Source organism: Solanum dulcamara, chromosome 11 (genome assembly GCF_947179165.1).
Source record: "Solanum dulcamara chromosome 11, daSolDulc1.2, whole genome shotgun sequence".
NCBI classification, from domain to species: domain Eukaryota; kingdom Viridiplantae; phylum Streptophyta; class Magnoliopsida; order Solanales; family Solanaceae; genus Solanum; species Solanum dulcamara.
This window is the reverse complement of record NC_077247.1, coordinates 10,072,607-10,144,695: the sequence shown is the minus strand read 5'-3', so window position 1 is coordinate 10,144,695 and position 72,089 is coordinate 10,072,607.

The window sequence follows — 72,089 nt, the reverse complement described above, 5'->3', positions numbered from 1 at the left end:
ATTGTGAAGAAGGTCAAGCAGTGTTACACTATGGGACTGAATGCGAACAAGTACCATGTGAATATAACAAAAACCTCTATAAGAATAAGTAAAGATTAGTAAGGAAATAACTAGAAGGTATGACATGCTTGATGTGAATGGAATGTAAAGATAGGTGTGAAACGGAAAAGCAAGCTATGGAACAAATAAGGAAGATTTATCAAGTTTTGTATAGAAAATTTTGAATAAAGGTTATGTGATGACGAAAAGGATAGCTAGTGCAAGGAAATAAAGAGTAATATGGAATTCTTTGTGCCTAACCAAAAATGGACATGAGTTGGAGGAATAATAGAGAAGTTCTAATGGAGACACTCAAGATAGATGTGATTAATTAAGTGTGAGTATCGAACAAAAAAAGAATTAGACAGTTACAAACTGAATGTATAGTATGATGAAAAGGTGATAAGACAAGGCCACTACTGCAACAAAGTTGATGTGGTTTTAAGTAGGATTAGAAGTGCGCCTTAAGAACATGAAAAAGATGAAAGCTCAGGAGACATAAGGAAGTATTGTGTATATGTGAGTTCACCTTGATGATTAGTGAGATCCTACAAGGAGAGGGAATGTCAATTTGCAGAACAACTGCTGCATTACGAGGTTATTAGAAGAATAAGTGGTATCCATTGGAATAAGGTTAGTATAATGACGGAGCTTGAAACATGAATCATCAAAGTATAAGTACTCTCGAATGAAGAATCTGAACCAATTACGAGCCACGCTAATTACTGATTAGGATGAATGGAATGTGGCTTTGAATGAACTGCTACATTATAGATATTACTCGAGTATCAACCATTAGATGAGACTTTATACGATACATTATGAATATTAAAGCACCCTATGGTTGTGATACTTTTTTTTTATAAAGGCAACCTAACGTGGGGATGATTTAACAGAAAATGTAGATATGGTGCAGCACGTTAAATTTGTTAAATGTGCTTGGGTGAGAGTAGCACTGGGATGGGTGACCACTTGAGAAGTGAAAAAGGCAATGAAACAAGAATGACAAAAAGAGATATGGGTTATGATAGATAAAACTAACTATGACTGGGACCTACCATACGGTTTGAAACAATACATTCAGTTTTCATAGATCAATGCTCTGCAAGTATATAAACAACCCTCCCAGAATATTTCCCGTGGAGGAGGTCTATGTAACAGGGAGTTATCCTACGAGGGGCAACCTATTGCCATCGTGGATCGGCAGATTAAAAGGGTTGCAAACTAAGGACCTAGCTTTTGTCAAGGTGCTATGGCGGAAAAAGAAACATGAAGAAATTACTTGGGAAGCCGAAGAGGACACAAAACACAAGTATCCGTACCTATTCCCAATGTCTACAGGTAAAGCCCCACTCTTGGAACTCGTATATTAATTACTTGGATGAAAATGTATGTTATTACAATAGAAAGGAATCTCCCTACAGTTTGTATAAAGTCTTAAGGGAAGTTTTATTCAACATTCAGGGATGAATATTCTAAAGGGGGGGAGGATGTTACACCCCACACTCTCGAGCTCAGAATGTCTCTTAAGTTCCTTAGACATTCTCATGTGAGCCGGATAAGCTACGACACTATCAAATGACTCTAAGGAAAGGAGAATATGTTACACCATATGCAAATAGAGTAATAAGAATCTAGAAGGAATTGAATACCAAATAATGAGTTGTAGGACTCGATTTACCTACGTAAGCTACCAACTTAGATGTCTTACATACATGAGCTACTTGAGGACATACTAAGCTTACGTAGCATGAATTACATAGGCTCCTAAAATAAGACGAGATTACGAACCCACGAGGAAGAGGAAAAGATGACACGTGGCAGCCAATGGAGGAGCGACATGTGGCAGCACCTCAAGCAAGCAGGTGACCCACCCACTTAGGGTCAAGTAGGTGACCCACCTACTTAGCAGGTGGGGCCCACAAGGACATAGGGTAGTCTAGGGGTAAGGCGTGGATCCGTGGCCCAATAGGGGCTGGACACATGTCACCCTATGGGTATGACACGTGTCACCTCCTAAGACCACATATATATGTATATAGGGACTTATACTTCAGTTCTATCCAAAAGTCTGCAGCAAAAGCAAAGGAAAAGAAACCCTAAAAGCTAAAAGAAAAGGGTGACAGCTTAATGAGAAAAAAAGAGGTACATCCCGATTTCACTCCGTAAATTAATTAGATAAGGTATTCTTCTATCAAGTGGAGTTGGTTAATAACGTAAATTACCTATGTCGGGAAGCAAAAATGAGTAACAAGCAGCCACAATATTTCAGCCGCGTCAAGGAGGTTCCAAAGTTAATTTTCAGCAAGTTTAGAAAGCCATATGATAAGCTATGGCTTGATTATATTCTCACACGTTTTGTTAAGGATTTGGAAATGTTATGAGGGTGTGAATAATGTGAATTTAGGGTTTTGAGAAGCACCAAATTGACAGCAAACAGTCCACTCCATTTCAGCACATCAAGTGGTTTTTGAGGCGGGTTTTGGCGAGTTTGGGCCAATTTCAGGAAAGGTAAGGTATACCCTTCTAATTTGAAGTTTATGGGGTTTTTATATAGTGTGTTATATACCTTTTATACTTCTGTAAGTATAAAAAAGGTCATGTAAATACTCAACAATAGAAACAATCGAAAGTGAAGTCGTCGTAGTTAAATTGTAGTCGAAATGGGGTGTTTTGCATGCGGGGTGATGCTTCAGGTGTGTGGTGATGTATTGAAGGGCCTAAATGTATTTTTAAAGGGGTGTGGGTGATGAGTGTTGCAGCCACATGACCCCTCATTTTGTATAATTAAAGGTTTTGCAAAACAAAGACTATAAACCCTATTTTGGTATTACAATTTTCAGCAAGTTGGGTGGAGTTTATATTTTGTAATGTTGCCATATTTTACTTGTATATGAGCTGCAGGTTGTTGTTGTTGGTTGGCTGTAGTAATTAGGTATGTAATTGGGAGTTCATATAGGGCGTATTATAGGGGAGATGCTGCCTAATTTCCGGTAACTCTTTAAAGTAGTTAAGGAACTAGTCAAAGAGGCTAGCGAGGAAATGAGTTATGTGAATACTAAGGTGCAACCGAAGGAGCTGAAAAGTTTAAGGTTTTTGATACTCGCCTTTCTTCCATGTTAAATAGGTTTGGAGGACGATGTCGTGGACATGATTAAGAAAAGTCCATACGAGGTATGTGAAGCTTTTGTTTGGCGTGTTTTTGGAATAAGTATGTAGATCCATCTTTCTTTTCTTTTGGCATGTCTTAGATGTAAGTTATGAATTATATGTATGTAATATTTGGGATTCAATCCCTTCATAAAGCCCTGAATATAAGTCGAAACTCTAATTTACTTTTGATGGTAGAACTCCTACAATAGCTGAGTTTTTGCCTTTAAGTCTTCTATGTGATGAAAACTAGTACATGTAAAGCCTTTATCTACTTTCCTTTAGAATGAATTAATTTTAAGTAAAATGATATATGATATGGGTTTAGAGGTAATTCCATTTATGAGCTCTGAGTGTAACTCGTGACTGTAGTCACTTCTGAACATTAAGAGTCTAAAAGTAGTCAAACTACTATTCACGAGCCTGCGATATAATGAATAGAAAGTGGAGGTACCATCTTCTCTTTTTAAAGGCTCTGAAATGACAATATGCGTCTGATTGCATAAGTTGAGTCATTGACTAGATAAATTGTGTTTCTGATTGCATAGACTATATTTCTGATTGCATAAATTATGTGGCATTATCTTTATGCATGTCGTGATCCCTGAAGCCCCAACTGATGTAAGCCCTAATGATATCTAAAGGGGTATCTCAAATAATTACTCTCCTGGTATTCAAGTGATGGTTCACTTCACTGTTTCATCGAGTCTCAAATAATGACTTAGTTGCATATGGTTTCTCACTACTCTACTCGTGCATACTGTAACCCATCCTTCCTCGAGTCCCACAATGGGCAAGTAACGTTATCGTGCACAATTTTACTACTTCTTTCACCACGTCCCAGGCCGGATGTGTACAGTTCCATACACGAGGAGACGATTCCATAAGTGAGGTGTGATATATGTTATATTTTATAATGATATGATTATTCACTGAGTCCTGGGCCGGCTATAATAGGATGTTATATATGGCAAAATAAGGAAGGAACACTGAGTCCTTCCTTAAAGGTACGGATACAGTATGTATATTATAATGGTATGTTATAGACGTACACCACTCCATTCACCGAGTCCCTCACTAAAGGGCTAAATAGTTTATGTAGGCATCCATATGAGATTAGAGTGATACATTCGTGACCCCGAGCCCCGTAGTGAACCAGATATAGTACAATGACATACATGATAATATTATACCATATACGATGATATGATCCCATATACGATGATATGATGAAATAAAATGCATGATGATACGATGATATGTGAATATAAGGAAATGATTATGACACTGAGTTCACTAGAGGGATGGGCACAACATATGATGATATATATGGTTACGTGTCCTAAGGTATAGGTACAATAAGTGGTTAAATTATTATACTTGTCCCCTGCATCTCTATTTCAATTATGGTCTTAGTTATGATGTGTTATGCGTTACATACTCAGTACATATATCGTACTGATCTCCTTTTTTCTCGGGGGGCTGCGTTTCATGTCCGCAGGTACATGCGTTCATTTTGGAGATCTATCATCTTAGGATTTCCTTTCATCTATGTTGGAAGTGCTCCACTGTTCTGAAGCCTAATTTTTGATACTGGCCATGTAATATGTATATATTTATTTATTCAGGGGTACGATGGAGGCCCTATCCCACCATATGATGCAGTTATTACTCTTAGAGGTCTGTAGACATGTGTATGTGGGTTATTTGTAAGTTTATTTCAATTGTTCTCATACAACATATTGTAAATGTTTTCATGGTATGGCAGCCTCATCGGCTCGTGTTCCCTTTCCTGGTATGATACAGGTGAATGAGGCTACAGATTTATGGGAAAAAAATTTGACCCATTGGAGTTGTGTATAGTATCACATCACACACGGTTCAGCTTAAGTGTAGATGATAGGTACGTATACGGGGGTCCAGGTCGGACCCCAGTTGCGGCCTACGGGGTTGGTTCATGACATAAAGGTGAACAACTGGCATTGCAAGCAAATAGAAAGCCCCCTCCCATTTGAGTCAAAAAGCGTAACGGGTGTTTGAGTCGCGTAAAGGGCTACTTGCTTAATATTATTTATATAATAATAATAATAAATCTAGAAAGAAAAATAAAAAATGACAATCTTTTTTTTCCAAAAATTCTTCATGGTAAGGGTATATTTTACTTTGCACTTTCTAAATGTGAACTTGATGAATTTTGAAACTTGTTTGAAGTATTATGGTGTAGTTATATAGATTACTCCTACTATGATTATATTATTAAATTTACTAAATGGATTAGATATTTATAAAGTGGGTATCCCCCTTTTATTTTTTATTTTATTTTATTTTATTTTATTATTTTCATCTTTAGCTTACTAAGTAACATATATACCCTTGGTTCTTATCCTCTTCACCACCCCTCCAATTTCATTTTCTCCAAGGAAGAAAGATACGAAAATCTCTCATTTCTTATAATATTCATCCACTAAATCAATCATCAAGACTTGCCTTGGTTGAGCCCCAAACAATTCCACACGATTGAGGTAAGTTATAAACCCGTTTGGGGCTGGATGGTGGTTAGTGTTGTTTTCACATAATTCCTTCTATAATGCTCTGTTTTAAGTGATTCAAGATGTTATAAAAAGTTATTTCATATCTCTACAACTTTTTTCAGGACCCAAAACCCAATATTTCTTGTATGTACTCGAAACTTGGCAGAGAAGTGCAGAGCAGGTGCTGCCCAGATTTCTATTTTGCAAACCCTACATGTACTACTGTTAGTATTTTGAGCATATCCTTTTGTAAAGAACTGATATAGAGGTGATTTGAATTTCCCTGAAACCTCGAGAAATATGTCTACAACTTTTATTAAGTCCACAAAGTGTATTTTTTCCATTTACCCTTTTGAAACTAAGTGACAGTACAAGATAGTTGTACTGTCCAGAATTCCTATTTTGATAGTTTAGGTTGATTTACATTGATTTTCCTATTTAGTTTTGATGTGCTGAACTATTGAACTTAAATATATATTTGATTGTGTATTTAAGGTATATACATATTATTGTACAAGCTAAGAGGAATTGTTTCACGAAGGGGTTTTTTGTTGGTCTATGGCGTAGATGATTCAAACTTCACAAATTATGGTAGAACTTATGTTGTCGTAAAACACCAAGGTTTGTATATAAACTTGACCTTCAAATATCTTTATCTTTTGGAATTTTTGAAATATCTTGATGGGTTGCTTCCTTACTCTTCATATTATAGCATTGCATGGTTATTATCTCAAGTATGGTTATGTTTTTGCTAAATCGCCCACTTGTACAAATTGTTTGATAATTTTGGATTCTTGTTGGGACTTTTTCCTTCTTGTTGAGGTGACTTTTTCATCGATATAGTCATGCCTCTTGATTCAGATATTTCCCATCTTAACTTTGTATTTGCATTTTGTCTTGATGATGGACTTTTTTCCATTCTCGAGTATGAGTGGAGAGACATTTTCAACATGGATCTTGATTCTCTTGATTATGGGGTGACGACCCTTCTTGCTTCGGGGGCTTCGATACTTCTAGATATGGGCTTCGGTCCTTCATGATATGCGCTTCGGTCTGTGTTGATATTGATTATTCTTAGTGTGATGGCATGTCGTACATATTGGGTGAAATTGGTTATTGGACAAACTTTATTAAATTGATTTATAAGCTTTCTTGACACTTGAGCCTTTGAATATGGATATCAATTAGGTTTTCGATTGTTGTGTTACGACTAGGCCCTAGATCAGGTAATAGTGAAAGAAAAACTTAAATGCAGAATATAAGTCTCAAAGATAGAATCTCGATATAAGAGAATCCAACACATTAGAAAAAATGAAATAAACATACTCACAAAGTCTAGACATGCCTTTACTAACTTTAGATGAGGCATAAGACAAGCTCCTAGATCACCAAACATAATGAAAGAACATAAGTATGAAAATAAGGAAAAACAACATGACGTGTTTTCCCTCGAATAATAAGGACACACCATAAGATAACTCTGATGTAGATCACGACCTAGCTATGAACGGAAATATAAGAGTCGGTCGCTACATTATGAGACAATGTAGGCAAATGTATTCATTAGTACATGGAATGTACTAAGTTTTTGAGAAGCATGCATAATCATTAATAAACCAACATAATAAGTATGAACAACATGAAAATGAGATGCACAACCATATGTCTTGAAAAACATTAGGTAAAACATGAAAATATTTACTAAGGTCATTGCATGATAAAATATTACTTAACATCTTATATGGAAAACATAGTTATGTTGTTGGATATTAACCTTAATCGACATTTAAGACCACGTGGTTTATAACATGATTTTGTGACCTAATTTCTCAAGGTATGATGACAGTATAATGCACCAGTAGCTAATCCAATCTTTAACAATAAATAATAGGTTTAAGGGTTGAAACTAAATAGGAATAGGGAATTCTAAGACATATAGGATAAACAAGATAGATAAGAAGAAACAAGACAATATATATATACAAAATGATACCTCCCAGAACCTAAAAGTCAAAAGTGCTTAACTGACTAAATAAAAGAGTACAAGTCTCATAAGAGGACCACAAATACAAGACATGACTCAAAAATAAAAGTCTAGTCAAATATATACACAGATGGAGACCAAGATAGTACAAAATACCAAGTGCTCACCACCGTCTCTAGATCAGACTACTTAAGACTCAAATTCAGGGCCGTCAGTTTGAGGATGAGTCTTTGATGGCAATCAGAGATAGGGTGTTAGCAGGTGATGCTTGCAAGGCTACTTTAGATTCAGATGGGGTTTTAAGATTTACTGATTTATTGTGTGTTACAAGAGATGGTTGTTTGATTCAGCAGATTCTTCGCGAGGCTCATGATTCTAGATATTGCATCTATCTAGGCACAACTAAGATGTATTATGATTTGAGGAAAACTATTAGTTGAATGATATGTGGATAGACATATCAGATTATATGTCGCATTTGTTATACCGCGCACTTTTGTACACCGAAACATTTTTTTATTTTCTCTAAAAAGTTGCCATGTGATCCATGTTACCTATGAAGTTCTATGTGAGTAGTGATGGTTAAAAATAGGTTTGGATTGATTTGAAAGGAGTTGGAGGCTAAATAATAAGTCATGGTAATCGACCTACATAAGCTACCAATTTGGATGTCTTACATTATTAAGCTACTTGAGTACATGTCGAGCTTGAGTAGCCAAGATTACGCAAGTTCTTAAGGTGAGACTAGATTATGAACCTACGAAAGAGAGTAAGTAGGTGATGCACGTACTTGGCATAAGTAAGTGATGCACCTACTATGGTGGACCCCACCAAGACACATGGCAGCAGTGGGGTGGGTGTATGGATGAGGTAGACGTGTAGGGGCTAGACACATATAACCCTTAGGGGATGAAACGTGTCACTTCTAGAGGTGGTATATATAAGGTTAACTAATGTCTAAGGGTTTCATTTGTTATCTGCAAACTTTGAGAATTTTAGAGAGAAAAGAGATCTGTAAATTAATTATCTAAGGTATTCTTCGATCAAGTGAAGGTGTTTAATGACCTAAATAAATTGTTGGGGCAGCAAAAATGTCCAATGTGAAGCCATTAACTTTCAGCCGAGTGGAGAAGCCAAGTTTCTAAGGTAGGGTTTCTTTCTTTTAAATTGGAGTTAATAGTGTTGTAATGGAAATATTACTTGGTATTAAGTAGAGTTGGAGGTAAGAAAATTACACGGTTATTGTTAACGTCGTAATTGGACAAAATTGAAGTCGTTCTAGTTGGATTAAAGTTTGATTAGTATTATCATTATGATGGTGTTGCATTTTAAGGTAATTCGTGTATGTTAAAGGGATGAAAATATAGATATGGATGAGTATAGGTGCTGCTATTCGCAGCCACGTTATACTCTTTTCCGTGTGGCTGTGATTTTATGAAATAAAGATTGAAAACCATAATTTGATGTCGTGGTTTTGGGTAGGCTATTTGGAACTTGTATTAAATAATGTTGAAGTCATTTTATTGTAGATGCATGGTGGTTGTTGTTGTTGGTATGGCTGTGCTAATCAGATGATAATTCGAAGTTTGGATAGGGCGAGTTATAAGGGAAATGTTACCCGATTTCCATTAAGTTCTTAACTAACCAAAATACTAATCGAGAAGTATGAACGAGGAAATGATTCCTATGGGTAGTTGGTTGTAGATTTATAAGTTAGAAAGTTGTAGTTTATTATTAATAGTATTACTTTACTAACGATTTCTCTAACTAAAATGGAACATTCAGTGGCGGAATTAGCTCGCGTGTTAAATAGGTTCAAAGGGTAATGAAGCAAGCGTGGTTATGGTTTATCCATGTTACACCCCGTACTTTTGTACCTTGGAATGCTTTCTTAAGTCTCTTGAAAGGCTTTTAAATTTCATGGAAGGATCGTAAGCCTCTTAAGTTACTTAAGGTTTCCTAAAGTTTCGTAAAGCTTCTAAAAGCTTCTTAAGACTTCTTAAGAACTCTTAAGCTTGTTAAGATTTGCCATGTGAGCTAGATAATCTATGCGCTATCAAACAACTCTAAGGAAAGGAGAATGAGATAACTCATAGTAGAGAAGATTAGAAATAGAGTTATAAGAATTCAAAAAAAGTTGAAGATCGAATGATGAGTCGTAGGACATGACTTATTTACGTAAGGTACCAACTTGTAAACCTTACATACTTAATCTACTGGAGTACATACCAAGCTTACGTAGCAAGGATTACATAGGTTCGTAAAGTAAGATGAGATTACGAACCCACGAGGGGGGAAAGAGAGTGCCATGTGGCAGCATAAGAGAGTGCCATGTGGCAGCATGAGAGACTACCACATGGCATAAGATGGAGCAAGGGTGGTGGACTCCACATGCCACATGGCAGCCTGTGATTGGAGAAAAGGGGTGTGTTGGCCTAATGAGGGCTTGACACGTGTCCACACTTAGGGCTTGACATGTGTCACTGTTTAGGGGTTGATACGTGTCACCCCCTTAGGTGTACTATATATATATGTCTTATTACTAATTAAAGTTTTATACTTATCTAGAAAATTCAAGAACAAGAAAGAAGAGAAGAGAAGAAACTAGAGAGGGAGAGAGCCACAATTTTGAAAGGAAAAAAAAGGTTAGTTCTTCAATTTCACTCCGTAAACTAATTATGTAGGATGTAAAATTATGTTATGAAGGTGTTAGTAATGAAAATTTATGGTTTGGAGTAGCCTAAAACGTTAGCAAACAACCACGAAATTTTATGCGCGCTAAAGGAACTTCCGAGGCAAGTTTTGATTAGTTTGATAAGTTTTGGGCAAGGTAGGGGCTTCCCTTTCAAATTGGAGTTTATGATGTTGTTATGAGGTATATTACATGTATTAAATAAGGTTGTAAGTGTAAAAATTGCATAGGAATGCTTGACGTTAGAAATAAAGAAAATTGAAGTGGTTATAGCTAAATTGAAGTCGAATAGTGGGTTGTCATTGTGGTGTTGTGGGTGTAGATGGTTGGGTTGCGTATTGAAGGGATTTAAAGTGTTTTAAAAAGGGTGTGGGTTCTTATTGATGCAGCCACATGACCCTCCATTTTGTATGGTTAAAGATTTTGTGAAATGAAGACAAAAAACTTTATTTTCGTATCATAGTTTTGAGCTAGTTGTTTGGAGTTGTATTGTGTAATGTTGAGGTGGTTTACTTGTTTATATGCTTCTGTTTGATGTTTTTGGCATGGTTGTTGACACTGTGGCTGAGTTTAAACCTCGAGGATGTTGAAGTTACAGGGGAAATGCTGCCCAATTTTTGTTAGCATCGAAACTAGTAACAAACTAGTCGAGGGTAATGGATAAGGAAATGACTTCTAATAGTACTTGGTTGTAGAGTGGGATATTGGAAAGTGAAATTCTATTAATCTTAGTATTACTTTCATGTCAAATAGGTTAAGGAGGTATCAAGGCAATCCCGATTTCAATTAATCCCGAAAAAGGTATGTGAAGCTTTCTCTTGGCATGTCTTTGGCATAAGTATGTGAAGCTTTCTCTTGGCATGCCTTTACATCAACAATATACAACATAAACTCCAAACAACTCGCTCGAAACTACGATACCAAAAGAGGGTTTTTAATCTTTATTTCGTAAAACCTTTAACCATACAAAGCGGAGGTCATGTGGCTGAAACCAGAAGCTCCTAAACCTATTTTAAAATATTTTTAAATACCTTAACACACCATCACACGACCAGCAGCATCCCCCACACGCACAATGCCTCATTTCGACTATAATTTAACTATAACGATTCCAAATTAGTTTATTTCAAACGTTGAGCATTTACACGACTTTATTACACTTCCAGTAGAATACAAGGTGTGTAATACACCCTATAACAACACCATAAACTTCAAATTGGAAGGAAAGACCTTACCTGGCCAAAACTCGCCAAAATTGCGCCTAGGAACTTCTCTAGTGCGATTTAAATGTCGTGGCTGCTTGCTGTCCTTTCTTTGCTACACCAAACCATGATTTTATACTACTACTATCTCCATATAATCTTGGTATAGTCTAGATAATTAATTTACAGAGTGAAATTGGGACTTACCTCTTTTTTCTCTCCTAGCCGTCACTCTTTTCTCTCTAAGCTTTAGGGTTTGTTTTCTCTTTGTTGCTGCTGTAGTTTTTGGATAAATAACTGAATTAGGAGTCATATATTACATATATATATAGGTTACCTTAGGAATTCACACGTGTCATCCCCTAAGGGTGACACGTGTCCAGCTCCTATTGGGCTACCGTATTTATGCGTTCATTGAGGGGCTGCCACGTGGTAGTGGGATCCACCCACCCAAGCAGGTGGGTCACCTACTTGAACCCAAGAAGGTGGGTCACCTGCTTGCTTGAGGTGCTGCCACGTGTCCTTCTCTTCTCTTCCTTGCAGGTTCATAATCTTGTCTTATTTTAAGAGCCTATGTAATCCGTGCTTCGTAAGCTTGGTATATCCTCAAGTAGCTTAGGTTTGTAAGACTTCCAAGTTAGTAGCTTTTGTAGGTAAATTGAGTCCTAAGAATCATTACTTGGCCTCCAATTCCTTCCGAATTCTTATGACTCTATTTCCAACATTCTGTACTATGAGGTATGCCATTCTCCCTTCCTTAGAGTCGGTTGATCGTGTTGTAGATTGTACGGCTCATATGCTAACTTCTAAGAAGCTTAAGAAACACTCCAAGCTCAAGAGTGTGGGGTGTAACATCCTTCCCCCATTTCGAACGTTCTTCCTCGAATGTTGTTTAATCTTATAAGGTCTTACCAGGACTTTGGGAAATCTCAATATTAGTTGTCACCCATAGGCCTCCTACTCATCAACATCATTGATTTAGGAGCTTATATTACCTATAGACGTAGGGTTCTATATGGATATTTCTTCTTTATCTTTGTCGCATGACATGATTTGATGGGAGCCACGTCCTTAGTTTGCAACCTTCTAATTTGCTGACCCAAGATGGCGATAGGTCGCTCCTCGTAGGATAACTCCTCTGTTATGTAGACTTCATCTATAGAGAATATTCTGGGAGGGTCGCTTATATATTTGCGGAGCATTAATCCATGAAAACTGGATGTATTACTTCTAATCGGATGGTAGGTCAAACCCATAGGCAACTTTACTATTCTACGAATGGTCCGATAAGGACCAATGTATCCCTTTCTTATTGACTTCTATTAAACCTTGACTTGGTGAAACTTTCACAAACACTCACTCATCTACTTCAACTTGAAAGGTTGACGTTGACTATCTGCGTATGACTTTTGTTAACTCTAGGCTGTTAATAGCTTTTTTTTCTTGAATAAGCTTTACTTCATCAATAACTCGCTGGATCCTCTCTGGGCCTATTCATTAATCGAAGGAAGAAATGTCGTACTAAGATTCATCTATATTCCCAATTCTTTCCAGAATGATCTCCAGTGGTTAGCTGTAACTTGAATTTCCTTATCTGAGATAATAGGTGTGGGAACTCCATAAAATCTTATTGTTTCCTTTTTATGTCATCTCATATAACCCTCAATTAAACATGCCTTCTTAAATAGAAGGGATTGGGTTGATTCTGTCAGCCTATTTACCATCACCCGTATGAATTCATAGTTCCTTAGAATGCGAGGTCAGCCTGTACTATAATCCATATTAACTGCTTTTCATTTCCAAGTTGGGGTTTCCATTTCCTATAATAGGCTATCAAGCTTCTAATGCTCCTTTTTTGTTTAAGCTATTATACAATTCCTCTTAATCAAACTTGTAACACTTTAGACATGTTATACTGCACTTTTACTCAGATCTTCCCTCCAGTTCTTTTATCACACATCATATCATAATCTTTCTACAAACATGTGTAGGTGCTTAGAGCAGTCCAGAAAATGCCTTAGCATCGCTAAACTAGCCTCTTTTGTCATACATGTTTTGCTTCCTTCACTCATTCTTAAGTCTTCTCATATTCCAATATCGGAGAGGCTTGTATATCCATTCTCTTTGACTATTTGTATCTCACAATGTCGGTGGCTAGTAACTCTGTTACCAACATCCTGACTTTTACTCAAGTGTAGCCTGGCTATCCCTTACAATATCTTTAAGTTCTCGTTGTGATTACCTTGTCGTATTCATCCCCTTTATATGCACTCATTTTTTGATGTTATAGTATTCAAGGTCCTTACTAATAATTCTCAACACTGTCTTCGGTGCCATGGCTTCTATCCGTTCATTATTGACTTTTAAATCTTGTCAACGCATACCAGTATGGGATCTCACTTGAAGGCACTTCTCCACTTTAGGGTGTAACCATGTCACTATCTATTTGTGTTCTACCTTACGCCCTTATTTCCAATTTTCAAATATGTATGATTATTTTCCAACACCATTGGTATACTGCACCATATCTATGCCTTTCTTTATATCACCCTTACCTTTGGTTGCCCATGTATGACATATTGACATAATCGTGAGGTGCCAGTCTAGTCTTACTGTTGGTACTCGAGTCACGTATACATAATACTTCTTGATACCTCATGAACCTTCATCCTTGTTGTGCACCTGATTCTCACTTTCTTAACAGCATATCGAGCTTGCCCCAATACTAGGTTTACCTTGACACCATGTTGTTTTACTACCCCATTAAATCTATGACTATACATTCTTCTTTCATTCCGTCCTCATATTCAGTTATCTATGTCTATCTTAGGTGCCTTTGTTAGAACTTCCTAACTAAGCTTTACTTATTCTCATAACGACCCTTGTTATATTCACATGGTATCCTGTTCACATTCAGTCCCATAGTATAACACTGCTTGACCTTCTTCATGATTCTTACTATGGGTTACTTACCCTTCTTAGCTAGTCTTATTCTTAATATCTCACAAGCTGTCTTATTAACACTTCACTTTCGTCACAATTCTTTTTCCCCTGCACTCTTGTCTTAATCATACTGTTACTTTATTCAACTATAACTCATCATAGTTTATCCCTATGTATCAATTCAAGCGATGCCTTACTATGTCATTTTATCCAGATCTATCAATCTTCTCTGAATCATCCTCTTTGGCTTATAGGTCTTTTCCAACCTCGTTCTACTATACTAGTATCGACCTACTAGTTTCTTTTGCCATCAATTCAGTAATAAACTTATTTCTCGAGGTCAGCCATACTCGTTTAGTCAAATCTAATCATTGTTGTGGGCACAACCTTTCATGACATACTACATCCCTGCATCTCATTCTCTTCTTAGAGAAGAAAATTTGGGCAGAGTTTCCTCTGTATTTCTTACTATCGCAACACTTGCACACAAAAAATGCTAACAGTGCTTCACAGGGCATAAATCTATAGAGTTATATCATCTAATATCGCAGCCACACAGTCGCCCAATATCAATGACAGTATAAAATAATGGACTTACCTCATGTGTCCACTTTTTAAACTATCCTGGTTACTTTTCCTTTCACTTTGTATGTCATTCGTATTTCAACATCTTACCTGACATATGTCCTTCTTGCCATTGCTTACCTGTGTGCCTTGTAACTTCCAGTATTGTCAGTTACTTTCTTCTATCGATATTTCCCTTCTACAGAAAGCACATGTTAGTAGGAGGAATTTCATTCCCTATGACTCGGCTCTATCGCACGATCTCAGATATGAAAGAAAGTAACATCCTAAATGTCCTGTAGTACCTTGTTTATAGATGTGGTGCACCACACACCGATAAATGAGACTCTACTAGACACGGTTGGTAGACAGACCAAGAACGAACTGCTCTGATACCATTTTTGTCACGACCCAACCCCATAGGCCATGACTGGGGTACGACCTAGACCCTCATATACATACCTATCAGCTGTAGTCAAATTGAGCTATGCACAAAGTGATACTACTTACAAAATCCCAATGAGTTAAAAAATTTTCGAGTATGTGTGGCCCCTTCCATTCGTACCGTATCATGAAAGGGCACATAAGCCAACAAAGCTGTTGTAACATGAAAACATTTACAACATGCCGTATAGGCACAATCAAAACAAACTCAAAAACAACCCACATACATATGTCTACAGACCTCTAAGAATAGTAATAACAACATATGGTGGGACAGGGCCCCTGCCGTACTCCTAAATATACAAATATATACATAAAAGGTCTAATACCTAAAGGCTTGGCTCCGATTCAATGGATCTCCTCCCAAACTTGCCGAGTGGAACCCTAAGCTAGCGGATTCCCAAAGCATGCATCTGTACCTATAGGCATGAAACGCAGTGTTACACCCCGCACTCTCGAGCTCAAAACGTATTCTTAAGTTTCTTAGACACTATCATGCGATCCAGATAAGCTATGACACTATCAAACAACTCTAAGGAAAGAAGATTGTGATACCTCGTGAGAAGGAAGGTTGGAAATGGATTCATAAGAATCCAAAGGGAATTGGAGGCCAAGTAATGAGTCGTAGGACTCTATTTACCTACATAATTCACTAAGTTAAGAGTCTTATACACTTAAGTTTCTTAAGGATATATCAAGCTTACGTAGTGCGGATTACATCGGCTCTTAAGATAAGACGAGATTACGAACCCACGGGGAGAGGAGAAGGCAACACGTGGCAGCAAAAGGATATACCACGTGGCAGCCTAGGGAAGTCCCATGTGGCAGAAGGTGAACCACCTTCTTGGGGTCAAGTAGGTAGACCACCTACTAGGGGGTGGGCCCCACCAAGGACACGTGGCAGCATTAGAGGCTAAGGGTGGATCCATGGCCCAATAAGGGTTTGACACATGGTACCCTTAGGGGCTGACATGTGTAACTTCCTAAGGGACTATATATATATGTATGTTAATGACTCTTAAGTCATTAGAAGTCCAAAAATCAGCCAAAGTATAGAGAGAAACGTGAGAGAAAGAGAGTACACAACGGCAACCACAAATTTGGAAGAAATTAAGGTAAGTTCTTCACTTTTCTTCCATTAATTAATTATCTATGATGTTCCCTAAGCACGTGGAGGTGTATATATGTATTTTAAGATGTCTACGGAATTAATTCTTCAGCTTGGAACTTGAGAGGAAGTTGAAAGAACAAAGAGGGAAAACGTTAAAAACTAGTTAACAAACCCATTTTTGCAGGGGACAGTTGTTAGTAATATTGGTATAAATTCTTGTGTATATATTTTTTTTGGGTGATTCAATATTTTTTGGAACGGTATTTCATATTTCTATAACTTTTATTTAGACTTTAAAATCCAGTTTTGCTTTTAGCCTCTCGAAAAAGGGTGATGAAGTGTAGAGGAGGTATTGCCCAGATTTTGGTTTTGGAAATCTTACACGGATTGCTGTTGGTGTTTTTGGCATATCATTTTGTAAAAAATTGATGTAGGGGTGATTCGAAATTGTATGCGACCCTAAGACGCCTGTATATAACTTTCATGAAGGACGTATATCCTGTTTCCCTCCATTACCCCTTCGAAACGAAGCCACAAGGTAACACAGTAAGCTGTCCAGAATTCACGTTTTGATAGTTTTGAGTGAGTTGTTGCTGCAGGGGTGTAATCTATTGTTGCAGGGCCTAAATGCATTCTAAAAGTGATGTAGATGCTTCTAGTTTCATCCACACGACCCCTCGTTGCGTATAATGAAAGGCGTACAAAATCAACGTTAGACGCCTTATTATGATATCGTATTTTTGAATAAGTCGTTTGGAGTTTATGTTGTATATTATTGGTGTGAATTGCTGCAGGTTGTTGTTATTTGTTGGATGTAGGTCTTAGGGACCTAATTGTAAATTTGGATAGGGCACATTATAGAGGAGGTGCTGCCCAATTTTCGTCGACGCCTTAGCGAATAACATAACAAGTCGGGAAAACGACTAAGGAAATAGATTCCATTAATACTAAAGTGTAACCTAGGGTACTGGAAATAAAAAGGGGTTGATATTCATATTACTTTCATGTTGAATAGGTTCAAAGGACGGCGAGGCGAGCAGGATAAAGAATAATTCAAACAAGGTATGTGAAGCTTTCTTTTGGCGTATTTTTGGAATAAGTATGTAGAGCTATTTCTCTTTTCTTTTGGCATGTCTTAGATGTAAGCTATAAATATATGTACATGACATTTGGGATTCAATCCATTCGTAAGGCCCTGAGTATGAGTCGAGACTCTCGTTTAATTCTTAATATTAGAACTCTTGAAATAACCGAGTCATTGCTTTTAAGTCTTCTATGTGATGAAAACTAGTACATGTAAAGCCTACCTCTTCTTTCCTTTGGAATGACTTAATTTTAAGTGAAATGACATATGATATAGGTTTAGAGAAAATTCCAATTATGAGCTCTGAGTATAGTTCATAACTTTTAGTCACTTCTGACCATTAAAAGTCTGAAAGCAGTCAAATTATTATTCTCGAGCCTGTTATATCGTGAATAGTAAGTAGAGATACAAGCTCCTTTTCTTGAAGGCTCTGAAATGATCAATGTCTCTGATTGCATAACTGTGTCTCTGATTGCATAAACCATGTTTTTTATTGCATAAGCTATGTGGCATTTTCTTGATGCATGTCTGTGATTCCTGAAGCCCCAATTGATGTAACCCCTACTGACATCTAAAGGGCACTTCGGATAAGTACCTTCCTGGTCTTCAGGTGACGGTTCACTTGAGTGTTTCATTGAGTCTCAGAGGGTGACTTAGTTGCATATAGTTTCTCATTACTCTACTCGTGCATGCTGTAACCCTTCTTTCTTCGCATCCCATGATGGGCCGGATATTATGTCGGGCGCAGCTTTACTACATCTTTCACTACATCCTGGATTGGATGTGTACAGTTCCATGCACGAAGAGATGATTTCGTACGTGAGGTGTGATATATAGTCCCGGGCCGGCTGTAATATGATAGTATATGTTGCAAAATAAGGAAAGAACACCGAGTCCCTCTTTAGAGGGACGGGTATAGTATGTATATTATGATGGTACCTATAAACGTACACCACTCCATTCACTTAGTCCCTCACTAAAGGGGCCGAATACTTTATGTAGGCATGCATATGAGATTAGAGTGATACATTTGCGACCCTGAGCCCTGTAGTGAACCGGATGTAATACGATGACATACATGATAAGATTATATCATATATGATGATATGATACCGTATACAATGTTATGATGAAATGATATACATGATGGTACAATGACATGTGAATATGAGAAAATAATTATGGCACCGAGTTAACTAGAGGTCCGGGCATAGCATATGATGATATGTATGATTTACGTGTCCTAAGGTGCAGGTACAATAATTTGTTAAGTTGTTATACTTGTCCCCTACATCCCTATTTCAGTTATGGTCTAGTTACGATGTGTTATGCTTTACATACTCAGTACATATATCGTACTGACCCCCCTTTTCTCGGGGGGGCTGTGTTTCATGCCCACAGGTACATATGTTTATTTTGGAGATCCGTCAGCTTAGGAGTTCCTCTCAGCTATGTTAGAAGTGCTTCACTATTCTGGAGCCTAATTTTTTATACTGGTCACTAAATGTATATATTTGTACATTCAGGGGTACGGTGGGGGCCCTGTCCCGCCATATGTTGCTGTTACTATTCCTAGAGGTCTGTAGATATATGGATGTGGGTTGTTTGTGAGTTCGTTTCGATTGTGCCTATACGGCATGTTATGAATGTTTTTTTTGTTATAGCAGCCTTGTCGACTTACATGCCCTTATGTGTTATGAGACAAGTGAAGGAGGCCATACGTACACGAAAAAGTTTTAACTCATTAGGGTTTTGTGTGAGTAGTATCACCTTGTTCATGGTTAAATTTGACTACAACTGATAGGTAGGTATACGGGGGTCCAGGTCGGACCCTAATTGGAGCCTAGGGGGTTGGGTTGTGACATGCAGCCCCCTAGAGAACGAGGGGTCAGTACGATATATGTACTGAGTATATAAAGTATAACAACACATAATTGAGATAACAACTGAAATAGGGATGCAGGAAACAAGTATAACAGTTAAGAGTTCACTATACCGGCATCCTATGAAAAGAGAGCATGCATATCACCATCACATATCACCCCCAGCCAGCCGTGGGACTCGATGTTACAAAATCAATGTTTACGGCATCATACCATCATATACGACATTGTTTCATACCATACAAGTACATTACTATGTTTTCATATGTATGTTTGTCTATTATATCCGGCCCTTTAGTGAGGGACTCGGTAAAGCAGTCATTTCATCGTGTATCATGCCCAACCCTTCATGCGATGCAGTAAATAATCATTTCATCATTTATCATTCCCAACCCTTCATGGGACATGGTGAATTTATCATGCTCGGCCCTTCATGGGACGGGGTGATTTTATCATGCCTGGACCTTCATGGGATGTGGTGAACTTATCATGCCCGGCCCTTCATGGGACGCGGTGAATTTATCATGCCCGGCCCTTCATGGGATTCGGTGAATTTATCATGCCCGGCCCTTCATGGGATGTGGTGAAAGATGTATTAACAGCCTACACAAGTATAGTAGCGAGGAACCATATGCAATTTAACTCATCATCTGAGACTCAATGAAACAGCCAAGTGAACCGGTACTTGAAGACAGGGTAGTACTCATTTCAAGTACCCTGCAAAATATCACTAGGGGTCATATCTACTGGAGTCTCAGGAATATTAGACGCATATCCAAACAAGACTAAACAGCTCATAGAACAAGAGACGTTTGTCATCACAGAGACCTTAGGAGTAGGAGCTTAGACATTCAATTAACATTCATCATATAAGATATTCGAGAACTTTACATTCAGACGTGACTAAAAGTCATAGATCATGTCTTCGCATATAGGAGGCTCGAGGGTAATAGCTCAACTGTCTTAAGAAGTGAACATGATTCACGTGCTATATTTGGAACTCACAACTAGAACTACCTCCACACTCATATCATACCTCATTTCATTTATGTTTAATACATCCCCAAAAAGGAGGACTAGGCTCTACATATATTACCTTTTATCATATAGAAGTCTTAAGAAGGCAATAGCTCGACTATTACAAGAGTTCTACCATCACAGAGTGGATAAGAATTATGAAATATACTTGGAGATTTACAAATGGAATTATCCCCATGTTTCATATACAAACCATTCATAACATATATCTAAGACATGCCAAAAGAAAGAAGAATAGTTTTACATACTCATGCCAAAACATGCCAAGAGAAAGCTTGACATACCTCTTATGGGTTACTCTTTGTCACGTTCCCTTTGTCGTCCTCAAAACCTATTTAACATGGAAGTAATTCAAGTATAAAAAACCCTTAACTTTTCATCACCTTAAGTTATACACGAGTGTTCATAGAACCCATTTCCTCGTCTTCTCGATTAGTTCCTTAACTAGTTAACGAGTTAACGGAAATCGGGCAACATCTCCTCTATAATGTGCCCTATCCGAATTTCCAATTACACTCCTAATACCTACAGCCAACAAAAAACAATGACCTTCAGCATATTTTTAATCAATTAACATCAACAATATAAAACATAAACTCCAAACGACTCGCTCGAAACTACAATACCAAAAGAGGGTTTTTAATCTTTATTTCGTAAAACCTTTAACCATACGAATTGGAGGGTAGTGTGGATGAAACCATCAGATCCTACACCTATTTTAAAACATTTTTCAACAAATTAATAAACCATCACACGACCAGCAGCATCCCCCACACGCACAACGCCTCATTTCGACTATAATTTAACTATAACGATTCCAATTTAGTTTATTTCGAACGTCGCGCATTTTCACGACATTATTACACTTCCAGAAGAATACAAGGTGTGTAATACACCCTATAAAAATAACATAAACTTCAAATTGGAAGTAAAGACCTTACCTTACCTGAAATTGGCCAAAACTCACCAAAATTGTGCCACGGAACTTCTCTAGCACAATTTAAACGTCGTGGCTGCTTGATGTCCGTTTTGTGCTGCACCAAGCCATTATTTTATACTACTAATACCTCCATATCATCATGGTACACGATAGATAATTAATTTATGGAATAAAATTGGGACTTACCCCTTTTTTCTCTCCTAGCCGTCACTCTTTTCTCTCTAAGCTTTAGGGTTTGTTTTCTCTTTGTTGCTGCTGTAGTTTTTGGATAAAGAACTGAATTAGGAGTCATATATTACATATATATAGTTTCCCTTTGGAGGTCACTCGTGGCATCCCCTAAGGGTGACACGTGTCCAGCCCCTATTGGGCCACCGTATCCATGCGTCCATTGAGGGGCTGCACGTGGCAGTGGGGTCCACCCCTGCAAAGCAGGTGGGTCACCTACTTGACCCCAAGAAGGTGGGTCACCTGCTTGCTTGAGGTGCTGCCACGTGTCCTTCTCTTCTCTTCCTCGCAGGTTCGTTATCTCGTCTTATTTTAAGAGCCTATGTAATATGTGCTTCGTAATCTTGGTATATCCTCAAGTAGCTTAGGTATGTAAGACTTCCAAGTTAGTAGATTCCGTAGATAAATTGAGTCCTACGACTCATTACTTGGCCTCCAATTCCTTCCGGATTCTTATAACTCTATTTTTAACCTTCTCTACAATGGGGTATCCCATTCTCCCTTTCTTAGAGTCGTTTGATTGTGTCGTAGATTATCCGGATCACATGCGAACTTCTAAGTAGCGTAAGAAACATTCCGAGCTCAAGAGTGTGGGGTGTAATATAACTTGTGTGATTCTTGCTACTTAAGCTCGACATGTACTTAAGTATCTTAATTATTTAACACATCCAAACCGGTAGCTTAAGCAAGTAGGTCAATTACCATGACTCATTATTTGGCCTCCAACTCCTTTCAAATCCTTCCAAACCTATTTCCAACCATCACTACTCACATAGAACTAGTCTATGCAAAATATGGTGGATTACATCCTCCCCTCCTTTGGATTATTTGGTAATGTCATTGATAACATGGATCACATGGAAACTTTGGAGAAGCTTAAACAAAACAAATGTCCTGATATACAAAAGCATGGGGCATAGCATAAGTCATGCCTCTAGCTCACCCTCAATATGAAATATAACAAAACTCTTTGAAAACAATAACGAACTCGATAACTAGTCCACGATAGATGATAACTCACCACAAATTCGCCGGATAGGAAAGCTCAATTAGCCACATAGATGGATATGATCGTCAACCTCAACCCCTACATTATGTGATAATGTAGGCAATAATATGCATTAGTACGTTTGAATGTACTACGTATGAGGGCATACAATGTAATGTAAATAATAAGATGCAATGATAAAGTAAGGTGCATGGTAAGAAGAGATAAGTAAAGTCATAATGATCAAAGCATTTGAAAAGCATAGTTGTAATGAGGAAAGGACAAAAGAGGTCATACATATGTGGGATAGAACCATAACTGACAATAAGACCATCCGAGTCATATCATGGAATCCTAATGTTACCCCAACACCAGAAGAAGAGAATCTACTTTCCATTGTAGACTCTACCCCGCTAAGCGGGTGATGTACATATTCTATATGTGGATCTACTAGCTAAGCCATAAGGCAACCTACTACGGCACATAGTTTTAGAGGCATGAGGATGCTACTAAAGCTTTTCGTTGGGCCCCCACCTTAAGTCCATTCGGTGCTAACTCAAATCTCATTGAATTCATATCGTAACATAGTAATCATATTTAACATATATCATAGACATGTTCATATGTTTAAAAATCATAGAGTATCTCATTTCATAACATAAGTGCAATGGGAATATTGCCCTTCCACATTACGAATCATACTTGCATAATTTATATCATTAGGCCTTAGGTCACCTAAGTCACCTTCTCCATGATTTATGTGAAATTCATAGTTTGATCATAATTGAAATACATAATCATAATTCATACTTGGAAATTAGGCTAAAAGATGAATACATGATCGATTGACTTAAAAATCATTAAATTATCTTGAAGAGAATATACTTTCTATCAACCCATACATAATTCATAAAGATAATTTCATTTGGAAGTATAATTGAAAACCAATAATTCATATAGTTAACCCTAAAGATCAATATAGGAAAATTCATGGAAAAACTCTTCAATTGAATGCAAAACCATCAATTTATATTCAAATCGACTCATAATTATAATTAGAATCATAATTCATGCAATTCGAATGAAGATCACAAAACCCATAAGAATACATACTTTAACTGATTGAAAAATAGAGAATTTATTGGGCTCCATTGGTGAAAGTACCCTAGGATCAATTACCCACATACCTTAAGTGAGAAGATCAAAGAATTTTGAAGAATTTGAGAGTTTTGATGGATATCTTGAGTGAATATTTTGAGATTTTCAATGGAGTCTTTGAGAGCTTTTGTAGAGAGACAAATATTTAAATACGTAAATTTTGATTGAATGAATGAAATTAAAGGTTTAGAATAGTTTATAGAGTAGAATTAGGCCTTAAACATATCCAGATTCATTAACTAACAATTTGGGATGAATCTAAAGTGCCCTTACTTACAACTGAATTTGGAAAAAAAAGGTCACCCAGGTCTGCAATGTGGAGCTAGTCCTTGATAGGCCATTTTTTAGCGAATGAGATTTTGGCTAGATTTTGACAATGGAGAAACATTACATTTTTAGGAATTTTATAATATCTCCCCCTTGGGAACATCCGTCTTTGAATGAGTTAGAACTAGCTTGAGTAGAGTAGAGTGTATAGCTTAACAACCAAACATGAACATGAGGACACCTTAAAAATGCATAGAATATGTAAACTTCATACTTAACATAAAATACTACTTTTAAAAAAAATTACTTTCATGAATCATGCTTGCATATGAATGACATATGGAACTGAAACGTAGGTGTTTAATCATTTTGATCATGAAAAACATAGTACCTTTATACTTGAGTTGAAGGGAAGAGATACGTATAACGCTTCATCATGTCCTCTTCCACTTCACACATAGCAATCTCTACATATTGGTTCCTCCAGCACACTTTGATGGACGCAACGTCTTTATTTCTTAACCTCTTCACTTGTGGTCTAAAATTTCCACCATTACTTCCTCATAAGTCAAATTCTCTTCAATGTTCACAAGTTCCAATGGGAACATGGAGTTTGTATCACCCACAAATATCGTACAAAGTTTAAATCATTTTTTGTCTTGTCCATTGGTTTGAGGATGGAAATCGATGCTTAGCTTGATTCTAGTATCAAGACATTTTTTAAATGACTTCCAAAAATGTAAAGTGAATTGAGTACCTTTATCCGATATAATAGTCAAAGGAACACCATGATGTTTCACAATTTCATGAATGTACAACTTAGCATAGTCTTGGTACCATAAGAAGTCGTTACCGATAGAAAATGTGTTGATTTAGTCATTCAGTCAAAAATGACCCAAATAGAATCATGTTATCTTTTAGTATGTGTCAAACCCGTTACAAAGTCCATAATCTTCTCACTTCTAAGTACGATTGTCAATATCTTGAGCTAAACCTTCCAGTTTTTTATGCTCAATTTTAACTTGTTGACAATTAGGACACTTAGGTACAAACTTCGCTATGTCCTTCTTCATGCCATTCCACCAATACACTTCCCTCAAATCATGATACATCTTGGTGGATCCCGGATGAGTTTAAACAGAGAACTATGGGCCTCACTCAATATCAACTCTCTTAATAAATCAACATTAGGAACACACAAAGGAACTTAGTAGCGTAATAACCCATCTCACTCTTGGGAGAAAGCCTCAATGGTTGTTTCAGCAACTGACTTTTTCAATTAAGACAACATTGGATCATTGTCTTGTTTGGCCTTAACATCCGCCACAAGAGATGATTCTGAGCCTTCATCGGAATCAACTAAACGCCTACCTAAACATGCTAATTTATGGATCTATTTAACCATCTCCCTCTTACCTTCCTCCATATATGCAACACTATCCATAGACAACTGACTAAAAGCATCGTCTACAATATTTGCCTTACCTGAATGGTACAATACACTCATGTCATAGTCTTTTAGAAGTTTAGGCCACCTCTTTTGCCTAAGGTTCAAATCACTTTGGGTAAACACATATTTTTAGCTTTTATGGTCAGTAAACACATCAACATTCACCCCATTAAGATAATGGCGCCTAATTTTCAAAGGAAGCACAATCGCCGCAACTTCAAGATCATTGGTTAGATAGTTTCTTTTATTCACTTTCAGATTCCTAGAAGTATAGTCTATAACCTTACCATGTTGTATCAATACACAACCCAATCCAACACGTGAGGCATAACAACAAACAACAAACCCATTAGACCATTCGAGCAATGTCAAAATAGGATCCGACGTAATATGATCTATAATATTTGGAAACTCTTCTCGCACTCATTCGACCATTGAAATCTGACCTTCTTTTGGGTTAAATTAATTAAAGACGAATCAATAGACGACATCCCTTCAATAAACCTTCTATAGTATGCGACTAAGTCCAAAAAGCTTCTAATGTCTGAAGGATATAATGGTCGGGCCAATTCCTAACCACCTCTATTTTCTTTGGATATATTTTAATCCCATCACCAAAAACCATGATAGCATCGATAGAAGCTCAATAATATTTAAGAAATCTTTAGAGTTTCAAAAAGTCCCCATGACAAGATCCCAAATAAGAAAATTTCAGAACTTAGTTAGTCTTTTAACTAGTTTCTAGAACTAGCATTTAATGTCATTTTTCTTCTATGTTGACCTTATGGTGCCTATGAGTGTGGAAAGCCTTCTTGGAATTTAGTAGGTGTCCTTTTTTCTTATATTTTTACATTATAAGTCATATTTGTGGGCAGCCCAGTAAGACTTTTGGAGGTATCATGTTTTTCTTCTATTTTGACATTACGTGTCATGTGTGTGGGCAGCCATCTAGGACTCTAGAAATTACATTTTCTTAATTATTTTTTTATTTTGAACAACCCTTTCTTACTACTATATAAAGGGGAGCTTTATTACTTTAAAAGAGAGATTTTCAAGAATAATATACTGAGAGCTATTTAAACCTTTGTGGCAAATATCTTTTGACTTTATCTTTCAACCTAACTAGTTCATAGTTAAAGGTAGTAAGATAACTTCTTATTTGATATATTTGGTTCCTTCTTGGTATTCTTTAGAAGGCGATCAGTACTATTACTAATTATTGTCTAGCATTATTCACGAAGTGGTCAGGATCGAATTCTAAGACTTGATTAGTTTCTCAAGTAAAGGGATTTGGTTCCACAATTAACCAATTTGTTGTTACTTGGATCGTGTCAAACCCATATCGTCAATTCTTGTATAGTTTCTTTAATTAGTTTCTGATTTTGCTTCTGCACTTGTTTTAGTTAATACTCTAGTTTATTTTGGCTTACCATTCTTAGTGTTATCAAGTGGTATCAGAGCAGTTCTATCAAGATTCAATTCTTTATAATCTTAGGAACTTCCTGAAGAAAGAGCAAATAAAAAAAATTAGAAAAAAAACTTTTTAGCAGTGAATAGTACCGCAAAAGGAAAAACATTATTGTTATTCAAGAAATTTTCTTCATCTAAATATTTAAGAACACAAGAAGAGGGGATCCTAGATTTTTATCTTGTTCTAAAAATCTTCTCTCTTTGTTCGAGTCTTTTCCAAACTAAGTCCTATTCTTTCTAGGTTTGGTTTATTTTTTTCTTGTTGTGTCAAAACATATCCTTATCTTACTCTAAGGACTTGATACAAATTGATTTTAACTATAAATTCATAAAGTATTTTCCCAAAGGTAATTTGAGAGTAAAAGGGCAAGAGTGAGTGAAAACAAGTAAGGGAAAAAGCCAAAGTTTGAGTGATATACCATTTCTTTTTTTCAAAATAATGTCTAATGTAGGTAGTAATGATGAAATGAGGGATTTACAATAGTCCGATATCCGAGAAAAAAGGATTTCACTTTACAATCCATGCACCAATAATTTGAAGGATGGAAATTGTAGTTTCAAGAGATAAAGGATGCAATTGCTGAACAGAATGAGACAATAGCTGAACTTAGGAGGAATGAACATGTTATACCACCTTAAAATAATCATTGTAATCATAATAGGAGAAATGTACCCCATGCCACTGTTGTAAATCAAGAAAATTATATAGATTGTTTTGTTGATGATCTTGATGTCAATCTAGATAAGATAGGGAGAGATAGGAGGGGACAACAAGGTAACTTAGAAGATGAAAAAATTAATGCATAAATATGAAGATACCATCTTTCAAGGGAACAAAAGATCCAAATTTGAATGTTGATTGGGAGCAAAGAATTGAGGTTATTTTTTATTGTCACAATTATTCAGAAGGTACGAAGGTTAGGCTTGTCGTTGTTGAATTTTCTGTTTATGCTTCTATTTGGTGGAAAAAGCTTACAAGGGATAGATAACAAGATGGACAACGACCCATTACAACCTAGGCTAAGATGAGAAGAGACATGAAGAAGAAGTTTGTGACTTTCTATTTGTAAAGAGATCTATAATGGCTTCTTCAATCATTGGATCAAGGAGCAATGACTATTGATGAATACTTTAAGTCTATGGATATGGCTATGATTCAAGCCAACCGCAAGAAAGAAGAAGAAGCTACTATGGCTAGATTTCTTAATGGTTTAAATAGATAAATAACTGGTGTAGTAGAAATACAACCATATGTAACTTTAGATGAGTTGGTAGATTTAGTTGTAAAAGTAGAAAAACAAATAAAAAAAGGCAGCAAGCTAGCTTATTAAAGAGTAGACCTAACATCATCTATAAGAAACCATGGTCAAAAGAAGAAGTGGCTTCTAAACCTTAGGAAGTCAAGGGAAAAGGTAAAGTAGATGAAAAAGAGGGAGATAAATCTTTTTTTCCTTAAGGTTTATAAGCCTTCTAGTTCTATTCAATATCATAAATGTCATAGAAGAGGGCATATGATCCATGAATGCCCAACTAGGAGGAACATTATCATGAGAGAAGATGAAAACTATGAGAGTGAAAAAAGTGAGGAAGAGAAAGAAGAGGGAGGTATGAGTGAAGATGATATAGAATTACCTAATGATAGTTGTATTGGATTAGCTAGGAGGGTTCATAACACGGGATCTGATAGTGAAAAAAGTGAGAAATAGGAAGAAGAGGGAGATGAGAGTGTAGATCATATAGAACTTCCCTTTAATGATAGTTTTGTTGTTGTAGTTAGGATGCTTATGTCAACCAATTTAGGAACCAATAATCAAGAACAAAGGGAGAATATATTCCATATTAGGTGTGGGATAAAGGGGAGAACTTATTCTATGATTATTGACAGTGGTAGTTTTGAGAATGTGGTGAGTTCACACTTGGTAGATATATTAAGACTTGCGTACATGAAACACCCTAAGTCTTACAGACTCCAATGGTTAAATGATAGTGGTGAACTGAAAGTCAATAAATAATGTATGATTTCATTTAATGTTTGTAGGTATGAGGATGACACCCTTTGTGATGTGATTCGTATGCAATCTTGTCATATCTTACTTGGTCGTCCATGGTAGTTTGATAGGCATACTTTTCATGATGGAAGAAAGAATAGATATTCTCTTGAGCTTAATGGCAAGAAGTATACTCTTGCACCTTTAGCACCTGCTCAAGTGTTTGAATATCAAAAGAGATTGAGGGAATCAATGGAAAAACAAAAAGGCGGAAAAAAAGTGAGCTTGAGGAAAAATAAACGAGTTCTAGCCAAGAATTAGAAAAAAAGAGAGGTGGCCAAGAGAGACAAAAACAGGGTTCGAGTGAAAAAAGATAAAGTTGTGGTGAGAGGAAAGAGGCTAAGGAAAAGAAAAAATAGAGTTTCTATATAAAATCTAAAGAATGTTTGAGTGCAAGAAAAGAAGAACTTCCCGTAAAAGTACTAACTTACAAAGAAGTCTTGATTAATTCGAAGCCATTAACATCTTCATTGCCAAGTAGTGTTTGTTCTGTTTTGTAAGATTTAGTGATATCTTTCCTAAGGACATTCCTAAAGGTCTACCATATTTTTGTGGCATTGATAACCAAATTAACTTTGTACGTAGTACAAAAATACCAAATAGGTCAGCTTATAGGAGTAATCCTGAAGAGATAAAGGAGTTGTAAAAACAAGTTGAAGAGTTCCTGGAAAAGGGATTTGTTAGAGAGAGCATGAATCCTTGCTCTGTTCCTGTTCTATTGGTACCTAAGATGGATTGATCTTGAAGGATGTGTGTAAATTGTCGAGCTATCAACTCCTATTCCACGTCTTGATGATATGTTAGATCAATTGCATGGATCCAAAATATTTTCTAAAATCGATCTAAAAAATGGTTACCATCATATTTGAATGAATCGTGGAAATGAATGGAAAACTGCTTTTAAGACAAACTATAGGCTTTATGAGTGGTTAGTTATGCCCTTTGGCTTGACTAATGCACCCAAAACTTTCATGAGATTAGTGAATCATATTTTTAAGATTTTTCATGGAAAATATATTGTAGTTTATTTTGATGATATCGTGATCTTTTCTAAAAATTTGGAAGAGCATATAGAACACCTAAAACAAGTTTTTAGAGTTCTTAAAAAGCAACAATTATTTGCTAATCTCAAATAGTGTCATTTTTATATGGATCGTTTGGTATTCTTGGAGTTTGTGGCCAGTTCTAAGGGAGTTGAAGTAGATGAGGAGAAAATCAAGGCAATTAAAGAGTGTCCTAAACCTAAGAGTGTAACTGAAATTAGAAGTTTTTCATGGGCTTGCTAGTTTTTATAGGAAATTTATGAGGAATTTTAGTACCATTGCTGCTCCTTTTACTGAAGTTATTAAGAAGAATATTTTTTTTACATGGATAAAAGAACAAGCTAATGTTTTTAGCTTATTGAAAGACAAATTGGGTTCTGCTCATCTTTTGCAATTACCTAATTTTTTTTAAGTCTTTTGAAGTTGAATGTGATGCATCTGGTAGAGGAATAAGTATTGTTTGGATGCAAGATTCTAAGCCTAATGCATACTTTAGTGAAAAGCTGAGCGGGGCACCATTGAACTACTTCATTTATGACAAAGAGTTATATATTTTGGTAAGAGCCTTAGATACATGGCAATATTATTTGTGGCCTAGAGACTTTGTGGTTAAAACTAACCATAAATCCTTGAGGTATTTGAAGAGTCAAGGTAAGCTTAATCCTAGATGTGCAAAATAGGTTGAATTTATCAAAACTTTCTCATATGTAATTGCTTATAAGCAAGGAAAAGAAAATGTTATCGTCGATGCACTTTCAAGAAACTATGTCTTGATCTCTACTCTTACGTCAAAATTTATGGGTTTTGATCAAATCAAAGTCCTTTATGCTAATGATCTTTATATTGAAAAGGTTTTTGCAGAATATATGATGGGACCTTGTGATAGGTTCAATCTGAAAGAAGGATTTCTTTTTATAGAAAATAAGTTTTGTGTCCATAATTACTCTTTGCGTGAATTATTTGTTAGGGAAGCAAATTGTGGTGGACTCATGAGACACTTTGGAGTTCCTAAAACTTTGGATATACTTGCCAAATATTTCTTTTGGCATGGCACCCGAAAGAATGTTGAGAAAGTGTGCTCTCAATGTCTTGAATGTAAAAAAGCCAAATCAAGAGTATTACCACATGATCTTTATACTCCTTTAATTATTCCTTCTTTTCCTTGGATTGATATTTTTATGCATTTTGTGTTAGGTCTACCTAGAACTAAACTTGGTAAGGATAGTATGTATGTAGTGGTAGATAGCTTTTCAAAAATGGCTCATTTCATTCCATGTTTGAAGACTAATGATGCATCACATGTGGCTAATTTATTTGTGAAATAAGTTGTTAAATTACATGGTATACCTAAAACTATTATTAGTGATCAGGATGCGAAGTTCTTAAGTCATTTTCGAGAGTTCTTTGGGGAAAAGTAGGAACTAAACTGCTATTTTCTACCTCTTGTCACCCACAAATAGATGGGCAAATGGAAGTACTAAATAGGACTTTGGGAAATATGTTGAGGCTATTTTAAAAGGAAAATTAACTTCTTGGGAGGTACATTTGCCCATAATAGAGTTTACATATAATAGAACTATCCATTCTTCTACTGGTAAGTCTCTGTTTGAAATTGTTTATAGGTTTAACCCCCGCACTCCACTTGATTTGCTGCCTTTTCCAACTAATGATATTATTAATCTTGATGGTAGGAAGAAGTCTTAAATGATAAAAAATGATACATGAACAAACAAGACTTAAAATTGAAATGAACAATGGACAAACTATCTTTAGGAGAAATAAGGGGCGAAAATCTGTTATTTTTAAGCCTAGATATCTAGTATGGGTACACTTTAGGAAGGAAAGATTTCGTACTAAAAGAAAATCAAAATTAGACCCAAGAGGAGATGGTCCATTCGAATTCCTCGAAATGATTGGTGACGATTCTTACAAACTTGATCATCCTAGTGAATATCAAGTTAGTGCTACCTTTAATTATCTGATATTTCTTTATTTGATGCAGGATTAAATTAGAGAATGTCGTTTCTTGAAGAAGATGGAAATGATAGCATCGATGGAAGCTCAACAATATTTAAGAAAGCTTTGGAGTTTCCAAAAGGCCTCATGACTAGATCCAAAATAAGAAAATTTCAAGACAATCTTGATGGGTTGGAATTCGCAATTAAAGAATGTTTTATTGGGGAAGAAGAGCTAAAACCCAAGGAAAATGAATTGTCCAAATGCTACAACTATTTGGTGGCCCAAATTCTAGTCTAAGAGGATGAATATTAGGGTCCAATTTCATGCAAACTAGTCCCGAATTAAAGTCCAAGATGAGAGAAAATATGTTCCAAATCAGCCCACAAATGAAGAGAAAATTTCAGAACATATTTAGTCATTTAACTAGTTTCTAGAACTAGTGTTTAATGTCATTTTTCTTCTATGTTGAACTTATTGTACCTATGTGTGTGGGAAGCCTTATTTTAATTTAGGATGTGTCATTTTTTCTTATATTTTGACATTGTAAGTCATATATTTGGGCAACCCACTAAGCCTTTAGGAGGTCCTGTTTTTCTTCTATTTTGCCATTATGTGTCATGTGTGTGGACAACCATCTAGGACTCTAGAAAATGCCATTTTTAATATATTATTTTATCTTGAACAACCCCTTCTTACTACTATATAAATGAGAGCTTTGTTACTTTAAAAGAGAGAGATTCAAGAATCATATATTGAGAGTTCTTTGAACCTTTGTGGCAAATTGCTTTTGAATTTATGTTTCAACCTAACTAGTTCATAGTTCAAGGTAGTAAGATAGCTTCTTTTTAGACATCTATTGTTTCTTCTTTGTATTTTTTAGAAGGCGGTTAGTAATCTTACTAATTGTTGTCTAGCATTACTCATGAAGCGGTCAAAATCCGATTCTAAAACTTTATTAGTTTCTCAAGTAAAGGCATTTGGTTCCACTATTAACCAATTTATTGTTATTTGGATCATGTCAAACCCATATCTTCAATTCTTGTTTAGTTTCTTTAATTAGTTTCCAGTTTTGCTTCCACATTTATTTTAGTTAATACTCTAGTTTGTTTTAGATTACCATCCTTAGAGTTATCACACAACATGGCCACGAGATGCAATTCCCTTAGCCAAAACTCACACTTACTAAATTTGGCAAGTAATTGCTTCTCTCTTAAGGTTTGCAACACAATTCTAAAGTGACCCATGTGGTCTTCCTCATTCCGAGAGTAAATTAAGAAGTCATCAATGAACACCACTACGAACATGTCCATGTATGTCTTGAAAATACGATTCATCAAATACATGAAAATAGCAGGAGCATAAATTAAACCAAACAACATTACCACAAATTCAAAAAGATCATACCTTGTACGAAACACCATTTTTGGAATGTCACTCTCCCTCACCCTTAGTTGATGATAACCAGAATAGAGGTCAATCTTAGAGAAGTAACTTGCTCCTTGTAATTGGTCAAACAGATGATTTATCCTCGGAATTGGATATTTGTTCTTTATGGTGACCTTATTCATTTGCCGGTAGTCTATACACATTTAGAGTGACCTATCTTTATTCCTAAGAAACAACACAGGAGCACCCAATGGTGAAATACTGACTTATAAAATCATTAAAAATAAATCCTTCAATTGATCTTTCAACTCCTTATGTTCCACCGGAGCCATACGATAAAGAAGAATAGCAATAGGTTGGTATCGGTACGGAGATCTATGCCAAAGTCAATTTTACTTTCTGGGGGAATAGCGAGCAAATCACCGGGAAACACATCAGAAAACTCATTAACTATAGGGACCGACTCAAGAGTATGAGTTTTGGAATCAACGTCCCTAACTCGCACAATTTGATAAATGCGTCCTTTGGAAATCATTTTCCGGGCCTTAATACATGAGATGAATCGACCCTTAACCACTGAATTATTACCCTTTTATTAAAGAATAGGCTCATTAGGAAAGTGAAACTTAACCACATGAGTCCTACAACATATAGATATATAAGCGACATGTAACTAATCCATACCAAGAAAGATGTCAAAATCAGTCATGTTGAGTTCAACAAGATCACATGGAATAACTTTGTGCAGGAATGACATGGGACAATTTCTATAAGCTCTCATGGATAATACCGAATCACCAATGGGAGTATAAACTAAAAAAGGTTCTAATAACACTCAGGGTACATATCAAATATCATAGCAAGGTAAGGAGTAACAAAAGACAAGTTGGCAGCCGGATTAAGCAATGCATAAACATCAAAGTTAAAGACCTATAACACACCCATGACCACATCGAGAGTCTCATCCACATCTTGCCTATCGTGAAGAGAATAGAATCGGTTGTTTCATTGACCACCCTTAGGTTGAGCTTGGGAGCCTTGTTGCACTTGGTCTCCTTTAGGACTATCTTCTCCACCTTTATTGGGAAAATAAGAGCAATCGAATTGCTTATGGCCCATCTTAACACATCCATAATAGCCATCCGTTCCCATCAAGCAGTTCCCTCCATGATTCTTTCCATACTTTGCACACTTAGGAAAATAAGGGCTACTAGTATTTACACCTTTTCCTCCTTGAGATTTAGGGTATGGCACCCTATCTTTAGCAAAATTCATTCCCACACTTTAGACTTGTGGAGAGAGGCAGCTACTACCACTGGTCCTAATATTGGAGAACCCACCTACATACCGAGCCCTCTTAGAATCCCTTATTCTCATCACCTTAAGTTTTTCTCCTTTAATTTGTTCAGCAAAAGTCATGAGCCGAGATATGTCTATCTCTTTGAAAGGGATGGTGGTATGATGTTACTTAGGTACCACGTTGCACACCCCAATATGAATTGACTTATTTAGGCACGTGGATTAAAAACCAATATTGGAGCATACTTAGATAGCTTAGTAACCTTGAGGGCATATCCGCTCTTTCCCATATTGCTTTGTTGAAGATTTATTAACTCCATCACATTAGCCTCCCTTAGCTCAAGAGGGAAAAAACTATCAAGGAAAGCAAGTTTGAAGGCTTCACATTCAATAAGACTTACATCCACCCTTTGTAACTTCCATTCAACGTACCAAACTTGAGCAACACCATTAAGTTGGTAAGCCGCCAACTCTGCCTTCTCTTCCATGTCACCCCCATGATACTCACTATCATGTAGACCTCATCAATGAACTCTTAGGGATCCTCATCAACTTTTGATCCATGAAACTCTGGAAAGTTCATTCGTGCAAAGTCCCACACTCCTGAGGCCGGAGTAGGAACATTATAAGGAGCCACAACCCCTTGGTTGGTCACTACTTGAGCTAGCATAGTAATGGTGGTATGGAACCCCATGTTAGCTACTTGCTCGGGTAGGGGACCATTTTCTTGACAAGCCAGGGGAGCTTGAGATCTATTAGCATTGTTTTCCCTTGGAAACAGTAGTCTTCTTAGAGGTATTTTTCTAAAAATCACAAAGATCAATCATTAGGGAAAGGAAGTCTTAGAACAAACTCTATCGTACGACATAGATCATTAAATAAGAAAGAATTCCTAAAACATCTTATAACCTCCTATTCATAGATGTGGCGCGCTTCACAACAATGAATTAGACTACACTTGATGCGGCACGTTGGTCACCCTAGGATATCTTAAATGTTGTGATTTGATACCAAGTTTGTCACGACCCAACCTATGGCATATTCGTAACACGGCAATCAAAATCCTAAAGGGCTACAGCCAAGACTCCTGTTCATATCATAAGCATTCAAAAGCTTAACTAGAAGCAGAAACATCATAAGAGAGTCTAAATCATGAATAGTAAATGATGAACATCATATGACAATATAGACTAGAAATATTTGTCCAACTAGATGCCTCTACTCAAGAACATGGGCAGGGACTAAGACATGCCCCTAGCTCACCCTCAATATGAATCATAACAAAAGTCTTTAGAGATAATAGCCAACTCGATAACTAGTTCTCGATAGATGAAGACTCATCAGATCTGCGCTGATAGAAAATCTCAACTAGCCACATGGATGGATATGATCCTCAACTTCAACCCCTACATTATAAGACAATATAGACAACAATATGTGTTAGTATATTTGAATGTACTAATTATAAGGGAATGACATGGAATGTAAATAATAAGATGCAATGATCAAGTAAGGTACATGGTATGAAGACATAAGTAAAGTCATGGGAAAGTACAAAAGTGGTCATACATATGTGGGATAGAACCATAACCGACAATAAGACCATGCGAGCCATAACATGGAATCCTAATGTTACCCCTACATCAGAAGAAAGGGGAATCTACTGTTCATTGTAGACTCTAGCCCGCTAGGCAGGTTATGTACATACGCTATATGTGGATCCACTAGCTAAGCCATAAGGTAACCTATGATGGCACGTAGTTTATGAGATATAAGGCTACTACTAAGGCATTTGATAGGGCCCCCACCTTAAATCGACTTATTGCTACGTCAAATCCCATGAAATTCATATCATAATATAGAAATCATAGTTAACATACATCATAGACATGATCATAGGTTTAAAATTTATATAGTAGCTAATTTCATAACTTAAGTGCAATGTAAGTATTGGTCTTCCACATTATGAATCATACTTGCATAATTCATATCCTTAGGTACTACGTCACCACGTAGGGCCTTAAGTCATGTTTTCCATTATTTGCATGAAATTGATAGTTTGATCATAATTGAAATACATAATCATAATTCATACCTGGAAATAAGGCTAAAACATGAATACATGATAGATTGACTTGAAAATCATGAAAATGACTTGAAGAGAATATGCTTTCTATCAGCCCATACATAATACATAAAGATAATATCATTTGAAATTATAACTGAAAATACCCATAATTCATATCATGAGCGCTAAAGATCAATATAGGAAAATTAATGGAAAAACTTTTCAATTAAATTCAATAACCATCAATTTGTATTAAAATAGACTCATAATCATAATTAGAATAATAATTCATGAAATTAGAATGAAAATCATAGAACCCATAAGAAAGCATACTTTAATTGATTGAAAAGTAGGGAATTTTTTGGGCTCCATGGGTGAAAGTACCGTAGGATCAATTACCTATATACCTTGAGTGAGAAGATCAAAGAATTTTTAAGAATTTTAGAATTTTGATGGAGAGCTTGAGTGAATTTCTTGGAGGTCTTCAGTAAAGTCGTTGAGAGCTTATTTAGAGAGTAAAATATTTAAATAAGTGAATTGTGATTGAATGAAGGAAATTAAAGATTTAGGGTCGTTTATAGAGTACAATTAGGCCCTAAAAATTTCTAAATTCATTAACTAGCAATTTGGGAATAGTCTTAAGTGCCCTTACTCAAAACTGAATTCGGACAAAAAACCTCACCCATGTCTGCGACTCGAAGCTACTCCCCAATAGGCCAATTTTTAGTGAATGAGATTTTGGCCAAATTTTGACATCGGAGAAAAATTACACTAAATAGAAATAAGTGGGCTTCCGCGTAGCTTCCGCGTACCTCATTATTTTGAGAAATTTGTTGCAAAGTTTATCTGTCACTATACGGGTCCTATAAATCCACCGAGATAAATTCTGCTCAAGTTTTGCCCCCCCTGATCGATATTCCAGACTCAAACTTTCCAAAAAAGATAAGGATAATCGGTTATACGAGTGACGTTTTCCCTAGGCATTTTTAGGAAGGTTACATGCTCGAACCAGCATCACTAAAACATATGCAGAGTGTAGTATGAGTACCAAAACAGTAGGTACCCAGTAAGCTTCATAGGCCGACTGAGCTTGAAAAGTAAAATGAATATAAAAACAAGGAAAAGGGAAGAGCAAAGTCAAGAACAGAAGTCTAAAATAATGTAAAGAATGCATAGTGTAGAACGAACAAACTAAAATAATATACAACTATTTCACATAACTAGACCGCTATAACCCCCAAAGATACACTCGTGCATAAATTTAAATAAAACCCAAACGGACCCCATAAGCTCGACGAGTACACAAAACAGCTATAACTACTGGGAACTGAAACTGAGAATACAATACCGGAGAATTTAGAACTTCACGATCAACCCAATTCAATAGAATCTAACCAAACAAATGTCAAACCTCCAACCGGATGCTCAACAGAAGTATCCAAGTAACCGATCAAGTATCAAGCAAATGAGGTTGGATCTCTAATCAAATTCTTTTTGTAAGGATCTGAATGTTCGAGGATGAACATCTAACTGGATGCTCATCGAAAGTTTCAATATAGTCGAGGTCAGAGCTGGAATTCGAATGCCCAAAAAAAGTGCCCAATATAGCTATTATAAGTACTCCCAAAGATTCAATAATTTCCAAACTCTATGGATAGTCGTCCAGAGTTACTCAATCAATAAAACCATCTTAGATGAATGCCAAACTAATTTTGTATTCTAGAACGGAACCTGGCGTCGCTGCTGAAACTCATAAAGCTGCAAAATTTGTAGGCATAGGATCGAATGTCATCGAAGTAAGCATTCTGTCTAACTAATACTCATACTATTAGACTCAAGTTTGCTACACCAGTCTACAAGGATCTAAGTCGGTTGAAATGACATTGAGGCATAACTAAGGCCTATCGGGTCCGACTCATGCATTTCTAAAGAAATATCTAGTCAACCTAGGCTAAGGCCAAACATGCTCAACATAAAAGATAAAACAAGTCTACAAATGCACCACAAGGCATGGATGAAAAAAAGAAGAGAAATAGCATGCTCACAAATACCCGATAAAATCCTGAAAAAGGCCTAACACATTATTTCTAAACATGTAACCATGATTCAATACGACGCAATCCCAAATTCCAACTAATCAAAAAATAATCATATTCTCAAGCTCGTTCTAAAGATGGGGAAACCATGGCCTACCTATGAGCCAATCACACACAATCCAAATTAACTGAGATGGAGCTTTCCCCTTTCTAATAGCCTCTGAATTGTGCCACACTATAAAAAATAAGTTAAAACATTAATAGGGTCATTTTAACTGTAAGTTACAAAAATAAGTTACAACATTAATAGAGTAAAAAAAAGGAATGTGGGACACACTCTGGAGATTCTGAAATTAATTCCGTGAAAAGGTCCTCAACATTACCTTGGATTTGTGTTCCAAAAAGGAATACAATTCAAGGCTCGAATTAGTTTAAACAACAACATGCAAGAATTTCATAAATTAAGCTTAAAAATACATCAATGACACCAGCTACAAATAATTTTTCCTCGAACTATGAATCTCCAACATTTCCCGTTTACCAAACCAAGTAGCCACAAAAATTCTAGACATATTGGTCTTTGAATCTCTAATTTTGGTCGAGAAATGAAGTGGAAATTGCCAAATGAAATTTGAAAGTGAGGGCTGGTCGGGGTTTAGTTTTAAATGAAAAGACCAGACAAAATTCTGTGGTCGCGAGCCATTAGAAGTTTACCCTTCGTGATCTTAGAAGAGTCCTTGCTATCGCGAAGAAGAGAACACTAAGACCTTATGATCATGGCTCAGGGCCTCGTGAATATAAAGGCTATGGTGGCCTGCACCAATAAGTGTGAGCAAAACATATCTTAGCCAAGGTCAAATCTCTGATGGGGTGTTCGAAATATTTTCGGAATCCTATGTGTGCAAATGAGATATGCTACACCATAAAATTTGATTTTTCGGACACAATGGTGCATTTGAAATTCTCATAGAAGGTCATTTTAATAAAGTGGGTCGTACACCCATGTGCCATTTTAACTAAAATTTCACAATGGGCCTCCAGATTAGTCATGAAGCCTCGGGAAGCAAGTGAAGGGTTATTTTAGACCAAACTTGATATTCCTGAGCTAACCACTCTGACAATTTTTTTGTTCAAGTATGTTTTCCAAGAATATTGACAAAAGTCAACCTTAGGCTAAATTTTAATGTCTAAAGTGCCAAATGGCCATATATCGTACTGAGTACCTCGATACTCAAGCCAATTGTGCTATTAGCCTGATTTGCCCATTCCAAAGCTGATGGACTAGTTAAAATTCCATTTTGAGGTGGTTTGCTGGATATTATGACGAAAGTCAAATTTTCAAGTTGTAAAAGCTCCAAAATAGGGAAATGGTCCTAATATTGAACAACCAGTGCTAGAAAGTTCTAAGGTACTTGGGGTTGTTACAGGAACGCTCTAAATAACAAAAAGGAGAAATTAAGGAAAAAATTACCTAGAGGATCATTACAACATCCACTACTAAAAAGGACTTTCGTCCACGAATGTAAGAGTCAAAAAGTACCTGAAGGTTCAAATATGTCAGGGAACTACTCTTGTATCTTTTTCTCGGTCTCCCAGGTAGCCTCTTTGATTGGATAGTGCCTCGAATAGAACTTAACAATAGGAATAAATCTTGATCGCAGTTATCTTACATCTCTAGCTAGATTGTCCATCAATTCCTCTACAAACGTCAGACAATCGTCCAACTCAGCTTAATCATATTGGAGCACATAAGACTCATTTGGAATATACCAGCATATCATCAAAACATGTAAGACTGGTGGATAACTGATAGTGCTGGAGGTAGGGCTAACTCATAGTCAACCTCTCTGACTTTCCTCAAAATCTCAAATAATCCTATATACCTGGGGCTGAGCTTGCCCTACCTCTAAAATTTCATCATGCACTTCATTGATGATACTTGGAGAAATACCCGATCACCAATAGAAAACCTCAATGGTCAATGCCAGTGATCCACATAACTCTAGTATCTACTCTAAGCTGTCATGAGCCTATCTTGAATTACCCTCTACCTAATCCAAACCCTCCTAAAGAAAGTCTTTACCATGTGACCTAGGCTCCATAGACTCAAATCAACCAACTGGAGAGCAACAATGCCTACCATATACATCCTCAAATAGGGCCATCTTAATGCTACATTGGTAGTGATTGTTGTACACAAACTCTGCCAAAGGTAAGAACTGGTCCCATAACTCCCAAAATCTATAACAAAAGATCGCAACATGTCCTCAAGGACCTGAATATTATGCTCTGACTAGCCATTAGTCTATGGATGAAATATTCTGCTAAGGTGAACATGGGTGCTGAATTCCTCCTGAAAAGCCTTCAAAATACTGGTAGTGAACTATGAACTCCAGTCTGATATGATAGATATAAGCACACCAAAAAGATGAACCACCTTTTGAATGTACATATGAGCCAACCTTTTAGCACTGAAGGAAGTATAATGGGTAGGAAGTGTACTGACTTGGTCAATGGATCAATAATAGCCCAAATACTATCAATACCTCTAGCAGTGCGAGGAAACCCCATAATGAAGTCCATGGTGATACACTCCCACTTCCACTTCAGATTGGGTAATATCTAAAAATAACTACCAAGTCTCATATGCTCGTCCTTCACTTACTTGCAATACAAACAACAAGACACATAATGGTAGATATCTCTCCCCATACCAATCCACTAGTAGGGTTTCCTTAAATCATTATACATCTTAGTTGTGTCCAGATGGATGGAATATCTGGAGTCATGGGCCTTGGAAAGAATCAGCTAAATCAAACCCCTAACTCTCAAAACACATAATTGGTCAGTGAATCTCAAAATCCCATCTAAATCTAAAGTAGCCCGACTAACATCACTTGCCAACACCCTATCTCTGAGTGCCATAAAAGAGATGATCAAACTGACGACCATAGATCTGATTTACTGAAGATGACTGAACCCTCACATGGGCTAATACTCAATTGGAATCTAAAAGATCAAGTTGAATCATTCGATTGGCTAAGAACTAGATATCTAAAGCCAGTAGTCTTTTTGAAATAGAAACGAAGTTAGACAACCCATAACGTCTTTCGGCTCAAGGCGTCTACTACTCCATTTACCTTGCCCGAATTATTTAGAATAGATAGGTCATAGTCTTTTAGAATATTAATCAACTGATGCTTCAATGAATTAAGGTCTCTCTAGGTGTATTAATGCTCCTGTGATCAGTATAGGTCTTATAAAGAACACTATATCGATAGTGCCTCTAGATCTTTAGCATAAAAACTACTTACCAACTACAAGTCATGGGTGGGTTGTTGCACTCATGCAACTTAAGATGCCTCAAGGAATAAGCTATGAACTAGCCTCATTGCATCAATATAATACCTAAACCAACCGGATGCATCATAATGTACCATGAATCCCTCGTCCTCAATTTGAAGAGTCAAAAGAGGAGCGAACATAAGTAACTCCTTGAGCCTACGAAAACTCATCTCACACTCCACTGATTATAGAAAAAGAACATCCTCACAAGTTAACTAATTTAAAGTGGCTACAATAGTAGAAAATCCCTAAACAAAGCATGTATAATAACTCACTATTTTGACGATGCTATGAACCTCACCAAAGAAGTAGGCTTGTCCCAATCTCGAATAGTCTTATTCTTCATTGGATGAACTATAATATCCTCCTTAGACACCAAATGCCCCTAGAATGCTACAGACTTAAGCCTAAACTTACTCTTTCAGAACTTTGCATAAACTTGATGATCTCTGAATGTCAAGAGCACTATTCTTAAATGTTTCTTATGCTCACTCTGGGTCTGTGAGTATACCAACATATCATCAATGAAGAGAATGACAAATAAAGCAATTTATCGCCTGAACACTTGACTCATCAATTCTATGAAGGTGATAGGGGCATTAGTCAACTCAAAAGACATAACAAGGAACTCATAGTGGTTGTAACGAGTCCTAAATGCAATCTTAGGGATGTAAGCAACCCTAAACCTCATTTGATGGTAAGAAAACCTCAATTTTATCTTAGAAAATCCTGCGACACCTTAGAGTTGATTAAAAAATTCATTAATGTGAGGCATGGGGTAACGGTTCTTCACTGACACCTTATTCAGCTGCTTGTAGTCAATGCACATCCTTATAATCCCATCTTTCTTCTTCACAAATAGAATAAGAGCACCCCATGATGATACACTCAAATGGATTAACCTTTACCTATTACACCTCATACTTTGGTACCTTTGAACGCTTCTTAAGCTTCTTATGTTTCTGGGAAGACTCTTAAGTTTCTTAGAAGTCGTCATGTGAGTCGGATAGTCTATAAAACAATCAAAAAACTCTAAGTAGGGAAGAATGAGACACCCCAATAATAGAAAAGATTGGAAATAGGGTTATAAAAACTCGAAAGGAGTTGGAGGCTGAGAAATGAGTCGTAGGACTCGATTGACTCGCGTAAGCTACCAACTGGGAGGTATTACATACTTAAGCTACTCAAGTGCATGTTGAGATTAAGTAGCAAGGAATACACAGGCTTTTAAAGTGTGACCAGGTTACAAACCCATGAAAGAGAAATAAGGAAATGACGCACCTACTTGAAGCAAGTAGGTGACTCACCTACTTGACACATGGCAGCATGTGATAGGTACATATGGCAGCACATGAAAGTGATGCGTGGAAGCAGGTGACACACATTGGGGTGGACCCCCATGCAGCCATGTCGCAGCATATGATTAACTACATGGTGTGAGGTGGCACCCTAGGGGGCTGCCACATATCACCCCTATGGGATTCCACGTATCACCTCATAAGGGACTATATATATATATGTATATTGGGGACTAGCCTTTCATTTTTCACCATCATACACTTAGAAATTAAAAGATAAGTTGAGAGAAAAACCTAGAAAAAGAGAGAAGAGAGCTACAGGTTCCCTCCAAAGCAAGTGAGGTTTCGATTTCGCTCTATGAATAAATTGTTTAAGGTATCCTATGGTGATATGATGGTATTTAACAACAAAAAAATTATCATTAGGACAAAGAGGAGGTTTTTGTTCTTGTTAACAGACCTGTTTTTGAATTGTACCGCTGTTAGTAATACGAGTATAACTCCTTGTGTAAGGCTTCGTTTTAAGTGATTCAAGATGTTTTAGAAAGCTATTTCATAGGGATATAATTTAATTTAGCCTCTAAAACCCATTTATTCTTTTCTCTGCTCAAAAAAGGGTGATGAAGTATGGGGGAGGTGCTGCCCAGATTTTGTTTTGGAAATCCTACACGGACTGTTGTTGGTATTTTAGGCATATGTTTTTGTAAAAAATTATTGTAGGGGTGATTCAAAATTTTATGAGACCCTAAGACACATGTATGTAACTTTCATTGAGTCCAAAAATCTTGTTTCCCTCAATTACTCCTTCGAAACTAAGCGACAATACAAGACAATAGGCTGTCCAAAATTCACGTTTTGATAGTTTTGGCGAGTTTTGGCCAATTTTGAGTAAGGTAAGGTCTTTACTTTCACTTTGGAGGTTATGGTATTGGTATGAAGTGTATTATATGTTGTGTAAGTTGATGGAAATGTAAAAATATCATAGAAATGCTTGACGTTGGAAACAATCAAAAATGGAAGTCGTTATAGTTAAATTATAGTCGAAATGAGGTATTGTGCATGTAGGGTGCTGCTGCAGGTGTGTGGTGGTGTGTTGCAGGGCCTAAAAGTATTTTAAAATAGGTTTGGGAGCTTCTTGTTGCAGCAACATGACCCTCCGCTTTGTACGGTTAAAGGTTTTACAAAATAGAGATTAGAAACCCTATTTTGGATATCGTAACTTTGAGCGAGTCATTTGGAGTTTGTATTGGGTAATGTTGATGTGAATTTTTTGTATATATGCTGCAGGGTGTTGTTTTCGGTTGGCTTTAGTGATTATGGACATAATTGGAAATTTTGATAGGGCATGTTATAGAGGAGATGCTGCCCGAATTCCGTTAACTTCTTAACTAACTAATAGACTAGTCGAGACTAGTCAGGAAGGCGAATAAGGAATTGGCTCCTATGGATAGTTGTTTATAGAATTAAAAGCTGGAAAGTCAAAGATTATTGATACTAGTATTACTTTTGTGTTAAATAGGTTCGGAGGGCGATGAGACAAGCTGGGTTCAAAGCAATCGATAAGAGGTATGTGAAGCTTTCTCTTGGCATGTTTCTGGCATAAGTATGTAAGGCTATTCTTCTTTATTTCTGGCATGTCTTAGATATAAGTTACGAATGGTTTGTATATGAGACGTGGGGATAATTCCATTCGTAAATCTCCGAGTATAATTCATAATTTTTATCCATTTCATGATGGTAGAACTTTTGTAATAGTTGAGCTATTGCCTTTTAAGGCTGTTATATGATAAAATGTAATGCAGGTAAAGTGTCTCTTTCCCTTCTTTTGGAATGTCATAGTTTTAGGTGTGATGTGTATATAAAATGTGAGGATACACCTACTCAGAAAGCTTTGAATATGACTCACGACTCCTACCTACCAATTGAGATGAGAGCTCCTATGCTAATTAAGCTAGTGCCTCACACTATCTCCTCGATGATGAAATATAGAGGGTATGTAAAGCTATATCCTTCCTCTCGGCATATACTTAATAGAAGTACAATGTGTATATATGTGTGTGCAAGTTGGGGATGATCCCATGCACAAATCCCCGAGCGTACTTCCTGACTCCTATCCACCTCCGGATACTAAAAAATCCACAATAGTTGAGTTATTGTCTCTCAAACTCGTATAGGGTGGGAAGTGGTAAATATGTCAAGCCTATCCCTTCCTCCCTTCGACCTGGCTCAAGGATAAATGATATATGAAACGAGCTCTAGAGTAATTCTATTCTTTAGCTCTGAATGTGATTCATGTCTCTTACTCACTTACGGGTGTCAAACTCTTAAAGTAGTTGAGCTACCTTCCCTAAACCATCTATATGTCGATTAGTAGTGGATGTAAAACTCTCTTCCTAGGGACTCTGTGATGACAGATGTCCCTGATTTCCTTAAGCCATTGGCATTACCCTAAAATGTGTCTACAACTCATGAGACTTCACTTAATGTAGCCCTAGGGGCACTCGAAGTGCACCTGAGAAGATTATTATCCTGATCCACGAATGATATTTTGTATGACTACCTTATTAAGTTTCAGATAATGATCCACCTATGCGTGGTTGATGATGACACTAAGTCCCATAAAAGTCTGGGTATGGTATATGATAATGACACCGAGTCCCATAAAGGGCTGGGTATGATATATGATAATGACACTGAGTCCCATAAAGGGCCGGGTATGGTATATGTTAATAACACCGAGTCCCATAAAGGGTCGGGTACGGTATGTGATGATTCTGACACCGAGTCCCCTAGTGGGCCAGGTATGGTATATAATGATATGATTATAACACCGAGACCCATAATAGGCCGAGTATGGTATGATAAAATATGATGGTATGAGAGGGTAATGGTACGATACAGATGCACATTACTCTCTTAACTGAGTCCCTCGCTAAAAGGACGGATATGATAGATAGGCATGCATATGTAAACATAATGATGTATTTGTAATGTATGAGATGATGACGTATACGATTGTATAATTCCATATATGAAGATATGGTGACACTGAGTCCCACTGCAGGCCGGATACGGTGTATGAGGATGATGTACATGCCCTCATGTTATAAGGTGCAGGTATAGTGCTTTACTAACTGTTACAATTTTATCGTGCATCCTTATTTCAGTTGTTGTCTTAATTATGATGTTTTATTCTTTATATACTTAGTACATGTATCGTACTGACCCCCTTTCTTTGGGGGACTGTGTTTCATACCCGCAGGTACAAGTACACGTGTTGGGAATCTGTCAGCTTAGGATTTCTACTCAACTATGTTGGAAGTGCTCCACCATTTCGTAGCCTAGCTTTTGGTGCTAATCTTTTACAGTACATATTGGTTTATTTAGGGGTACGGCGGGGGCCCTGTCCCGCTATATGATACCATTACTATTCTTAGAGGTCTTTAGATATATGTAAGCGGGTTGTTTATGAGTTTATTTCGATTGTGCCTATACGGTATTTTGTAAATGTTTTTACGTTATAGCAGCCTTGTCGGCTTGTGTGCCTTTTCATGGTATGATACGGATGAAAGAGGCTGCATGTACATGAAAAAAGTTTTAAATCAGTGGGGTTTTTGTGAGTAGTATCTCTTGTTCATAGTTTGATTTGACTACAGTTGATAGGCATGTGTACGAGTGTCCAGGTCATACCTTAGTTGCGGCCCACAGGTTGGGTCGTGACATTACCTAAGAGTTCCTCAAGCTAAACATTGATCTCCTAGAGCTCAGCATGTGTCATCTAGTAAGATGGAATAGAAATAGGTCGGTTCTTAGCTCTAAGTCTATGGAAAAACCAATATCATGCTTTGGGAATGCTAGAGAGGTCCATAGGGAACACATCCACAAAATATCTAACCACAGGAACTAATTCAACTAAATGGCCCTCTCTACTAACATCAAACACATAAGGCAAATAAGTTAAACAAGTAGAAGCAACAAACCTTCGATCCCACATAAAAGGATTAATCCCCATTAGTGTATGACTGTAAGCACCCGGCCATAATACTTGATTAAGGTTAGGCATGGCTAAGGAGAAGACCTCATGGTAAGGGGAAAACCAATCCATGCCGAGAATCACATTAAAATCTAGCATATCTAGAAGAATAAGGTTGACTATAGTATCATAATTCTAGATGGTTGCTATGCAAAACCGCAAAACTTAAACACATGATTTCTAACCGTCTCAGAATGATTTAAATTACCTAATCCTGAATTTAACCTAATCAATAAGCAATCACATTCTCAAGCCCAAGAAAGACACCATAACTATGATCACGTCCGTATTAGACATCGGGGGTCATGCTACAGTCTCATCTAGGAGCGCAAATCCAGTTTAAGTTAGGAGTATTTTGGTTTTTCAAGATATTTTCATTAATGAACATGGATGGTTTTTGTAAGCGGGTTGTTTATGAGTTTATTTCGATTGTGCCTATACGGTATGTTGTAAATGTTTTTATATTATAGCAGCCTTGTCGGCTTGTATACCTTTTCATGGTATGATACGGATGAAAGAGGCTGCATGTACATGAAAAAAGTTTTAAATCAGTGGGGTTTTTGTGAGTAGTATCTCTTGTTCATAGTTCGATTTGACTACAGTTGATAGGTATGTGTACGAGTGTCCAGGTCAGAACTCAATCGCGGCCCACGGGTTGGGTCGTGACATTACCTAAGAGTTCCTCAAGCTAAACATTGAGCTCCTAGAGCTCAACATGTGTCATCTAGTAAGGTGGAATAGAAATAGGTCGGTTCTTAGCTCTAAGTCTATGGAAAAACCAATATCATGCTTTGGGAATGCTAGGGAGGTCCATAGGGAACACATCCACAAAATATCTAACCACAGGAACTAATTCAACTAAATGGCCCTCTCTACTAACATCACACATATATGGCAAATAAGTTAAACAAGTAGAAGCAACAAACCTTCGATCCCACATAAAAGGATTAATCCCCATTGGTGTGTGACTGTAAGCACCCGGCCATAATACTAGATGAAGGTTAGGCATGGCTAAGGAGAAGACCTCATGGTAAGGGGAAAACCAATCCATGTCGAGAATCATATTAAAATCTAGCATATCTAGTAGAATAAGGTTGACTATAGTATCATAATTCTAGATGGTTTCTAAGCAATACCGCAAAACTTAAACACATGATTTCTAACCGTCTCAGAGTGATTTAAATTACCCAATCCAGAATTCAACCTAATCAATAAGCAATCACATTCTCAAGCCCAAGGAAGACACCATAACTATGATCACGTCCGTATTAGATATCGGGGGTCATGCTGCAGTCTCGTCTAGGAGCCCAAATCTAGTTTAAGTTAGGAGTATTTTGGTTTTTCAAGATATTGTCATTAATGAACATGGATTGTTTTTGGAAGTTTATTATAACCTATTAACTACTCTAAGACCTCCTAACCCTCTCATTCTCACTCTAACAAAATAAAATATGTTCTCTCTTAAATTTTCTCTCCAAGTCTCCTTCTCCCTCAAGCAAATTCTAAGGATTTTGTTAAAGGAAATCTTCAATTTTCTGCAACTTAGAACTTCTATAGGTCAAGGTATGTGGGAATTCATCAATGGGCCCCTTCATCTATGGAATCCCAAAGATTTCTTCTCAAATCTACTATGAATTCTTATTCTAAAGGACCTAATTTCATGATTTACACTGGGTCTTCTTAATTATGATATAGTTTAATACTGTTAGCTTAATTATGCATGATTCACATTGCATTTTATGATTTTAAGATTAATTTCAAAGACATATGTTATATGCTAGTTTCAAGCATGATTTTTGAGTTACAATCATAATTTTCAAGTTATTTCAATGAAAGTTTTATGAATGATGTTCAAAGATGGTTCAAGCAAAAGAAAATTATGAATGATGTTCAATGATGTTATAAGATAAGAAGTTATGGTGTAACAAAGACAATTCTTTCACAATCACTTTAAAAGAGTTGATAAGGACAATTCTCACCAACTTATGAATTCGCATGAATCAAAGAAAGTTAATGAGCTATTCCTTTGATTTTACTATGATGAAATTAATAGATAAGATACTCTTATGTTATCTTTATAAATATGGATTGATAGTTATTATTATCTTTCTTAATGATGTTAATGATTATGTTTTCAAAAAAGTTTCTTTGGGATAATGATATAGCACCGAGAGTCTTTTAAGGTGGGGTTTAGTATGGTAGTAATTATAGATACCCAGGGAATCCTAGTAGCAACTTTAGTCCCTAACTACATCTCCTGTGTAGGTATAAATATGTCAATATAGTAAAGCTAGTGGATCAACATATAGCATAATTAAATAAAGTACCATGATGGAGCATACCCTAATAAGGTAACCTCCCCTTTCTCGATGTGAGAATTATAAGATTCCATGTAATAGCTCCCATGGTCTTAAGTGTCAGTTAAGGTTCTATCCCACACCATTTAATAAAAGTTATAAAGTTTTCATGATGATGACATTTTTATGCATTGACTAATGATTTAAAGGTTTTAATTCTTTCATGGTTTTATTCATGTTTAAGATATTGGTCTTGCATCCTATTATTCATATTGATTATGTCATGTGTTTATTGTCCATGCATACTTCTCACATACTTTGTGCATTTTATGTACTAATGCATACTTTTTAATATATTATATCATAATGTAGGGTCCAACAATCACATTCATCCTCCCATCTGTGTCTAGATCTTATTAAATTTGTAATTGTTGTGAGTGCTTATGATCCGAGGAAATGAGTCTTTACTTCCTTATGAGTTTATAACTTTCTTTCATAATTTATAGTGGATGACCTAGGAGCTTGTCTTATGCTCCCATCGAGTTAGTACAAGCATGTAGGATGTTATGAAGTCTATGTCGTCTTTCTTTTTGAGTTGAGACTTGTTATCTCTAATTTTAAAACTTATGGTCTTTATTGAGACTATGCTTCCGTGTCCATACAACATTCAGATTACTCTATTTGAGGCCTTTTATGGTATGAGATGTACCTCTCCTATGTGTTGTTTCAAAGTTGGGGAAGTTGCCTTGATAGGAGCTGAGTTGATTCATGAGGCAGAGAATATTTGATTGATAAGATAAAGATTAAAGATTATCCAAAGTCGACAAAAGTCTATTCAAATATAAGGAGATAGGAACTCAAACTTCAATTCCACAATTGAAGGGTGTGATGTGTTTGGGAAAGAAAGGGACGCTTAGTCCCCATTATGTAGGTCCATATCATATTTTGAGAAAGATTGGCAAGGTATCATATGAGTTGGATTTACCTTCTAAGTTGGCATTTACCTTCTAAGTTGGCATCGGTGCATCAGGTGTTCTTTATGTCCTTGTTAAGGAAGTTTGTTGGTGATTCTAGCTCCATTGTGCCTTTAGAAAGCATTCATTAAAGGAAATTCTTTCATATGAGGTTTTGGTTGAGATCTTAGACTAGAAAGTTAGAAATTTAAGGAACGAGGAAGAAGCTTCAGCTAAAGTTTTATGGAGGAACCAAGAGACTGAATGTGGTACATGGAAAGCACATACCGATATGATTTCACGATATCCTCATATTTTTCCTTCTATTCCTAGTTGAGGTATTGAGTTTCTTCATGAGACACTAAGTCAAAACCATGTGTTTCATACATTCTCATATTTTCATATGTATTTATGTTCATGAAATGAGTTTTAAAGTCAGGTTTTAGCTTAGGATTGAATATTTTGTGTTTGTATGCATTTTTTATATGTTTTGCATTCATGTTGGGCTGCTATGTCTCTTTCTTATCCTGTTCATGATAGTTTGTGTCCCATTCAAGGATGAATTTTCCCAAGGGGGAGATCTTTTAAGACCCTAAAAGTTGGAAGAGTCTAAAAATATGGTTTATAGAAGAATTCCTAGAAGAATAAAGCTTTTTAGCACCATATGACCTTCACGGAGTCCTCTACAGGCCATGAAGTAGACCATGGGCTGTGAATAGCAATTGTGGTCAATCCTAGGAGACATTAGATAATAGGTGAGGACCATGGTGGCCTTTGTGGTGGTCACCCCTTTCAAACCCCAAGTCATCCTCCTTACCGCGACCATCACCACAGGTTATGGTGGGATTCATAGACCGTGGTGGGCCTTATGTGCAGGTGTTGTTTGAATTAAGTTTAAGGGTCTGAATGATTTTTGGGGGTTTATTCTAGCCTATTTACTACCATAAGCACTTGTAACTCTCTCATTCTCATCCTAAGACTCAAATTCCAAAATCTTTTCTTTAAAGTTTCCTCTCAAAAGTCTTCTTCTTCCTCAAGCAATTCAAAGCGAAAATCAAGTAATCCTCAAGCCAAGAACGAATTAGAGCTTCTAAGATCAAAGGTTGGTGGGAATTCATACATGGGTCCTTTGACCCATGGATTCCGAAGGTTCTTCTCAAATACTCTTATGAATTCTTCTTCTAAAAGCCCTTGTTCCATCAATTTGCATGGGGTCTTCTTAAATATGATCTATTTAATTGTTATTAGTCTAATTATACATAATTCACATCCTATTACATGATTTTAAGTTTAATTTCAATGACCCATGCTATATACTATTTTCAAATACATTTTCCATGATTTATGATCATGAACTATTTAGAATTTCAATGAATATTTTATGAATGATTATCAAGGCTTATAAATGACTCATGAAAAGTTGTGAATGATGATAAACTATGATGTTCCATTGATGTTTCAACCAAAGTATAAAGGTTGTGATGGTTTTTTTCATACACTTATGATGAAGATGATGAATGAGCTACACTTATGTTTATTTTATAATGTTGGATTGGTATCTATTTAACCTTTCCTAATGATGTTAATGCTATGTTTTGAAGAAATTTTATTAGGATAATGACTAAGCACTGAGAGGTCTTTAAGATGGGGTTCAGTTCGATAGCCAAAGTAGCTATCCAAGGGAATCCTAGTAGCAACCCTTAGTCTCTTAATACGTTCTCCGCATAGCTTTAAAGTTCCAATATGGTGTAGCTAGTGGATCCACAAATAGCACAATTATAGAGAAAGTACAATCACAGAGTATACCTTGGAAATTAGCCTTCCCCTTCTCGATGTGGGAGTACATCGAATTACATGTCATAGCTTTCATGGGCATAAGTGTCAGCTAAGGTCCTATCCCACACAAAAGGTTTATGTAAAGGTATAAGTCCTCTTGATGATGTTTTGTTGAATATGATGATTTAAATGTTTTTAAGGTTTCTCTCATGTTTTAAGATATTGGTCATGCTTATAATGATTCATATTGATTATGTCTTGTGTTCATTGTTCATGCATACTTCTCACACACTTATTACATTCCAGTTACTAACACATACTTGTTTCCTACATTGTATCATAATGTTGGGTCAGACGATCATTGCGCACCTCCCACTTATGGCTAGAGTTGAGCTTTACTTTCTAAGTTGGTTAGTCCTCATGCATCGAGGACAAGAATTTTTGTCTTTTTCATCATTTTTATGACTATCATGTTGTCATGGGTGAGTTAGGAGAATGTCTTATGCCCCCATCTATTTAGTAGAGGCATGTTGGATTTCATGGAGTATATCTTGTCTTTCATTCGAGTTTGAGACTTATTCTCCTTTACTGAGACTTTTTATGTTCAGATTTTACTTCCGCATCTATGTATTAATTTTATTGCTTTACTTATCTTATGCATTCTCATTTTTTATATGCTAAGAGGATTGGTTAGGGTCCTTCAGGATTCCGATCATTATGTCAAAACTAGGGTATAGGTTTAGTCATAAAACAACCATCACTTATGAGCTATGTGATGATACAACTTACTATTTGTCTAGACTCGACCTAGGGATTAGTCATAACACGACTATCAAAACCCCAAATAGCTCCAACCAAGCCTCTTGACATATCATAAAGCCTGAATAAGGTAAAGTTAATGGGGAAATAACATGGGAAGAGTCTGAAACATCGTCATAATAGAAGAGTGAGTTCAACTACATAGACTCCATAACGTAGGTCCAACAGTAGTGTCTACTACATACGAAGGGCAGGGGATAAGACATATCCCTAGCTCACCCTCAATAAATTGTAAAGAGAGTCTCAACAAGGAAACAACTCATAATTATCCCTTGATAGATGAGAACACACCAAGAGTTCACCAGATAAAAGCTCTACTAGCTATGGCTACGTGCGAGAATGTGATCCTCAACCCTAAATTATGAGACAATGTAAGCAACAATGTGTTTTAGTACTTTTGAATATACTAAGTATGAGTGCATGACATGTAATACGAATCATATGATGCAATGATCAATTGCATATATGATAAAGAGAATGAGTAAAGTTATGAGAAAACCATAATGATCAAGAATTTATAATACATGGTTAAAACATAAAGATTGTAAAGAGCATATACATAAGTGGGATAGAACCATAACTGACAATAACACCATGTGAGCTATAACATAGAACCCCGATGTCTCTCTATACAATGGAAGAAAGGGGAATCTACTTACCAAGATAGACTCTACCCTGCTAGGCAGGTACATGCGCTATATTTGGATCTACAAGCTAGGCCATGGAGGAAACCTACGGTGGAACATAGTTTGATGGACTAGAGTCTGCTACTAAAGCTTTTGGTAGGGCCCGTACCTCATAGTCCACTCGGTGCTTAGTCAAATCCCATAAAATACAAACATAGTAATCATATTTGGCATATATCATAACTTGTTCATAAACTCCATAATTTATAGAATATCTCATTTTCATAACATACTTAGAATGTGAGTATTGTCCTTTCAACATTACTATATCATACTTGCATAATTCATATCATGAGGTTCTTAGGTCACCACATAGGGCCCCTGAGTCACCTTTCTACAAATCTTAATAGAATTCATAGCTTGAACATACTTGTAAATCATGATCATAATATATAATTGAATTTAAAGTAAAACTAAAATATATAATCAATTGAGTGAAAACTATGAGGATACTTTGAAATCCTTGATTTTCATAATCCATAATTCATGTAAATCATCATGTAAAATAGTTTCATGCATGGGCATTCATAATTCAAATTGAAATCATGTAATTAATGTAAAAACATATTGATAATGATCAATCATAATGAATTTAAACATAATTAAAATAGCTCATCGCAATTCATAAAACTAGGGTTACGAACCTAATTGAAATTCATGAGATGTTTTTATAGAAATCTTAGGACTCCAAGGGTGAAAGGGACTCATGGATCAATTCTTACATACCTTCATTGAATTTGAACTTGGAATTGAAAAATGAGACTTGTTCTTGAAGAAATCCTAGCCAAACTTGATGAAGAAGATGAACCCTTGAGTGAACCTTGAGAGAAAAATCTTAAAGTTGTTTGGGAGTTAATGAGGGAATGAAATAGACTTAGGAGTATTTAGTATGAATTTCTTAATGAATATAGTGTAAAAAACGTCCACTTACGTTAATGAAAGATTAGGTAAATGACTAGATTACCCTTCCACGGAGGTTTATCATGGTCCATGATACCCACTATGGCCCCTAGTGGTGTTTGTGATGATTGAATTGGAATTAAAACCTGGGAGTTAAGGAGGAGAGTTTCAAAACGTCCTCCAGAACCCTTAGTGGTCCATGGAGTGCATCACAATTCGTGAATAAAGGTTATGGTACAGGATCTGTAGGGTGTCCTTTATGAGTTACCACCTCGAAACCCACCAAGGTCTATGAAGGCTACACGATCTATCATGGTAAGACATGGTCCACACCATGGGAATATTTTTTGATGCCTTTGGAGAGGGGTCACCATGCAAGGCTTCATAGCTCATGGTGCTCACTATGATCTGTGGTCCCTTGTCGTTGACCTCATCCTACATGACTGATTTCCTGAATCACCACCATGATGGCTCTCACTAGGATACTTGGTGCATACCATGGACAGTGATGGAATTCCTTGGTCATTACCTTGTGCCTAATATTGCATGTTTCAAAAAAATCATGAGTTGATCTTTGTTTTTCGACTTTCCAAATTTCAAGGTCTTACAATATCTCCTCCTTGGGAACATTCTTCTTTGAATGGTACTCAAGCTAGTATGAATGGAATATGAAAGGAATATAACAAACCAATATGAATGTAAAACATCTCGATAATAATATAAACATGAAATATTTATTCTCACTCAAAAACATGACTTTAAAACTTATTTCATGAATATGAATGCATATGGAACCATGAGAATAACTGAATTGCATAACTTAGGCTGGTTGGATCATGAAGGAACTAAATACCTCAACTGGGCACGATAGGAAAGAGATGAGGATATTGGGACATCATATCGGCTTCAACTTTCGACGTAGCACCCTCAACCTCTTGATTCCTCCATAAAACTTACTTGAAGTTATTTCTTTGTTTCTGAACTTCCTAACTTGCTAGTCTAATATCTCAAACGGAACCTCTTCATAAGAAAGACTCTTATTAACCTCAATGTTGTTCAATGGCAGAAAGGAGCTAGGATCACTAACAAAATTCCTTAATAATGACACATGAAAAACTAGATGCACTAATGCAAAATCTAAAGGTAAATCCAACTCATAAGCCACCTTATCCATTTACTTCAAAATGTTATATGGGCCAACATAGAGGGAACTTAACCTTCCTTTCTTTCCAAAATGCATTACACCCTTCATTGATGAAATTTTCAACTAAACCTAATAATTAACCTCAAATTTAAGTTCCATCCTCCTTCTGTCGACGTTGGGTAGTTTTCAATCTTTGTATAATGAGTTTAACCTTATCCATAGACTCAAATACCAACTCAAGTCCTATCAAGGCAAATTTAGCTACCTTAAACCAACCAATAGGGTATCTACACCTCCTACCATACAAAGCTTCAAATGCGGCAATCTCAATGCTAGAGTAATATATTTTATTATTAGCAAATTCTATTAATGAAAAATGATCATCCCAATTTCCTTTAAAATCAATCACACATGCTCTCAACATATCCTCAAATGTCTAATGGTACGTTCATTCAGGACATCCGTTTGTTAATAAAAAGTCGTATTAAGCTTCACTTGGGTAACAAGATCCTTTTAGAAAAAGATCTCCAAAACATAGATGTAAATTGAATACCTTGATCTAAAATGATAGACAATGAAACACCATGAAGAATCACCAACTCTCGAATATATAATATAGCATAATCCTTGGTTGAATATGAGGTCTTTTCTGAGAGAAAATGAGCCAACTTAGTCGTTTGGTAGACAATCACCCAAATGGAATTGTGTTGCCTACGAGAACGAGGCAAACTAGTAACAAATTCCATATTTAAGGCTTCCCACTTCCCAGTAGAAATCTCATTTCCTTGAGCAAAACCTCTCAGTTTTTGATTCTCGGCTTTTACTTTTTGACAATTAGGACACTTAGCCAAAAATTCCATAATATCCTATTTCACGCCATTCTACCAATACACTTCTCTCAAATCTCGATACATCTTCGTGGAACTAGGATGAATAGAATATCTCGAACTATGAGCTTCTGATAAGATCATATCTTTCAAGCCATCAACATTTGGAACACATAATCAGCCTTGATATATCAAAACACCATCTCCCCCTTAGAGAAAGCCTCAATGGATTTTTCAACAACCGTTTTCTTCAATTCAACTAAACTAGAATCATTTTATTGATTTGCCTTTACATTCGCCACAAGAGATGATTCGAAACCATTTTGCATAATAACAACCCCATTTTTGGAATTAACCAATTGAACACCCAAATGGACTAATCAATGCACATCCTAAACTAGCTCTTTCTTCTCATCCCCAATATAAGCTACACTATTCATAGACAATCTACTAAGAGCATCAACAACAACATTTGCCTTAACCGAATGGTATAGCACACATGTCATAATCCTTCAATTACTCAAGCCATCTCCTTTGTTGAAGGTTTTAGTCTTTTTGAGTGGACACATATTGCAAACTCTTATGATCTGTGAAAACATCCATATAGACACCATAAATATAGTTTCACCGCAACAACAAAGCAAATACCACCACTGCCAACTCCAAGTCATGAGTTGAGTAATTCTTTTCATGTGCGTTGTGTTTCCTTGAAGCATAAGCTATCACTTTACTATTTTTCATTAAAACACAACTAAAACCAATTCTTGAAGCATCATAATACACAACAAACCCATCAAAGCCTTTCTATAAAGTCAAATCAGGGGCGGAGGTAAGTCTATCCTTCAACTCTTTGGAGTTTTTCTCATATGCTTCGGACCATTGAAATTTCACCTTCTTTTGAGTCAAAGTAGTCAAAGGCGATGCAATGGAGGAGAAATATTTCACAAACTGTCTATAATAACTAGCCAAGCCCAATAAACTTCGAATATCAAAATGAGTAAGTGGTTTAGGCTATTTCTGAACTACCTCAGTGTTTTTTGGGTCAGCCCTAATTCCTTCTCCACAAACAATGTGACCAAGGAGCACAACTTACCTCAACAAAAATTCATATTTGCTAAACTTTTCATACAACTGATGGTCCTTGAGAATTTGCACATAATTCTCAAATGATCGGCATGCTCTATCTCACCTCATGAGTAAATCAAAATATCATCAATAAAAATAATCAAAAACATATCCAAGTATTGTTTGAACACCATGTTCATCAAATTCACAAAAGTTGTAGGGCATTCGTTAGTCCAAAAGACATAACCAAGAATTCAAAGTGACCATAGTGAGTTCTAAACGCCTTCTTCAAAATTTCACAATCCCTCACTCGGAGTTGATAATAACCCGATAGAAGATCAATCTTTGAAAAATAACTTTCCCCATGCATTTGGTCAAATAAATGATATATACTGAAAATTGGATACATGTTCTTCACAATGACCTTATTCAATTGTCGATAATCTATACAAATTTAGAGTGAATCAGCGTTCTTTCTAACAAACAACATGGGAACACCCCATAAAGAGATACTTGATCTAATGAAACCTTTATCTAGCAAATCCTTTGATTTCTCTTTCAACTCCTTAAGTTCTGTAGAAGCCATATAGAAAGGAGGAATATAAGGGACCGACCCAAGAGTAGAAATTTCAGAATCAACATCCCTAACATGCACTAACTGATAGATGCACCCTTTTGAAATCATTTTTTGGGACCTGAAATGAATCGACCCTTAAGCACTAAATCACTGCCCTTACATTCAATAATAGTATCATTAGGAAACTAAAATTTAAACCTATGGGTTCTATAATTAATTATCACAGTCCAATTTCTCAATTGATGATGGAACCTACTATCAACCAACCAGTAGGTAAGCCTAACCCCACAATCTAGAACCATATGCAACAGACCTATTACACCCCACACTTTTAAACACAGAATGTCTCATAAGTTCCTTAAACATTATCATGTGAGCCGGATATGCTACGACACTATCAAATGAATCTAAGGAAGGGAGAATGTGATACCCCATAGTAGAGAAGGTTGGAAATGGATTCATAAGAATTCGGAAGGAATTGGAGGCAAAGTAATGAGTCGTTGGACTCGATTTACCTAAGTAAGCTACTAACTTGGAAGTCCTACATACTTAAGCTATTGGAGTACGTATCAAGCTTGTGTAGCATGGATTACATAGGCTCTTAAAATAAGACAAGATTACAAACCCGCGAGGAAGGGGAAAAGATGACACATGGCAACCAATGGAGGAGTAACACGTGGCAACACCTCAAGCAAGCAGGTGACCCACCTACTTGGGGTCAAGTAGGTGACCTACCTGCTTAGGGAGGTGGGCCCCACTGCCACATGGCAGCCTCTACTTGCTTGCATAGATGCGGTGGCCCAATAGGGGATGACACGTTTCACCTCCTAGGACCACCAATATACATGTATATCATGACTTATCTTCAGTTTATACTCATAAAACTGCAGCAGCAAACAAAAGAAAGTAAACCCTAAAGTTGAGAGAAAATAGTGACGGCTTGGAGGAAAAAATAAGGTAAGTCCCAATTTCGTTCCATAAAGTAATTATATAGCATATACCACAATGATATGGAGGTATTATTAGTATAAAATCATGGTTTGGTTCAGAAAAGGCGGACAGCAAGAAGCCATGGCGTTCAAGTCATGCTACAAAAAGTTCCGAGGCACAAGTTTTGCTAGTTTTATGAGTATAAACTGAATATAAGTCATGATATACATGTATATTGGTGGTCCTAGGAGGTGACACGTGTCATCCCCTATTGGGCCACCGCATCTATGCAAGCAAGGAGAGGCTGCCATGTGGCAGTGGGGCCCACCTCCCCAAGCAGGTAGGTCACCTACTTGACCCCAAGTAGGTGGGTTACCTGGTTGCTTGAGGTGTTGCCACGTGTTACTCCTCCATTGGTTGCCACGTGTCATCTTTTCCCCTTCCTCGCGGGTTCGTAATCTTGTCTTATTTTAAGAGCCTATGTAATCCATGCTACACAAGCTTGATACGTACTCCAATAGCTTAAGTATGTAGGACTTCCAAGTTAGTAGCTTACTTAGGTAAATCGAGTCCAACGACTCATTACTTCGCCTCCAATTCCTTCCGAATTCTTATGAATCCATTTCCAACCTTCTCTACTATGGGGTATCACATTCTACCTTCCTTAGATTCATTTGATAGTGTCGTAGCGGTGGCCCAATAGGGGATGACACGTTTCACCTCCTAGGACCACCAATATACATGTATATCATGACTTATCTTCAGTTTATACTCATAAAACTGCAGCAGCAAACAAAAGAAAGTAAACCCTAAAGTTGAGAGAAAATAGTGACGGCTTGGAGGAAAAAATAAGGTAAGTCCCAATTTCGTTCCATAAAGTAATTATATAGCATATACCACGATGATATGGAGGTATTATTAGTATAAAATCATGGTTTGGTTCAGAAAAGGCGGACAGCAAGAAGCCATGGCGTTCAAGTCGTGCTACAAAAAGTTCCGAGGCACAAGTTTTGCTAGTTTTGGCCAGTTTTGGGTAAGGTAAGCCTTCTCCTTTAAATTTGGACTTTATGGTGTTATTATAGGGTGTATTACACACCTCTTAGGCTGCTGGAAGTTTAAAAAAATCGTGGAAATGCTTGACGGTAGAAACAATCGAAATTAAAGTCATCGTAATTAAATTGTAGTCGAAATGAGGCGTTGTGTGTGTGAAGGATGCTGCTGGTTGTGTGGTGCATTTTGCAGGGTCTAAATATTTTCTAAATGAGGTGGGGAAGCTTCCAGTTGCAGCCACACGACCCCCCGCTTCGTACGGGTAAAGGTGTTACAAAATGGATTATTGTAGATTGTTGTTGTTGGTTGGCTGTAGTATTTAGGGATCTAATTGGAAATTTGGATAGGGCGCATTATAGGGGAGATGCTTCCCAATTTTCGTTAACGCCTTAACCAATTAAAGAACTAGCCGAGGAGATGAACAAGGAAATAGATTCTGCGAATACTAAGGTACAACCTAAGATACTGGAAAGTTAAGAGTGGTTGATATTCGTATTAATTTCATATTGAATAGGTTCAAAGGACGACGAGGCGAACGGGATAAGGAGTAACTCACAAGAGGTATGTAAAGCTTTCTCTTGGCATTTTTTGTATAAGTACGTGCAACTATCTTTCTTTCCTTTTGGCAACTCTTAGCCTTAAGTTAATTGTATGTGGAATATGGGGATAATTCCATTCCAGAACTCCAGGTATGCGTCATAATCCCTAACTACAGTTAGGTGTTGACACCCCTACAAGAATTGATCATTGCCTATTAAGGCTTCTACGTGCTAAAGAGTAGTGTATGGGAAATTATCTTTCCTTTCTCTTTATATGTACTTGGTATGAAAATGAGATTATGATGCCATAGTTGTTCACCAAGCCCCAAGATGGGACGGGTACGATATATGTATATAATGACTACATGAAGGAAAGTACAGACTATATAGAGTTTACTCTCTTTCTTTTATGGCATGTCGTAGTTGTAAGTTAAATATGATGTGAGCTTCGGAGTAACTCCATTCTTAACATCTCCTATTTAGTTTTCAATATCGAACTCTGATAGTAGTTGAACTATTTCCCTGGAAACTTCTATATGTTAAAGAGGTACCAAATGTACAGGCTCCAAGTCTTAAAGACTATACGAGACTAAGTGTTTTTGATTCCATATACTATTTGGCCCTATATTAATACATGTCTAGGGTCCCTGATATTACTTTTGAGACAGCCCATAATGGAATTTAGAGGACACTCCAGATGACTACACCGTTACTTGGGTCCTCAAACAAAAGCTTAACTTTCTTTTTTTGTCGAGTCTCTGATAATGATTTAAATTCCATATAGTTACTCACTACTCTACTCGTGTATAATGTAACCCTTCTTTCACCGAGTTCTGGGCTGGGTACGTTATCATGCACAACTAACTGCATTATCTACCGAGCCCCTCACTAGAGGGCCGGGTACGCATGTATATATATTTGATGATGTGTTGTAATAAAGTGGTGATGGCGTTGGGCCTATGATGTTCCTACCGATGTGAGTCCCTAAACCCCTGAAAGGGCCGGCTATATTGTATAAATTGAGCATGCATGCTTTCATGATTCATAGAGTACATGTATAGGTTTCCAATTTTGATATTTTAGCCCCTGCTTCTCTACTTCAGATATGCTTCCAGTGGCATTATGTTATGTTTTACGTACTCAGTACATATGTCGTACTGATCCCCCTTTCTTCGGGAGGCTGCATTTCATGCCTGTAGGTACAGGTACATGTTTTGGGAGTCCGTCAGCTTAGTATTCCATTCAGCTCAGTTGGAAGAGGCTCTATTGTATCGAAGCATAGTCATTTATATGGACCATATACTATGCCAGCTAGTAATACCAAAAACTCAAAGCGGCTCCAAAGGTCACTATATGAACTAACTTTAGCGCTACTCAGTAGCCCACCTTAATGAATAGGTGCATACAGAAAGGGGGGAATACAAAAGCAGAAGTTAAATAAAAATGACCAAAAAAAGGGGGGGACATGGTCATAGTAAAGCTAAAGGTCTACGACATACTGGTTGCAAGATAACAGAGGAAAGGACAAGGCAAAACATAAAGACTCGCGAGACAACGCTGAGGTAAATCTGAAGCTAAGTTGAGTGCCCCGTACATTATAGCAAGGATTACAATGAAATGCGATATGAAGACTTCCTAGGGAGGTCACCCATCCCAGTATTACTCTCTCCCCAGCATTCTTAACTTTGAAATTCTAATGGAACTTAATGCGTTAGTGCTGGTATGATCACGCAAGATGGAAGAATCGGAACTAGCGGCGAAGAAATGACATGATATTATGTTCCTAGAGTACTATACATTATGTTGAGGGTATTGTAAAAAAGATTTAAGCAAGACAAGAAGGATTAGCTAACTACTAACTGACAATGCACTCAAATGCCACAACTCTTCAACATAGTACCAGTTAATGAGAGAAAAACCACAGAAGGACTATATGGGCCAGTGGGCGAACGAATTTTGACACCACTTGGTAGCCAACTCTAAGGGCGAAAAAGCAAAACCTAAAAGTTAAGGGTACCAGCCGATGTAATTTACGGATGACAGGAAGTAATACCCAAGGTCGAAAATTTCACAATATGACCAGGACTACAAGACTCACTTTGCACTCCAGCGCCAGATGACTCTAGAGGGAATGCTACCCAAGTTGCAATTAACTACCGAGAGATGCAAAGATAGGTTAAGCCAAACTACCGAGATGGAATTAGTACTACGGGTGAAGTAAAACATGGCCACGATTGGACCAAAGATCTACCCCAATATTGAGTGTAGTATAGGGGAGAAAAACGCAAGGTAAAACATGAGAAGATAGCGCTAGGATACTTCTTGTACCCTATCATATTCTTGTAAACTAAAGAATGACACAAGATAATGTGTCTAGAGGATTACAAGCGGGGGTAAGGGAGATTGTGAAAGGGTCTAAGTGAAACTGGCAGAACTAGCTGGTTACTACAGGATGGCGAGCCTCTATGCCAAAATTCCTTCAGAATTATTTTAGATATTGTTAGACAAAGCACAGAACGACTATGAGAGACATTATATGAGGGGGACTGCAGCATTATTCGGTAGCCAACTCTAAGGATTGGAAAAAAAACAGGGGAAGAAGGATCCAAAAGATAGAATGCTAGTTAAAGTTCTGAAAAGAGTTGAGAAAGACTATACGAGGCTAACAGTTCCCAAATTATCAACGTCATTATGAACCTATTTTATAATCTGTAAGAGTAGAGTGCTATATGGGTTATTGTGAGTAGGCTAAGGTATCAGCCCATTTGCTTCCAATCAAGAGAACCTATGCAGCTGGAATTAGGTGGAGTTATAGAACATGAAGATAGTAAGGTTCTGTGAAGATTCACCAGATAATATCTTAGATAGAAGGACTTCAAAAATGATTAACATTTGGCATCAATCCAAGAAGAGATTGGGAACACAGGTAGATCTTAGTACCCTAGTTTGTCCCTCGAGCTGCTGAACAGACTGAGCATACTATCAGACGTTAGAAGATATATTGCGAGCTTATATGGTTGACTTTAAGAGTAACTGAGATGATCGTCCACCACTTATTGAGTTTGCCTATGAGAAGGGATACCATTCCAGTATCCAGATGACCCCCTACAAGATGTTGTAAGGCAGAGTGTATAAGTCCCCCTATTGGGGAAAAGACTAAGCTGGTAGACTAAACAGGATAAGGAAAACTATTGACTAACAACCTAGAGTCAGCAGAAATGATATACAGATAATCGACATCGACATTCAAAGTTCAAATGGATGATTGGATGTTCATAACATAGTCACCTAGAAAAGAGAACTTAACCCAAAATATATTAAACTGTATCAAGTTGCTCATAAGGTGGGCAACATGGCTGGTAAGTTGAGCTTACAACCTTATTTGGAAACTATGCTCCCAGTCCATCAGATAGGAATGCTTCGTAAGGGTACTGACGAGTCACCCAGGGTATATTCCATAGAGATGTCCAAGAGATGGAATCCTGTGAGAAAAAAATCTATCGCCATCTTAGACCGGTAAACTGGAATATTGTAGACTAAAGACGTGCCTTCCATCAAGATATAGTGGAAAAACCAAAACCAGAAAGAGAATGACCGGGGAAACTAAAGAGAACATGAAACACAGGTATTCGCACCTATTCCCGACGTCAGTAGGTAAACCCAACTCCTGAAATTTATATATTAAGTACTTGGATAGAAGTAGGTGTTATGGAAACAATAAAAAATCCCCCTACAATTTGTATAAGGTTCTCAGAGAAGTTTTGTCTAACATTCGGGGACGAATGTTCTAAAGGGGGGAAGGATGTTACACCCCACACTTTTAAACTCGGAATGTCTCATAATTTCCTTAGACATTATCATGTGAGACGGATACGCTATGACACTATCAAACGACTCTAAGGGAGGGAGAGTGGGATACCCCATAAGAGAGAAGGTTGGAAATAAGAATCCAGAAGGAATTCGAGGCTAAGTAATGAGTCGTTGGACTTGATTTACTTACGTATGCTACTAAGTTGGAAGTCCTACATACTTAAGCTATTGGAGTACGTACCAAGCTTGCATAGCATGGATTACATAGGCTTTTAAAATAAAACGAGATTATAAACCCGCGAGGAAGGGGAAAAGATGATATGGCAGCAAATGAAAGAGTGACACGTGGAATCACCTCAAGCAAGAAGGTGACCGACCTGCTTGGGGTCAAGTAGGGACCCACCTGCTTAGGGGAGGTGGGCCTCACTGCCAAGTGGCAGCCTCTATTTGCTTGCATAGATGCGGTGGCCCAATAGGGGCTGGACATGTGTCCCCCTTAGGGGATGACATGTGTCACCTCCTATGACCACCAATATACTTGTATATCATAACTTATCTTCAGTTTATACTCACAAAACTGCAGCAGCAAACAAAAGAAAGCAAACCCTATAGTTGAGAGAAAATAGTGACGGCTTGGATGAAAAAATAAGGTAAGTCCCGATTACGTTCCATAAACTAATTATCTAGCATATACCACGATGATATGGAGGTATTAGTAGTATAAAATTATGGCTTGGTGCAGCAAAAATCGGACAACAAGCATCCACGCCGTTCAAGTCGCGCTAGAAAAAGTTCCGAGGCACAATTTTGGCTAGTTTTGGCCAATTTTTCGTAAGGTAAGACTTCTCCTTTAAATTTTGACTTTATGGTGTTATTATAGGGTTTATTACACACCTATTAGGCTGATGGAAGTTTAGAAAAATCATGAAAATGCTCAACGGTATAAACAATTGAAATTGAAGTCATCGTAATTAAATTGTAGTTGAAATGAGGCATTGTGTGTATGGAGGCTGCTGCTGGTTGTTTTGGTATAAGTACGTGCAGCTATCTTTCTTTCCTTTTGTCAAATCTTAGCCTTAAGTGAATTGTATGTGGAATGTGGGGATAATTCTATTCCCAGAACTCCAGGTACGCCTCATAATCCCTAACTACAGTTAGGTGTTGACACCCCTACAAGAATTGATCATTGCCTGTTAAGGCTTCTACGTGCTAAAGAATAGCGTATGGGAAATTATCTTTCCTTTCTATTGATATGTACTTGGTATGAAAATGAGATTATGATGCCATAGTTGTTCACCGAGCCCCATGATGGGTCGGGTACGATATATGTATATAATGACTACCCGAAGGAAAGTACAGACTATATAGAGTTTACTCTCTTTCTTTTGTGGCATGTCTTAGTTGTAATTTAAATATGATATGAGATTCGGAGTAACTCCATTCTTAACATCTCCTATTTACTTTTGAATATCGAACTCTGATAGTAGTTGAACTATTTCCCTGGAAACTTCTATATGTTAAAGAGGTACCAAATGTACAGGCTACAAGTCTTAAAGACTATACGAGACTAAGTGTTTTTGATTCCATAAATGATTTGGCCCTATATTAATACATGTCTAGGGTCCCCAAGATTACTTTTGAGACATCCCATAATGGCATTTAGAGGACACTCCATATGACTACACCGTTACTCGGGTCCTCAAACAAAAGCTTAACTTTCTTATTTTGTCGAGTTTCTGATAATGATTTAAATTGCATATAGTTACTCACTACTCTACTCGTGTATAATGTAACCCTTCTTTCATTAATTCCTGGGTCGTCTACGTTATTGTGCATAACACACTTCATTGTCCACCGAGCCCCTCATGAGAGGGCTGGGTACGTATGTATATATATATAATGATGTGTTGTAATAAGGTGGTGATGGCGCCGGGCCTATTATTGTCCTACAGATGTGAGTCCCCGGATCCCTAAAAGGGCCAGCTATATTGTATAAATTGAGCATGCATGCTTTCATGATTCACAGAGTACAAGTACAGGTTTCCAATTTTGATATTTTAGCCCCTACTTCTCTACTTCAGATATTCTTCCTGTGGTATTATGTTATGTTTTACATACTTAGTATATATGTCGTACTGACCACTTTTTCTTCGAGGGGCTACGTTTCTTTCCCTCAGGTACAGGTACAGGTTTTGGGAGTCCGTCAGCTTAGGATTCGATTCAGCTCAGTTGGAAGAGGCTCCATTTTATTGAAGCCTAGTTGTTTATACGGACCATTGATGTGTAAAATTGTAATATCTATTCAGGGGTACGGCGGGGGCCCTGTCCCACCATATGTTGTCGTTAATATTTTTACAGGTCTGCAGACATGTATATGTGGGTTGTGTATGTCAGTTTGATTCAGCTAGGTCTACATGATATATGATATATGGTATTATGTTATGGCAGCCTTGTCGGCTTGCGTGCCCTGTCATGTTGTGCTACAAATGAAAAAGGCTATAGGTTTACGAATATGTTATCGTACAGTAGGACTCTGTTACATGATATTGTTTTATTTATAGTTCAATTTGACCACAGTTGATATCTAGGTATACGGGGGGTCCAGGTTGCACCCCAGTCTTGGCCTACAGGGTTGAGTCGTGACAAGACCATCACAAACAAAAGGAAAGAAACAAAAATTATTTATCATAATAAGAAGAAGAGGAAAAGAAGGATGTGAAAAATAGAACAAGACAACCCCAAGACCTGGTATCAGCCGGTAGTCGAGCCATTAGACTAAATAAGGATGTACAAGGTTTATATAGATATAATAATAGTATAATTGTCTCCGAGTGCAAAATAAAGAGTTGTCCAAGCTAAAATAGAGGGATATAGGCAACTCTGAATGGAAAAAGCTTACCAAGTCTCCCGAATCCATGTGTTTCTTCATACGATATCCAAATCAATAGTGCAAACCCGTACTATGATCTATAGGGTGCAAAAGTGTAGTATGAGTACCAACAAGTGACACTCAGTAGGCATCGACCGACTGAGATCCAAAGATAAAGCAAGTATAAAAAATATGTAAGTAAGGAGTATGTATCACAAATAACTAACCAAAATAATAGGGAAGCTTAGAATAAGAACCATTTGATATAAGGAAGGGAGAAGATAGGAAACAAGCAAGGAAACAAAGGATGTACTTGGTGGTGCTAGCCCAGACCCTAAACATGACAACACACTATGAAAGAGGACAACTAAGTGATGACCAACTAAAACAAGTAAACAAAAATATCACATAAAGTCCCAAAGGACCGTAGCAACTAAATCCCTACACAGAAAGGTTAGATAAATAAGAACAAGGGCAGTAACTACCTTCAAAAAAGAGACCACTCTTTACACCACCACAAGTTTGCAAATAGTCACATAATACCTCTTAAGCCCCTGGGTGCCCTGTAGGTTTACTCAAAAACAAGTAAACCCGCACGACATCCCAAACTACTAATAGGTACAAACAACTATGCTGGTGATAGGTCATGCATATATGATTGAGAGTTATTCAATAAAACCAATAGTACCATTATTGCAAAGTGACTCATACCGAGAATATACACCTACTTTTAGTTCTGACCAAGAAGTAGTACCCATGCGCCTCTTTGGGATTGGTATAGGGGGCTCGAGAATGCCCCTTTATATCTGGCTGGTCCTGATCCAGGTCTTATATTAATATAGATAGCAATTTCTACATCCGATCATCTAGAATACTTTATGTCATAGTGACTGGAGATAAGTAGTCAAATCAATATATAAAGAGGTAGGGAACTCTCTCTAACTAGAATAATATAAGAAAATGAGCTCAGCCTAGGTACCTCTAGTCCATTATAAAGAGTAATAATAAAGGTAGTACGACCCCCATTAAAAATATTAATATAAAATAGTTTGGGTTACAACCCATCTTTCTCAAATCAATGTCAAGAACCAATGCATGCACCGGGGTCAACTACATCCATGAGAAAACAATTTGCTAATGCAATGCATACCATCATCAGTACCCCAAAAACATGCACAATCATATGCAATAATGACGCCCCAAGCACCTTACCCTCTAGAGCCCAAAAAACTAGACTAACTGATAAAACCGACCTCTAACCAAGGCCTAGGGCTTAGTCTACTCCTCTAACTCAAGAACAAGGCTACAAAGGGAGATCAACCCTAATTGGGTAACAATGAAGAGGATATCAGGAAATAGGTACTCAACTAGTCAATCTATAACTCCAGATCCAATAAAAGTACCACCTCGAGAGTACAAACACAACTAGGCTCGGCAAACAACAACAATAAAGCATAGAGAATTCTCACTCTATATCTAGAAATGGGGCTCAGCTGTAATTCACAAGCGTCATCGGGTGTAAACCACAACACCAAGGCTCTAAAATAGGGGCTATAAAAGTGAAGGACACTAAGTCTTAGAAATTCCCGCCAGCAACGACTACATTAACTAAGGGTCAACACAAAGTCAATTGTAAGGAAGAATTCTGCCAACAACCATAAACATCGATCAAGCAACCTAAAATTGGCTAATAAAGGCTAAACTAAGACATAATCCATAATCTACCAAATATACGGAGGGTTTCATATAGTCATACCAAAATAAGGAAACATAAAACTAGGAATCGAGCCTAACCTATCACATACAATCTAAACCACAAGCTATTTATAATAAACAATACCTTATGAAGCTCAATCAAAGGAATAAAGATCGTACCCTACCTTGAAGCCAAACACGAGGGCTACAAGTCCACTTCTCGATAGCTTTCTGCTCCACAAACAAATCCAATTTTCTCCATGCGATCAAAAAGTTGATCTTCTCATCAATAAAAATGTTTTGACACTAAAATATCATTCTTTGGAGATGGACTAATTTCGGAGTCTAAAATGGGAAATGTGGGATCCACATCCAAAATTCAAATATTGATCCCAAAAGTTTGTCCTAAAAGTACCCCAAGTTCATGGAACAATTTACAACACAAGACGGGGGAGGGAAACATCAAGAAATTATAATGCAATAAGAATTTTTGAATTTTAAGCTAAACACTAAAAGGGGACAGCAGCTTTAAATAGAGATTTACCGAAAAAAAGCCTCATCGGACAAAGATATTCACATAACGAAGTTTCTTGTGGAAAAACCCACAATTTGGACCCTTGAATCACAGAAAGCGGACCTAAAATGATCAAGAAATAATTTCCCAAAATTCACCACAATTCCATTCCAAAAATGGCAAGAGATAGCAGCCAAAGTCGCAAATTTACTTCACATGAAGATTTTAATCAAGATTCCAATCTTACCAATGAACTCTCTATGAGATTCTCTTGAAAATAGCCTCTTGAATTGCAAAATTTGGACTTCAAATGCTCTAGAAATTGTGGTGTAAAGTTGAGAGAATAAGCTGAAAATCAGGTCTATAAGTTGTACGGATAACCCTCCGCAAACACGGAGCTTCCAAGCCCGTGAACGCGGAGAACAACCCCATTTAACCCACCACGAATGCAGAGCTTCATGCCCGCAAATGCAGAGCACAAAATGCTGCACTAAAAAACTAGAAAAAGGGCCAAAAGTCCCAAAATTTTGAACAAGCCTTCGGAAATCATTCAGAGTCAAAACAACTCAAAACATAGGGTCGTTATAACTAAATGTGGACCCCATACCTAATGCTATTTTTAGCCAAATTACACAATGGGCCTCAAAATTAGATCAAAAACTTTGGCAAATGAATGAACAATCATTATAGACCAAACTCAACATTTCGAGCTAAGTGAGCTGATGAAATTTCAATCCGACTATGTTTTTCAAGAATGATGACAAAAATCAACCTTAGGCTAAAGCTTAAAGGCTAAAGTGCCTAATTTCTCAAACTACCACCAAAAGGCTCGTGACTTATGATGACAATGCTTCTAGCCTAATTTGGCTATTTTGAAGCTAATAGAATTATCAGAATTCAGTTCTAAGGTCATTTGGCTATAGTTTTGGCTAAACTCAACCATTTAAACTCCAAGAGCTCCAAAATAAGGAAATAGGCATAAACCCCAAATGAACAACCAGGAGACCAACCTTTCAGTTCTAGCAAGTGATAAATAACTTTGGATTGCTACAGGAAAACTTTAAACACTAAAAAGATTAGGGAAGATGAAAATTACTTGGAGGGTCATTACAACATCCACTATTGAAATAACTTTAATCCTCGAAAGTCAAAGGATAGGCAACAACCCAATGGCGTTAAAAAAGTAGAAAGCTCCGCCCGCAAGCTCCGCAGATCTACAGTTACCTTCTCAAGTCGGGCAATGCCAACCCAGAACACAAGCTTAGACAAAACTCCAAAATTCACTTTTCTTCTTCATAACTCAACCCAACTTCTAATTCCTCTTTCATAATACTAACTTCCACCCAATAATAAAAACATAACTGAGCTCAATAGACTAACCCGAGATAAACCAAAATCACATCAATACCTCAAAATTAGGTGACCAACAGACAAAAAAAGATGCTAAATAATTCCCAAGTCAAATTATTTGCTTTATACTCCAAACTCAAGGCTCCTTAGTCATCATAGGTATCCTACCCAACCTAAAAAAAGTGATAGCTCCTAGCAACATCTGAACATTCCCCAAAAAGGCATGAAAGACATGCAAGAACCACCTGAACATCGAAGAGCGACAAGAACTCAAAATAGGAAACTCAGCCCAAGGCATAGGCACAAATTTCTAACCCAATGTCTCCTAAAAACAATAACTTGAGTCTAAAATCTATCTTTCAAAATTGAAAGGGCTACTCCAAGGGAAAACCAAGTCCAGAGTAGAATGAAAAATATAATGACACTAACTCTAATGTCATTTTACTGCCAATAGGCCTTCTGGAAAAACAAACCAATATGGGAATCTAACCCAAACAGAATTGAAACTAATACCATAAGTCCATTTATCACTTCCTGAGTGCGAATGTTAGTAAACCACCATCATCCAACAAAAATTAAGTCGGTAGATAGAAACAAGCATTTGAAC